Consider the following 66,800-nt stretch of genomic DNA (forward strand, 5'->3'; position numbering starts at 1 on the left):
ACTTAGTCTCAGGCTTAGGTCCAGATTTGGGTTTCTTCTCTTGAGAAGCAACTTGTTTTCCGTTCTTCTTGAAGTTCCCCTTCTTCTTCCCTTTACCCTTTTTCTTGAAATTGGTGGTCTTATTGACCATCAACACTTGATGCTCCTTCTTGATTTCTACCTCCGCAGCCTTTAGCATTGCGAAGAGCTCGGGAATAGTCTTGTCCATCCCTTGCATATTATAGTTCATCACGAAGCTCTTGTAGCTTGGTGGCAGTGATTGAAGAATTCTGTCAATGACACTATCATCAGGAAGATTAACTCCCAGTTGAATCAAGTGATTATTATACCCAGACATTTTGAGTATATGTTCACTGACAGAACTATTCTCTTCCATCTTGCAGATATAGAACTTATTGTAGACTTCATATCTCTCAATCCGGGCATTTGCTTTAAATATTAACTTCAACTCCTAGAACATCTCATATGCTCCATGACGTTCAAAACATCGTTGAAGTCCCGGTTCTAAGCCGTAAAGCATGGCACACAGAACTATTGAGTAGTCATTAGCTTTGCTCTGCCAGACGTTCTTAACGTTGTCAGTTGCATCTGTAGCAGGCCTGGCACCCAGCGGTGCTTCTAGGACGTAATTCTTATGTGCAGCAATGAGGATAATCCTCAAGTTACGGACCCAGTCCGTGTAATTGGTACCATCATCTTTCAACTTAGCTTTCTCAAGGAACGCATTAAAATTCAATGGAACAACAGCATGAGCCATCTATCTACAACAAACATTGGCAAGCAAAATACTATCAGGTACTAAGTTCATGATAAATTTAAGTTTAATTAATCATATTACTAAAGAACTCCCACTTAGATAGAGATCCCTCTAATCATCTAAGAGATCACGTGATCCAAATCAACTAAACCATGTCCGATCATCACGTGAGATGGAGTAGTTTTCAATGGTGAACATCACTATGTTGATCATATCTACTATATGATTCATGCTCGACCTTTCGGTCTCAATGTTCCGAGGCCATATCTGTATATGCTAGGCTCGTCAAGTTTAACCTGAGTATTCCGCGTGTGCAACTGTTTTGCACCGGTTGTATTTGAACGTAGAGCCTATCACACCCGATCATCATGTCGTGTCTCAGCACGAAGAACTTTCGCAACGGTGCATACTAAGGGAGAACACTTATACCTTGAAATTTTGTGAGAGATCATCTTATAATGCTACCGTCAATCAAAGCAAAATAAGATGCATAAAGGATAAACATCACATGCAATCAATATAAGTGATATGATATGGCCATCATCATCTTGTGCTTGTGATCTCCATCTTCGAAGCACCGTCATGATCACCATCGTCACTGGCGCGACACCTTGATCTTCATCGTAGCATCGTTGTCGTTTCGCCACCTATTGCTTCTACGACTATTGCTACTGCTTAGTGATAAAGTAAAGCAATTACAGGGCGATTGCATTGCATAAAATAAAGCGACAACCATATGGCTCCTACCAGTTGCCGATAACTCGGTTACAAAACATGATCATCTCATACAATAAAATATAGCATCACGTCTTGACCATATCACATCAGAACATGCCCTGCAAAAACAAGTTAGACGTCCTCCACTTTGTTGTTGCAAGTTTTACGTGGCTGCTATGGGCTGAGCAAGAATCGTTCTCACCTATGCATCAAAACCACAACGATAGTTCATCAAGTTAGTGTTGTTTTAACCTTCTCAAGGACCGGGCGTAGCCACACTCGTTTCAACTAAAGTTGGAGAAACTGACACCCGCCAGCCACCTATGTGCAAAGCACGTCGGTAGAACCAGTCTCGCGTAAGCGTACGCGTAATGTCGGTCCGGTCCACTTCATCCAACAATACCGCCGAACCAAAGTATGACATGCTGGTAAGCAGTATGACTTGTATCGCCCACAACTCACTTGTGTTCTACTTGTGCATATAACATCTACGCATAAAACCTGGCTCGGATGCCACTATTGGGGAACGTAGTAATTTCAAAAACTTTCCTACGCACACGCAAGATCATGGTGAGCAGTGAGAGGGGAGAGTGTTGTCCACGTACCCTCGTAGACCAAAAGCGGAAGCGTTAGAACAACGCGGTTGATGTAGTCGTAAGTCTTCATGGCCCAACCGATCAAGCGCCGAAAGCATGGCGCCTTCGAGTTCTAGCACACGTTCAGCTCGATGACGTCCCTCCAACTCTGATCCAGCCGAGTGTCGAGGGAGAGTTCCATCAGCACGACGGCGTCGTGACAATGATGATGTTCTACCGTCGTAGGGCTTTGCCTAAGCACTGCTACAATATTATCGAGGAGGACTATGGTGGAGGGGGGCACCGCACACGGCTAAGAGATCAATGATCTGTTGTTGTGTATAGAGGTGCCCCCCTGCCCCCGTATATAAAGGAGCAAGGGGGGAGGGGGCGGTCGGCCAGGGAGGAGGCGCGCCAAGGGGAGTCCTACTCCCACCGGGAGTAGGACTCCCTCCCTTCCTTGTTGGATTAGGAGAAGGGGGAAAAGAGGAGGGAGAGAGAGGAAGGAAAGGGGGGGCGCTGCCCCCTCTCCTTGTCCTATTCGGACTAGGAGGCGAGGGGCACGCGGCCCTGCCCTGACCTCCTCTCCTCTTCTCCACTAAGGTCCACTATGGCCCATTAAGCCACCTGGAACACTTCCGACATCCAAATATAGGCTTCCAATATATCAATCTTCATGTCTCGACCATTTCGAGACTCCTCGTCATGTCCGTGATCACATCTAGGACTCCGAACAACCTTCGGTACATCAAAACTCATAAACTCATAATATAATCGTCATTGAAACTTTAAGTGTGCGGACCCTACGGGTTCGAGAACTATGTAGACATGACCGAGACATGTCTCCGGTCAATAACCAATAGCGGAACCTGGATGCTCATATTGGCTCCTACATATTCTACGAAGATCTTTATCGCCCAAACCGCATAACAACATACGTTGTTCCCTTTGTCATCGGTATGTTACTTGCGCGAGATTCGATCGTCGGTATCTCAATGCCTAGTTCAATCTCGTTACCAGCAAGTCTCTTTACTCATTATGTAATGCATCATTCCGTAACTAACTCATTAGCTACATTGCTTGCAAGGCTTATAGTGATGTGCATTACCGAGAGGGCCCAGAGATACCTCTCCGACAATCGGAGTGACAAAACCTAATCTCGAAATACGCCAACTCAACATGTACCTTTGGAGACACCTGTAGAGCTCCTTTATAATCACCCAGTTACGTTGTGACGTTTGGTAGCACACAAAGTGTTCCTCCGCTAAATGGGAGTTGCATAATCTCATAGTTGTAGGAACATGTATAAGTCATGAAGAAAGCAATAGCAACATACTAAACGATCAAGTGCTAAGCTAATGGAATGGGTCAAGTCAATCACATCATTCTCCTAATGATGTGATCCCGTTAATCAAATGACAACTCATGTCTATGGTTAGGAAACATAACCATCTTTGATTAATGAGCTAGTCAAGTAGAGGCATACTAGTGACATTATGTTTGTCTATGTATTCCCACATGTATTATGTTTCCGGTTAATACAATTCTAGCATGAATAATAAACATTTATCATGATATAAGGAAATAAATAATAACTTTATTATTGCCTCTAGGGCATATTTCCTTCAATAGTGAACCGTGATGATTATCAAAAGGGCTAAAATGTTATTTACTGCAGGTGCCTATAGACCCTCTGTTCGCCCTCCTTCATCAGCCAAACAGAGTCTCAGGGGCTATATCTATATATAGATGGATTTGTTATGAAAAGCGGCTAAAATACATTACATTGCATACCTCGAAGCCTGTTAAGAGTCTTGTGAAGGCTTCATCCAGGCCGCTCTTAGCGGACTGTACTCTTTCAACCACCGTACCCATTAAAGTACAGTGCACCTCCAAGACAGATGCACCTTGCAGTGCATCCATCAGCTTATTCAACGCCCCTGTATTGGTAGAGGTCTCTGAGGGAGTCCTGGATTAGGGGGTATCTGGACAGCCGGACTATATACTTTGGCCGGACTGTTGGACCGTGAAGATACAAGACTCAAGACTCCGTCCCGTGTCCGGATGGGACTCTCCTTTGCATGGAAGACAAGCTTGCCGATCCGGATATTATATTTCCTTCTTTGTAACCGACTCCATGTAAACCCTAGCCCCCTCCGGTGTCTATATAAACCGGAGGGTTTAGTCCTTAGAGACGAATCATAATCATCATAGGCTAGCTTCTAGGGTTTAGCCTCTGCGATCTCGTGGTAGATCAACTCTTGTAATACCCATATCATCAATATCAATCAAGCAGGAAGTAGGGTTTTACCTCCATCGAGAGGGCCCGAACCTGGGTAAAACATCGTGTCCCTTGCCTCCTATTACCATTAGCCTTAGACGCACAAATCGGGACCTCCTACCCGAGATCCGCCGGTTTTGACACCGACGTTGGTGCTTTCATTGAGAGTTCCTCTGTGTCGTCGCTACAAGGCTTGATGGCTCGTTCAATCGTCAACAGCACGGTCCAGGGTGAGACTTTTCTCCCCAGACAGATCTTCATGTTCGGCGGCTTCGCACCGCGGGCCAATTCGCTTGGCCATCTGGAGCAAATCGACAGCTACGCCCCTGGCCGCCAGGTCAGGTTCCGAAACCTGAACCACACGGCCGATATTCGCGGAGACTTGACCTTCAACGGGTTCGGGCCTGCGCCAGGAGCGCCGGACAGTCACGATGAGCACGACTTAGACCTGCTGTTGGACAATGCTCGGGATATCGCCCCTGCAGGAGCCCCGGACCTAAATCCAGAGCAGATTGCATCGCTCGAGGACGGGTGGATGGACCCCGCCCCAAAGGCGGCACACTCTTCGACGGTAGAGCCGAACACAGGCTTCACCCCTAAGGAAGCTTGTGACACCGGACCCCTGGACTCGTATCCGGCTGTAGGTTCCAGTCCGTGCACTCCCGAGCCTGCCGAATCTGGTTGGGCTCCGGTAATGGAGTTCACCGCTGCGGATATCTTCCAGCACTCACCCTTTGGCGACGTGCTGAACTCGTCAAAGTCTCTCTCTTTGTCAGGAGACTCTTGGCCGAACTATGTCCGGCTCGAGTGGGAAGCAGACGACGAAGGAATTCGTTGCCCACCCACCACCCACTTCATTGCCACGATCAATGATTCACCCGACGTGCTTGACTTCGACGCCAAAGACATCGATGATGTGGACGACGATGCAGGAGAAGAACAGGAACCACCGCCCACGGGCCGATGGACAGCCACCTCCTCATATGATATATATATGGTGGACACTCCGAAGGAGACCAATGGCGACGAGGCAATGGAGGATAACCCCTCAGGAAAGCAAAGCATGGACGTCGTCGGCGCTGCTCCAAGCCCCGCCACGGCAATACCGGCCCAACAGTCAAAAACAATCCAGATAGTGCCGAAGATGAATACAACCCCGATTAACCTGCCTTCGAGCAGGCCGGACAAGCGACGGATGGATACTTGGAAAGGGACAACTACATGCCCCCCTCCGAAGACGAGGTGAGCCTCAGCGATGATGAATTCGGCGTGCCTGAGGATCCCATGGAACAAGTTCGCTTTAAGCGACGGCTTATGGCCACGGCGAAAAGCCTGCAAAAGAAACAACAACAGCTTAAAACTGACCAAGATTTGCTCACAAACAGATGGACCAAGATCCTAGCTACCAAGGAATACGGACTCGACCGCCTCGTCAAGGGGTACCCAAGACACAACCCGCTACCTCAACCTAAGAAGGAGAACCTAAAGCCCACACCCCGACGTCAACATACCACGGCCCAGGACAATACGCAGGAAACACAAGATAGCATCCACAAACCTCGACGCAATAGTCATAAGCATCAAGTCAAGGAAGTTGGTGCCGAATTCAGCGGCCCCCAGTCCGGTCAGCGGAAAAAGAACAGCTCAAGACCATCCGGCCAAGTAACATACTCGATCAACCATGTGAAATTCATGGTACCCCTAGAAGGGCGACCAAGCACACCAATAGAGAATGTCGGATCCTCAAAGCAAAACGGCCGGTCGTGCGCCGGAAACAATGAAAGGAGGTTTTCAAACAACGAAAGACCAACCAAACATGGCAAAATCAAAAGAAGATCCTCCATAGTACAAAAGTACGACCGATCTTCTCCGATCACATCGACCGTCCGGACAACATCAACCATAGCAATTTAATTGCACTCACTATCGACCCAATAGTTTGGGGGCTCCATCCCATACAAGCCCCCGCGAGCATAAAACTATCAATAACATCTTCTAAAAGATGCCAGGTGCAAAGGCCAAGTTTTACTGGCCCACCACACTAATGGTTGTCTTCGGATCACCAAGCAAATACCACGCCGAAGACTAAGTCTTCGGCATTGTCCCCTTATACAATAATTACCACATACTACCGGGACGAGCTGCTGGGTACAATGTTAGGCCAGTCCCGCGTGACATAGTCACAATTATGGGCATGGCCGAACCCCACCCTTAGAGTGGAAATCATACCGCTGCTGGAATAGCGAGGCGTGCCTGTTTATCAAATTTTGATTCGGCAGCCAACTACCCGGACACCAACTGAGGAGTCCGCGCTATTTTACGGCATGACAGCCTGGTTCAGCCAGGCTCTGATTAGGCACCCACGGTTCAACCACAAGAGGACATGCAGCTGCCTTCTAGCATTTGTCTTTACAGATTAACTTTGGCATAGAACAGTACTAGTGACGTGGAATCAGCTCGGACGCACAAGGGCAGGAACACATAAGTAAATCCCCCCCCCCCCAAAGGAGGAAGTCCGGATACACTTCAGATCCACACACGGCCTCCTCTAGTCCGGCCACGACAGGTTTCGCCAAAAACACCTCTTTTCATAATCATAAACCGTACTCATATGCATAGACATGTCATCCTACTACAGTGCGTAGACATAAATAACACTTACCGGCTGTCATTCTTCATTGACGCCATGTTTGCCATAAACGGCACCCGTACATCGTATTATGCCCCACTATGCCAGGGGCTTCATAATACTCATAATACGGCAACAAAGTCCAGCCACCTCTTCGGTCGCTCGGCACCCCGAACTTATAGCATTATATGCATCAGCTCTGAATCATGTCTTGGGTCATTAGTTGGGTTTGCCCGGCTCCCATGTTTTGGTACCTTACATTCCGCTCTATCGGCTAAGGTAGAGCTGGGAGAACTACTGCGATTGTGTCCCGGTTCTGCCGGATGAGCACCTCAGTAGAGAAAGCCAAAAACTGACTGTCATGATACGGCGAGAGCTGGTCAGCTGTTCGATAGGTTGTAAAATCTTTAAAGGTTTATTCCGCATAATGCCATTATAAATGCAAAGTGCGACGGATTGGTTTTCCGATCAGGCGCCGATAGAGCCCCTAGTACGGTCTTCCGAACACTAGGGGCTGCGCCCACCATACTTGAATTCCATGGCTAAGTGAGAGTGATAAAGCCCTATAGTCTGATTGCCTGGTTCGTGGTGAGGAACACCTCCTTATAAGGACCCAACAATGGGATAAAGAGTGTTCAGGTATGTCCCGAACACCCCCGTACTTTTCATGTGGGGGCAGAAGCTGACGACTGGCCAACTATCAGGTTTTATATACACTAAACGGCTGCACAGAAAGAACAAACGTTCACATAAACAAGCAATAAATAATAAAAGTTCCATTATCCCGCATTACAAAGAATGGCACGACAGCCTTCAGGGAAATATAGTGTCTTTGGTACACTGATCCGCCACAAGGCGGGCTCCTTTCAGGACACCTTCATAGTATAACTCGGGCTTGCGATGCTCCTTACCCTCCGGTGGTCCCTCAGTCATCAGCTTCTCAGCATCAAGCTTCCCCCAGTGCACCTTCGCATGGGCAAACGCCATGCGCGCACCCTCTATGCAAACCGATCGCTTAATGACAGGGAGCCGAGGGCAAGCACCAACAATCCGCTTCACGAGTCCGAAGTAACTTCTTGGAATTGGCTCCGTGGGCCACAATCGGACAACCAAGTCCTTCATGGCTAGTTCGGCCGCCTGGTGCAGTTCGACCAGCTGCTTCAGCTGATCGATAAAGGGCACCAGATAATTCGGCGCCAAATACTGCGACCAGGAATCCTTCTCCGCAGACTTCTTCTCCTCAGTCCAGTAGAATTGGGCAGCATCTGATATGCTGCCTGGCAGGTCCGCAAACACACCTGGAGAAACAAGAATTCAGCTTGTCGCTTAGAGCCCCCATTACTATGAAACAATGGCTGTCGGTGTCAAAACTGGCAGATCTCGGGTAGGGTGTCCCGAACTGTGCGTCTAGGCGGATGGTAACAGGAGACAAGGGACACGATGTTTTTACCCAGGTTCAGGCCCTCTCGATGGAGGTAAAACCCTACTCCTGCTTGATTAATATTGATGATATGGGTAGTACAAGAGTAGATCTACCACGAGATCGGAGTGGCTAAACCCTAGAATCTAGCCTATGGTATCATTGTTGTTCGTCCTACGGACTAAAACTCTCCAGTTTATATAGACACCGGAGAGGGCTAGGGTTACACAGAGTCGGTTACAATGGGAGGAGATCTTCATATTGTATCGCCAAGCTTGCCTTCCACGCCAAGGAAAGTCTCATCCGGACACGGGACGGAGTCTTCAATCTTGTATCTTCATAGTCCAGGAGTCCGGCCAAAGGTCTTAGTCCGGCCATCCGGACACCCCCTAATCCAGGACTCCCTCAGTAGCCCCCGAACCAGGCTTCAATGACGACGAGTCCGGCGTGCAAGTTGTCTTCGGCATTGCAAGGCGTGTTCTCCTGCAAATTCTTTGTATCCATCGAATAGTGTCCGGCTTCTAGTGTGTGTTGTCCTCCTCGGCTTCTGTGCCCCATAATGACCATCTTCCACGCATCAGGCGAATGTGAAAAGCTAGGGGGTTTTCTTTTCACTTACCCCCCCTCCCCGGTTGCGTTAATGAGCCGGCCCATAAAAGAGACGGGGATTTAGATCCAATTCGCACCATCTTCCCTACGCGAGTCTTCATCGGAGCGCCTCTGACAGAGATCCATTCCATCATGGCCAATCGGTGTCGCTCCTCCTCTCGCCCTTCCAGCCCTCGGCCCGGAGATTGGGGGCGGTGTTCCGTCCCGCATAGCAATTTAGTAGTGCTTCAGTCCAAGGGGCTTCTCCCCCCAGCATATATGGTCCCAGTTCGAGCCAGGATTGCTGCCTATAGCGGCGGAGAGCAGGCAGAGGGTGTTCCCAATCCCTCTCAAGGAGAGCAGGTATGCTTAGTCCCTTATTTGATGAGAGGACTAGGATTTACAATTCATCCGTTTCTCCAAGGGTTGCTGGAGTTCTACGGCCTCCAGCTACATAACCTCACGCCCGCCTCCATTTTGCACATCGCGGGCTTCGTGGCCCTCTACGAGCTGTTCTTGGGTGTTGAGGCCCATTTCGCGCTGTGGAAGAGGTTGTTTTGCCTTGTGCCTCGTTCTCAGGAGGGGTCTATTTATCAGGTGGGCGGAGCCGAACTATGGCGCATCACCGGGACCGGATATCTATCCGGCACCCCAAAGAGGGTGTCCGGAGACTGGCCCTTGGAGTGGTTTTATATAGATGACGTCCCCCTGCCGGACCCTGTACGGATCGGCCTCCCCGAGTTCAATAATGCCCCGTTGAAGAAGCGCCTGAGTTGGCGCCCACGGAACCCTCAAAGGGAAGCTGACAGAGACGTCTTGTACCTGATGAGCCGGATAAGGTTGTTGGCTCATTCCGGACTGACCATGATTAAGGTCATGGCCATATGCATTACGCGAGGGGTGCAGCCGCTTCAATACAGAGGCCACCCCATGTGGGATTTCAACAGGGAGGATGATGCTACCCGGTGCGGTCGCAAGGGGCTAGATTCGGCCGCCACTTTAACGAGAATCTTATCCACTTTATACAAGGGGGAAGAGGAAGAATTCCTCCGTGTCAACCCGGAAGGCGGATTCTCTATGTACAATCCTCCTAGTTGGGTGAGCGACACTTTCACTTGCCTATCCGTTTTCGAAATTTCCGTAGTTGAGTACTTAGACTAGTAATGTTTAAAGGCAGGAGCTACGCCAGGCTGTGAAGGAAATAAACAGCCCTGCTCCACAACCCGAGGATCCGGAACGGTCCCTTGATCCGGACTCCCAAGAAGATCCGGACTTATGCGTGGAGTTGATTGATGGAGTATTTCATCAGTTGAGCAAGGATAACTCCTAAGTGGCCATCACGGTCGACTATCCCGGACTACTTCCAGCCTCCAAGGTAACTAAGACCGAAGTCCCAGTATTCTCATGCTTTATCTTGCATGTCGTGCACTAACAGTGTTTCGCAGGGTAAATCCTTGAGGCGGAAGGCCGAGCCCACGGTGGGCAGCCAACAAGGGCCGCTGAAGCCAGGCGGGCCAAAAAGAAGTGCGGACCAGATCGAGATTCTGGCGCAATGGTATGGTGTGCGAATTTAACGCCTAGGGATTATGCCCTTGAGTCTTACTAATGCTCATGATTTTCTTAGAAAGAAGAGAGCCCGCCGGACTATGTCCGCCGGCCAAGGTTCGAGGTCGGGTCCGGAAGCGGAGGCGGACACGGGATGCGCCTCGGGCGCTCCTCCGAGGGCGCCGACGGGCTATCTGCCACCAATTCAGAGGTGGAGAGTGCCCTAAACCACAGGCGTCGCCGGACTGTTCTTCGTGACGCGTGTTTTTTCCCAGAGGCGTTAGACACCTTTAATACAGGAGATGCGTATCTCCGTGCTGCTCAAAATGGTCTAGCCAGAGCCACGGAGCAGTATGTGAAAGACATACAGGTGAGTAGAATTGAAGGTTATATATGTCAGTAGCCCCCGAGACTTGAAACAGTGAAGATAACTATTTGAAGGATCATGTGCTATGCAGTGTCTTACAAAGAAGAACACGCAATTGTCCCAGGAGCTCGAAGAGTGCAAGGCTCAGCTCGAGGCCGCATTGGCCACTTCAGAGAATGTCAAGGGGACGCCCGCAGGTAATATGTGCTTCGAAAGGTACCTCTGTTTTGAAATGCGGCAGGCGTGCAACCCTGACTATAATAATGCAGATGAGGCCAGAGTAAATCCGGACCAGCAACAACTCCTACACCAACTAAAGGCTAGCGAGAGTGTGCTGACGAGGGTGAGGCAAGAGAAGAACAAGCTTCAAGACGCCAATACCCAGCTAGGCGAGGAACTGAAAGATGTTCGTATTCAGCTATCTTCTACCGTGAAGGAGAATCGGCGACTTCGACGCGACATTTTTAGTAAGTGCTTGAACGAATCTTCGAAAAAAGAATTCGGCGAGGAAGTCGATTGATAGAGCTATGTCTGTAGGTCTGCTGACGGGTCGTCCGGCGGAGGAAATGCCCGGTTCATCGGAGACCTTCTTCCCGAGCTGTTGCAACTACACGAGCGAGTTCGGCAGGCAATGCAAGGCGTCATCCAAGCTATGTGGCCATCCCTCTCCGTGCCCGAAGGCCTTGAGGAGCTTGCCAAGAAGCCGGAGGGAGTGCGGCAGTGCTTCCGGTTACGGAAGATATAGGCTTGTCGTCAAGGTGCCAGGGAGGCCTGGGCCATGGTGAAGACTCGGTACATGAAGGCTGACCCAAACCACATGGCCGAGGTCGGCCCTATAGGTCCAAATGGAAAGGAGATCCCGGTCAGCTTGGCATATGGCCAGGTGGAGCTGGCTGCAAAGTATTCCCAACAGGACTGTAAATTAGACCGCTTGTTAGATGGCATTGAAGAAGAATATGCCGAGTCGGATTGACTATGTAAAAATGACATAAAAAGTGTCCTCTAGTCAGATTGTAGATCATTTGTCATAGCGGACCTTTTCGCTTCGACCTCTGGACCCTATAGTCCGGAGTGTGTCCGAATACCCTCTTGGTTATGTAAGAACCGGGGCATGCATGGAGACAAGGCGTAGGGGTCACAAGTGCTTTAGCAGACAAGTGCCCAACTAGTTATGTTATATTACATGGTTAGTAAGAAACATCTTCCACAGAGAATAGTTCTGTTAGGGGTTCCTTTCCCTGGGAGGCATGCTCTAAAGTGCATGTCCGAACTGCCGGAAAGAGCAGAAAGGCATCTGGGGGCAAATGAGTAAATACGAAAGATCATCTTTTAGTTCACCGACCGAATATTCCCTTAACAATGCTAGCTTTCGGCTTCACCCAGTCTGGGGTACACATCCGGCTGACCCGGCAGTAACAATCGCAGAGGTGCTCCCTTTACCACCTAGCCGAACGAACGGGAACGTAGGGGTAAGCACAGGAGCCAGGCAACCCAGCTTGGCCAAAACTTAAGTCATATCGATGCATATAATGGTGTATAAAAGGTTCATGCGGAAGCATTACACATGTTTTGGGCATGAGGCCCGTTTTATATAAACTTCTTGGTAGAGAAGCCCCCAGGTATTGTGAGCGCAGGTAGCGCGTCGGGTGCGTGCGAATATTGCACATGCGAGCCCCTAAGGGCTTGTGAGAAAAAAGGGGGAGGGAGAAGGAACAAAATCCCGGACTACCAAAAATAAAAACAAAAAATAAAACAAAGGGACGAGGGAAGGAGACGAACACGGAGTCCGGTGCTAGGCGTAGAACCTTCATAGGCGTGCTGCATTCCATGGGTTCGGCTCGAGTCGGTTGTCCGATGCGCCTCGCAGACGGTACGCTCCCCCGGTCAGTACTTGGTCGATGATGAAGGGCCCCTCCCATTTGGGCTTTAATTTATCCTTTTTCTTGTCCGGCAGACGTAGAACTAGTTCGCCAACGTTATATGTTTTGGCCCGTACTTCTCTGCTTTGATATCTTCGAGCCTGCTGTTGATAGAATGCGGAACGAGCCTTTGCCACGTTGCGCTCCTCTTCCAATGCGTCCAAGCTGTCCTGCCGATCGAGCTCGGCTTCTCTTTCTTCATACATGCGCACTCGAGGTGAGTCATGGATTATGTCGCATGGCCGTACTGCCTCTGCGCCGTATACCATAAAAAATGGTGTGAATCCGGTAGTGCGATTCGGCGTGGTCCGCAGCCCCCAGAGTACGGAGTCAAGCTCCTCTACCCAGTGCGTGTCAGATTCCTTGAGGGATTGCACTAGTCTGGGTTTGATGCCGCTCATAATGAGACCATTGGCCCGTTCAACTTGACCGTTAGTTTGAGGGTGATATACTGAAGCATAGTCGAGCTTGATGCCCATGTTTTTGCACCAGAGTTTAACTTCATCGGCCGTGAAGTTTGTGCCGTTGTCGGTTATGATGCTGTGGGGGACACTGTAATGATGTACGGCCCCGGATATGAAGTCTATCACTGGTCCGGATTCGGCCGTCTTTACAGGCTTGGCTTCTATCCATTTGGTGAATTTGTCCACCATGACCAGTAGGTATTTTTGCTTGTGGGTTCCTCCTTTAAGGGGTCCGACCATGTCAAGCCCCCAGCGCAAAAGGCCAGGTAATGGGTATAGTTTGTAGGGCGGTAGGCGGCATGTGGCTTTGGTTGGCGAATAACTGGCAACCAACACATCGTTGCACTAAGTCCTGAGCGTCTGCCCAGGCTGTTGGCCAATAAAATCCGGTACGGAAGGCATTGCTTACAAGGGCCCGGGCTGCGGCGTGGTGCCCGCCGAGTCCGGCATGGATTTCAGCCAAAAGGTCTCGTCCTTCTTCTTCGGAGATACACCTTTGAAGGACTCCGGTTGTGCTTTTCTTGTAAAGCTCTCCCTTGTGGACTTTGTAGGCTTTAGATCGCCGCACTATGCAGCGGGCCTCGTTTTGGTCCTCGAGAAGTTCCTGCCTAGTTAGGTAGGCTAGGAATGGCTCTGTCCAAGGGGCAATGACTGCCATTATTTCGTGGGCTGACGGCGTTGTTTCATTGGCGTAGCCCCCAATTGTTTCAGGATGCTCGGTGAGGGGCAGTGTAGTTGTGTCCGGGCTATTGTTTCCAGATTCTCCGTCCCATGATACAGATGGCTTGAACAGCCTTTCTAGGAAGATGTTGGGAGGGATGGCCTCGCGCTTGGCGCCGATGCGTGTCAGCACGTCTGCTGCTTGGTTATTTTCCCGGGCTATGTGATGAAATTCGAGCCCCTCAAACCGAGCTGACATCTTTAAGATGGCGTTGCGGTAAGCTGCCATTTTCGGGTCCTTGGCATCGAAGTCTCCATTTATTTGGGATATTGCGAGATTTGAATCCCTGCGGACCTCTAGGCGCTGAATGCCCATGGAGACTGCCATTCGGAGGCCATGTAAAAGGGCCTCGTATTCGGCTGCATTGTTCGAATTCGTGTACATTATCTGAAGTACGTATTGGACTGTGTCCCCGGTTGGGGACGTCAGAACAACGCCAGCCCCCAGGCCAGCCAACATTTTGGAGCCGTCGAAGTGCATGATCCAGTTGGAGTATGCGCCGTATTCTTTAGGGAGTTCGACTTCAGTCCATTCGGCAATGAAGTATGCGCCGTATTCTTTAGGGAGTTTTTGTATTTGTTTGAGGTCCTTTGGGGTATCTAATTGTGACAGAGCTCGGATCTTGGCTGGGTTTGCTTCAATTCCTCTACCGGATATGATGAAGCCCAGGAGCATTCTGGCTGGTACGCCGAAAATGCATTTTTCTGGGTTGAGCTTAATGTCATATGTTCAGAGATTGTCGAACGTGAGCCTCAAGTCGTCTACTAGAGTATCGACGTGTTTTGTTTTGACGACCACGTCATCTACGTATGCTTCGACTGTTTTGCCGATCTGGTTGGCCAGACATGTCTGAATCATGCGCGGATATGTTGCGCCGGCGTTTTTGAGCCCGAAGGGCATCGTGTTGAAGCAGAATGGGCCGTATGGGGTGATGAATGCCGTTGCGGCCTGGTCTGACTCTGCCATCTTGATTTGATGGTAGCCAAAGTATGCATCGAGGAAACACAATGAGTCATGTCCTGCGGTGGCGTTGATGATTTGATCAATTAGGGGGAGTGGGAAAGGGTCCTTTGGATAGGCCTTGTTTAGGTCTTTGAAATCGACACATAGGCGCCAAGATTTGTCCTTCTTTGGTACCATCACGAGGTTTGCTAGCCAGTCCGGATGTTTTATGTCTCTGATGAACCCGCCTTCCAGTAGTTTTGCTAGCTCCTCTCCCATGGCTTGTCTCTTAGGTTCAGAAAAATGTCGTAGGGTCTGCTTGATGGGTTTAAACCCTTTTATGATGTTCAGGCTGTGCTCGGCCAGCCTGCGTGGGATTCCTGGCATATCCGAGGGGTGCCAGGCGAAAATGTCCCAATTTTCTCGCAGAAAGTCTCTGAGTGCGGCGTCTACATCGGGTTTTAATTGTGCCCCGATGGAGGCCGTTTTTGTAGGGTCCGTTGGATGGACTTGGAATTTGACTATTTCGTCCGCTGGTTTAAAAGAGGTGGACTTGGATCTCTTGTCTAGTATCACATCGTCCCTGTCCACCGTGGAGCGCAATGCCGTTAATTCCTCGGCCGCTAGGTCCTCAGATAATGCCTCCAGGGCCAGTGCAGCTGTCTTGTTTTCAGCGCGGAGCGCTATGTCCAGATCACTTGCGAGAGTGATGATTCCGTTGGGCTCGGGCATTTTGAGCTTCATGTACCCGTAATGGGGTATGGGTTGGAAAATTGTAAATGCTTCTCGCCCTAGCAGAGCGTGGTAGCCGCTGCTGAACGGGGCCACTTGAAATGTGACCTCCTCGGGTCTGTAATTGTTCGGCGTGCCGAACACCACATCCAGTGTGATTTTTCCTGAACAGCACGCTTCCTGGCTTGGGATTATTCCCCTAGAAGTTGTGTTGCTTCGATCAATGCGGCTCCAGTCAATTTCCATTTTTTGCAGGGTTTCCTCATAGATGAGGTTGAGTCCGCTGCCGCCGTCCATGAGTACCTTTGTAAGTTGGAAGCCGTCCACTATCGGACTGAGGACCAATGCGGCTGGTGCTCGGGCTGTCCGAAATTTAGGTTCGTCACTGGCATTAAAGGTGATACCTGTGTCACTCCATGGGTTTATTATTGCTACTTGGTAGACTTCGGCGAGGTTGCGGAGCGTTCGTTTCCTTGCATTGTTTGATGTGAACGTCTCGAAGACTGTCGACACCGTACTGGGGAGGTATTCTTCGGGTGCTGGAGTTAAAAGCTCCTCGCCGCTTCTGGCTACCTGCCGTAGTATCCAACATGCTCTGAGGCTGTGTGTTGGTGTGGCTTTCCCTGAATTATGAATTCTACATGGTCCATTGAGCCATCCTTCCAATACGGTCCCGTACCCTATAGAGGGTTTTTGTTTTTTGATGTTTGGCTCAGATGCCTGGCGATAATGCGCCCTTTTGTTTCGGACTCATGTTATATTCGGGGCCGGATTGTCCCAGAATTTATCTTCGGTTTTCCGAATGCTTTCAATCGCACAGTACTTTTGTACTATGGATGTCAAGTCGGCGAATCGTGTGATTTCGCGGTGACTTATGGCGTTGAGGATTCCGATGTCCATGCAGTTGTTAAGGAAGAGTGAAATTGCTTCTTTCTCACGGCAGTCCTTTATCATGTTCATAACCAGGAGGAATCTGGCCCAATAGTGGTGTACTGTTTCTCCGGACTCTTGCCATATTAGGGATAAATCCCGTATAGTTGGGTGGGCGGGTGGAAATAAATCCGGAACCCTGCCCGATGTAAGATTCAGGGGCCGAGCGGTTTCCGAATTCGGAAGCTTGCTTTCTTGGATATTATTCAATGAATCAGGCCTGCTGCCTGACTTTAGGTTCAGGGTTCGGGCGACATCCTCCCCTCCGCGGGTATCCGGCTTGGAGGGATCGAGAATCCGGACGCATCTGGTCCTTAGGGCGGGCGAAGACTCGCCGCATTGTTCTTCCACCACTTCGACGTGGTGGGTAATCTGGGGAGAGTCAATCTCTCTCTGATCAAGTTTAAGCCCAATCTGGTCATAATCCGTAGCGACTCCCAGGGCCGCGATGCAATCCAAGAGTTCGTTCAGGGAGAAGAGCTCCATCGAATCTAACTGCTCGGCGAGCTCCGAGCTGATGCGAAGATTGCTTTCGATGGCCCGAGAGGTCATCGTTGGTGCGGCGGCCGGACTGGCGGTCATCAAAAACCTGCCTAGCCGGAGAGTTTGGCGACAGCCAACGCTCCTTTAGCAACGACGCCGTCTTTAAAGACGGGATGCGGCATCCTTCCTGATGGTGACGACACAGCGGAACTCTCAATGAAAGCACCAATGTCGGTGTCAAAACTGGCGGATCTCGGGTAGGGGGTCCCGAACTGTGCGTCTAGGCGGATGGTAACAGGAGACAAGGGACACAATGTTTTTACCTAGGTTCGGGCCCTCTCGATGGAGGTAAAACCCTACTTCTGCTTGATTAATATTGATGATATGGGTAGTACAAGAGTAGATCTACCACGAGATCGGAGTGGCTAAACCCTAGAATCTAGCCTATGGTATCATTGTTGTTCGTCCTACGGACTAAAACTCTCCGGTTTACATAGACACCGGAGAGGGCTAGGGTTACACAGAGTCGGTTACAATGGGAGGATGTCTTCATATCGTATCACCAAGCTTGCCTTCCACGCCAAGGAAAGTCCCATCTGGACACGGGACGGAGTCTTCAATCTTGTATCTTCATAGTCCAGGAGTCCGGCCAAAGGTCTTAGTCCGGCCATCCAGACACCCCCTAATCCAGGACTCCCTCAATGGCCTTGAGTACAAAAGGCCTTACCAGCCGCAACCTTCTGTGCCTCCTGAATGTCCTTCAGAGCACCTCGGGCTTCTTCCCGAGCATCATCCACGGCTTGGAGAGCTTGGGCGAGTTCGGATTCTTTCCCTGATAACTCTGCTCCAAGGCCTCACTTTTCTTCACAGCCTCCTGGAGCTCTCGCTCAGCTTCAATGACCCTGGCCTCGTGTTTCTCACGAAGAGCCTGCTCGGCGGCGGCTGAGGGAGTCCTAGATTAGGGGGTGTCCGGATGGCCGGACTAAGACCTTTGGCCGGACTCCCGGACTATGAAGATACAAGATCGAAGACTCCGTCCCGTGTCCGGATGGGACTTTCCTTGGCGTGGAAGGCAAGCTTGGCGATACGATATGAAGATCTCCTCCCATTGTAACCGACTATGTGTAACCCTAGCCCTCTCCGGTGTCTATATAAACCGGAGAGTTTTAGTTCGTAGGACGAACAACAATCATACCATAGGCTAGATTCTAGGGTGTAGCCACTCTGATCTCGTGGTAGATCTACTCTTGTACTACTCATATCATCAATATTAATCAAGCAGGAGTAGGGTTTTACCTCCATCGAGAGGGGCCGAACCTGGGTAAAAACATCGTGTCCCTTGTCTCCTGTTACCATCCACCTAGACGCACAGTTCGGGACCCCCCTACCCGAGATCCGCCGGTTTTGACACCGACATTGGTGCTTTCATTGAGAGTTCCTCTGTGTCGTCGCCGTTAGGCCCAATGGCTTCTTCGCTCGTTAATCACGACGCGGTCTGGGATGAGATCTTTCTCCCCGGACAGATCTTCGTATTCGGCGGCTTCGCACTACGGGCCGACTCGTTTGGCCATCTGGAGCAGATTGAATGCTACGCCCCTGGCCATCAGGTCAGGTTTGAAAGCTTAAACTACACGGCCGACATCCACGGGGACTTGATCTTCGACGGATTCGGGCCACGACCGGGCGCGCCGCACTGTCTCGATGGGCATGATCTAGCTCTGCCGCCGGACAGCGACCAGAGCGCCGCCTAGGTGTTCACTCCGACCATTAGTTTGGAGCCGACTGCGCTAGCCAGGGACGGACGGTTGGACGCCGCCCCAGGAGCCGCAATCTCTGCGGTGATAGAGCCGAATACCTGCCAAGTCCTTTGCAAGGCCGGTAACTCCAAGGTGTCGGACTCCGTTCCGGACTCTGAATATTCTGCACCCCTTTTGATCGAACCCGATCGGGCTCCGATCATGGAGTTCACCACCGCGGACGTCTTTCAGCACTCGCCCTTTGGCGATATCCTAAATTCGCTAAAGTCCCTCTCTTTGTCGAAAGAACCCCGGCCGGACTACGGTCGGGGTGGTTGGGATGCGGACGACGAAGTTCGAACCCCACCCACCACCCACTTGATAGCCACTATCGAAGATATAATCGACATGCTCGATTTCGACTCCGAAGATATCGACGGTATGAACGCCGATAAAGGAGACGATCAAGAACCTATAGGGGGTCCGGAAAACCACCTCATCATACGATGTCTGCATGGTGGACACACACAATAGAAACGACAACGAGGACCAAAAGGATGTGGCCAGGGATCGCTCCCCCAAAAAACAATCAAAGCGGCGGCGTAAGCGCAAGGGCAAGCCCCACCTCAACAAAAACCCAGCCATAGAGCAGGGTGACTCAACGGACGATGAACATGCCGTCGAGCATCCGTCCAAGCAAGGTGGACAATCCGAACAACCAAACCCCGGGAAGGATAATAGCCCGGACGACCTCACACCAAACAAATTGCTGGAACATCAGAACCTCCACCAAAGGCTCGTCGCCACTGCACGTAGCCTGAAAAAGCAGAAGCGGAGGCTCAAGATAGCGGAGGATGCACTCAGGATCAGATGGGGCAAAGTACTCAATACCGCACACAAATACGGCAGTAGTCGCCACACAAAGAGCTATTCGAAGCGGAAACTACTACCAGAATTTGACGAAGAGGCCATAAAGCCCCCACAGTCAAAAAATAAGGAAGCCACAAGGTCGGATAGACGACCCTACGATCAATCTCACGCGTCAAAGGACGCCGCACACAATATAGCGCGCGATCCATCCAAGAATTCGCATCAGAAAACTGGCCCTACCAGATCCATCTATAGGCCAAGAAAGCAAGCTCCAATGAGTGATGCAACGCAAAAAATACCCGAAAATCGCGGCACGCCTAAATACAGGGGCGCCGCACACCCCCTATGTTTTACCGATGAGGTGTTGGATCATGAATTCCCAGCCGGATTCAAGCCAGTAAACATAAAACCATACGACGGAACAACAGACCCTGGAGTCTGGATCGAGGACTACATCCTCCACATACACATGGCCAGAGGAGACGACCTCCCCGCCATAAAATACTTACCCCTTAAGCTCAAAGGGCCAGCCCGGCATTGGCTTAAAAGCCTTCCCGAAAACACCATGGGAAGTTGGGCAGTGCTTGAGGATGCTTTTCGGGCAAATTTTCAAGGGACCTATGTCCGGCCCCCGGATGCAGATGATCTCAGTCATATAACTCAGCAGCCCGGAGAGTCAGTGCGGAAGCTCTGGAACAGATTCCTTATCAAAAAGAATCAGATCGTCGACTGTTCGGACGCAGAGGCCCTAGCAGCTTTCAAACATAGCATCCGAGACGAATGGCTCGCCAGACACCTCGGCCAAGAAAAGCCGCGAACAATGGCCGCGTTAACAAGCCTCATGACCCGCTTCTGTGCAGGAGAGGATAGCTGGTTGGCAAGAAGCAGCACCAGCGACCCGAATACGTCCGAACTCAGAGATGGGAATGGGAAGCCGCGCTGTAACAAAGAACTGTGCCGGATAAAGGACAACAGCCCGATGAGCACGGCAGTAAACGCCGGATTCAAAAGATCTCGGCAAAATCAGAAAAAGATGCCCCCCAAAGACGATAGGGACAAGCTATCCAACCTCAACAAAATTTTGGACAAAATATTTCAAATCCACAGCACTCCGGGGAGACCTGCAAACCATACCCACAGAGATTGTTGGGCCTTTAAGCAGTCCGGCAAGCTCAACGCCGAACACAAGGGGCTCAACACACCAAGCGAAGATGACAATGCACCCCACGAGAAGATCACCGGAGAACAAAAGAAGTTCCCACAAGAAGTCAAGACAGTAAATCTACTTCATGTGGCAAAGGGGAAGAATAGAACGGCACATACAACGACACGCGCCGTACAGCCAGCCCCGGAGGAGCAACCCCACTGGTTGTTACAACAAATCACCTTTGATCATCTAGATTACTCTAGAGGAGACCAGAACGCAGGCTGGACTACCTTGGTCTTAAATCCAATCATTAACGGACTCCAATTTACAAATGCCCTTATGGACGGCGGCAGCGACTTGAATCTGTTATATCAGGACACAGTCTGCAAACTCGGGGTAAACCTAGTCGCAAGCGACCTCGGCAACACTTCCTTTCATGGAGTAACGCCAGGTTCGGATACCCCAAGTATGGGTTCCCTTACGTTAGAAGTCACGTTCGGATCACCAGACAACTTCCGAAGCGAAAAGCTAGCATTCCACATCACCCCATTCGTAAGTCGCTATCAAGCGCTACTGGGACGTGAAGCTTTCGCCCGCTTTAACGCAATACCGCACTACGCATCCCTTACACTTAAAATGCCCGGTCCAAAGGGCATCATCTCATTACAAGGGAACATAAATTGACCCCCAAAGTATGGGCAGGGGTGCGGTTGCCTAGACAGCCGCCCACAAATCCAGCCCTACTATCCCGGACACGCCTCGACGAGTCTGGCGTCAATATGCTTAAATTACCGCATACCCTCGTGCAAGGGGCTCCGTGTGCTCACGCCCGGAGACAATACGGCACAACTCTTGCTCCAACTATATTTTGTTTATTTCGATATAGATTTCTCGCACGCTTATTTTTTACTAAGTTCCTCTCTTTCGCAGACGAGCATCGTGCTACGCCCGTCCAGGATACGGCACGACGGAGACACAGGCGCAGACGTGCAGCAGGGACCCGTTCCAAGGATTCTTTTCAGATTAAGACCCTGCGTAAACCTTTTTTACTGTCTCTTGTTGATAACATCCCCCGGTTTTGTCCATAGCCGAGGAGGAGGCTGGCGTCTTGGCATATGGCCATGCCAGAATTTTTTGCACATACCTGGAAACTAGGGACTTTTTTACCAAGGGCTCTATTTCGGCTCGTCTTCATAAAGACCGAACACCTTAGGGAGTGTTCAGCGTCGCGAGTTTGGCCCTATATGCATCAGCTCCGAATCATGTCTTTGGTCAAATGTTGGGTTTGCCCGACTCCTGTGTTTTGCTGCCTTATGTTCCGTAATATCGGCTACGCGGCACCAAGAGAACTACTGCGATTGTGCCCCGGTTCGGCTGGGTGAGCACCTCAGTAGAGAAAGCCGAAAACTGACTATCATGATATAGCGAGAGACTGGTCAACCACTCGATGACTTTCGGAATCTTTAGAATTCCCCCACATTAACGAAGGGCCGCTTCCCGGTCAGGCACACTCGCGCCCCGAATTCGAGCGAGCGCGGTGCCCCTAGGGGCTATTTAGTAGTCCCACTGTCAAACTCCTATGGCTAAGTGAAAGTGATAAAGCATTATAGTCCGGTTGCCTAGTTCGCCGCACCACCACCTCCTTTATAGGACCAAGACGTTGGTTTAAGTGTGAACAGGCGCCTTTTTGCAAACACCCCCGCATTCTATGCGTGGGGGCTGAAGCCAACGACTGCCATCTTTCAGGTTATATACAAATATATACATTAAACGGCCGCACAGGAGGCATCATGATTCTTGCAAGCACAAGTATAAACAAAGCTTTTTTCATAAAAACACAATTCGTCTTACAAATAGTATAAGCTATTCGAACACAACATCCTTCGAGCACTGCGACTCTATTATACGAGCGCCAGGAAGAACTTCCTCAAAATAGTGCTTGGCAGCTCGACTTCCGTGCGAATCTTGGGATGCAACAATACTGGCCTTCATATCTGCCCAGTATGTCTTGACACGGGCAAGAGCCATCTGTGCGCCCTCTATGCGCGCCGACCTCTTCATTGCATCAGCATGCGGCACCGAACCAAGAAATTGCTGCACCAAGCCAAAATAACTCTTCGGCTCCGGCTTCTCCGGCCACAGAGGACTCACAACATACTTCATGGCGACTCCGGATAATCTGTTCAGCTCCGCCCAGGCGGCTAAACAGTCGGAGACTGACAGTGGGCGTTCTGGATTGTGGTACTGCGACCAAAAAAGCTCTTCCAATTCATGGTCACCTCGGCTGCGGAAGTGTTCGGTCGCGTCCGCCGCACTGGCGGCCAAATCCAGATAAGCGTTGCCCGAACTCCACTGCCGGTCTAATGGAGCATACTTGGGGTCTCCGAACTTCATCGCTCTCATGACAGAGCGAGTATCCTTAGCTTCGGCAATGATCTTTTCAAGATCCTTCTGAGCCGCCCTATCTTCTTGTTCAAGCAATCTACAGCAGTCGGTAGCATCCCTCAATTTTATGGCCATCTCGGCCATTTCCTTCTTGCTCTGGCAGTGAGCAGCCTGTTCGGCTTTTAGCTCTTCAGCCGCTTTAACGGCAGCCGCATCACTCTTCCTTGTTTGCTCCTTTGCTCGGGCAAGTTCCGCCCGAAGATTCTCCACGGCAGCAGCACCATCTACATAAAACATATATAAGGCCCGAGCATCAAGCCCCTATTGCTGGGTGTCTTTTGAACATACCTTGAGCCTCGTCTAGCCCCTCCGGGACGATACCTCAAGGTCGCCAGCCTCGTAAGACGGTGGAACAAGGGGAGGCGTTTCGCTCTCTATCATCTCTGGACGAAGATCCCCTGAAGATGAGCTCTGCTGAGAAGGTTGAGATCCGAACTGCAAGATAATGTTTCGGTTATTTTCCTCAGGAATAAAACATGAATGTGATTCATTATGGAACCCCTCCCTTCACTTACGCCTCGGGGGAGAGCGGGTCCCCTTTAGGGGGCGATTCGGCTGAAGCGTTCTCCGGTGCCGAACCCTCTGACGAAGATTTCTTTCCCCGTTTTGAGGTTATCACCTCCGGGTCTTCAGAGGCAGTCCTTTTCTTTCCCTGGTCGGGAGAATTTTCGATTCTTCCCTTCCTAACGGCTTCCTTCATGGAGGTGGTAGCTCCTTGGTTCCCCCCTTCACCTTCCGCCAACGGCGCGGCCTCCAGCATCCTGGTCAGCATGGGATTCGCCACGGTCTCGGGCAGGGGGGGCGGACACCTGATAAGCTTTGCCTTCGCTATCCACTCATGTTCAAAGGGCAACTCTGCTAAAGGGTAGATTTGATAAAAATATGGATGGTATGTGCAAATACAGGGCTACTTACTTTAGCATCCGGGCGGTTGCAGCTCAGACCAGCGTCCTCGGACAAATCCGGACACCTTGCTTGTGATCCGAAGAACAATTTGTACATCTCCATGGGTGTCATTCCCATGAAGTGTTGTAGGACCCGTGGTCCCTCAGGATTGAACTCCCATAGGCGGAGAGGTCGACGTTTGCAGGGCAGTGTGCGGCGAATCACCATGACTTGCGCGACCACGGTCAGATTGATATCTCTTTCTAGGAGATATCGAATACGGCCCTACAGCAAGGGCACGTCTTTTGGCGGCCCCCAGATAAGTCCTTCATTAACCCATGATGCCAGCCGTGGTGGGGGACCCGAGCGAAAAGTAGGCGGTGCCACCCATGTGGTGCCCCTAGGGGCTGTGATGTAAAACCAGTCCCGTTGCCATAAGCCGAGCTCCTCTTGAAAAGAGCCTTCGGGCCATGGAGCATCGTCCATCTTGCTTATTATAGCCCCTCCGCACTCAGCGTGCTGCCCCTCGATCACTTTCGGTTCCACTTTGAAGGTTTTTTGCCACAATCCGAAGTGAGGGGTGATATGGGGGAAAGCCTCGCACATGACAATGAATGATGAGATCTGGAGGATGGACTCCGGAGCTAGGTTGTGGAACTCCAGCCCGTAGTAAAACATAAGCCCCCTCACAAAGGGATCGATCGGGAAGCCTAGTCCCCGAAGGAAATGCGATGCGAACACCACGCTTTCACCAGGCTGGGGGCGGGAATAGCTTGCCCTTGAGTAGGCAGTCTATGCGAGATTTCGTCGGTTAGATACCTGGCATCTCTTAACTTTCGCACATCTTCTTCCGTGATGGAGGAAGGCATCCACGGCCTTGAGGGTCGGAGCCGGACATCTTCGAAGGTCTGAAGCGCCTAAAACTAGAGCTTTGGGTGTTGGAACTCAAAGCGAGGGGCGGATTTGATTGGTTTAAGAACAAGGTGGCCGGGCCTTGGTTCCTTTATAAAGGAGGTGAATACCAAGAGCCCTCCCCGTAACCATTTGAGACTCGCTTTCAATTAGGGAGTCATACCTGAGTCACGGTTGGGTTACCCACGCCCGTATTGATGAGAATCCCGGAATAAGGGGACACGATCTCTGCTTTGACAAGACGTGCCAAGGAAACCGCCTCGCTAAACGTGCTAAGGTGGAATAATAAAATGAATAAAAGCCGGGCCGTGGCATGATGTCACGTCGCGGCATACGTCAGCAGATCCAATTGATACAAATGTTACGGTAGAACGTGGAACTTATTTTTCAGAGCCGGACACTACCCTGGTGTTCAACATCTTCTATGAAATATTCGGAGGAGGAACCCGCCTTGCAATGCCGAAGACAACTTGCGCGCGGGACTCGTCGTCATTGAAGCCTGGTTCAGGGGCTACTAAGGGAGTCCTGGATTAGGGGGTGTCTGGATGGCCGGACTAAGACCTTTGGCCGGACTCCCGGACTATGAAGATACAAGATCGAAGACTCCGTCCCGTGTCCGGATGGGACTTTCCTTGGCGTGGAAGGCAAGCTTGGCGATACGATATGAAGATCTCCTACCATTGTAACCGACTCTGTGTAACCCTATCCCTCTCCGGTGTCTATATAAACCGGAGAGTTTTAGTCCGTAGAACGAACAACAATCATACCATAGGCTAGATTCTAGGGTTTAGCCACTCCGATCTCGTGGTAGATCTACTCTTGTACTACTCATATCATCAATATTAATCAAGCAGGAGTAGGGTTTTACCTCCATCGAGAGGGCCCGAACCTGGGTAAAAACATCGTGTCCCTTGTCTCCTGTTACCATCCGCCTAGACGCACAATTCGGGACCCCCTACCCGAGATCCGCCGGTTTTGACACCGACAGCGGCCTTCTCGTTGGCTTCGGCCACAACCTTCTTTAGTGCCTCCATTTCGGCACTCGCCCCTCGAGCATACAATACAAATATTTTCATCAGGCACAACTTCTAATTCATGCTCAACTTAGCAAACAGGTTTTCAACATACCTTGCTTGTCCTCCAGCTGCTTCTTCACGCGGCCAAGTTCCTCTTCTGCCCCTTCCAGACGCTGCTTTAGTCCGGACACCTCTGCACTATGAGTGGCGGTCGTCCCTGCAGACGCCTGTTTTCAAACAAAGGGATATATGTCACTAACTGATTCTCCTACAAAACGGAAATTTGATCCCCTGTCCGGCTCTGTCTATCTCTTCCCCGGACAGTGCATCAGGGGCTACTACTCATACTGTGCCAATCTTCCAGAGGTTCCTAAAAACATACCTCAAAGCCTTTTATAAGGCTAAGGCAGGATTCATTCAGCCCGCTCTCAGCGGACTGAATCTTCTCAATAACCGCACCCATGGGGGCGCGATGTTCATCGATGATGGACGCACTTTCTAGCGTTGTCGATAGACCGCCCGGCAACTCTGCTTGGACAGAGGTTGCTGGCGGAGCGGGCTGGCCTCCCTCCGTCAAGGGGGGCTGCTCACCCGATCCTGGAGCTTTAAAGGCCTCCAGGACTGTGGCTGGCTGCGGGTCGAATCCAAGATCGCCCCTGCCATTGACGTTCATGGGAACCGCTGCTCCCATGTATCTAGCCCCTGAGATATGTCCTCCCTAGCCCAGGCCATGCCGAGACGACACCTCATTGTCATGCCTAGGCTTCGGGGAAGGGGCCTCTGGAGGCGTCTCGCTCTCCAGGGCATCTGAGCTCAGCGAATCCTCCGAGGAGGACTGTTCGGCGCGAGACCTCGTCGGGCTGCACAAAACCCCTGGCGCGTATGCGTGTTTGGATTTTGTATACTTACGACTTTGCCAGGGGCTGGACCCTGGGATCCCACTCCGGGCTGCTATCAGCAGCCGTGGAGGACGCCTCAAGAAGGGAACCTTTCCCCCTCTTTGGTGATTCAGCCTCCAGGGATGAGGAAGCCGTCCTTTTCTTCCCTCCCCCTGCGGGGGATTCGTCTTCTTCCTCCTCCTCTTCGTCTTCGGAGGAGGGATGGTCGCTGGAGTCTTCGGATTTTGCGTCCGAAGCATCACGACGACGGAGGCCACTCCGGGTCTTCTTGACCTTCTTGGGGGCCTCTTTCTTCGGCGCCTCGTAAGGTGCTGGGACCAACATCTTCGTCAAAAGAGGTCCGACCGGTTCCTCCGGCAGCGGGGCAAGACAGTGTATCCGCTCCACCTTTTTCGTCCATCCCTGGGATTATTATAAAGCATGATAAAAGCGTCTCCCTCAGGACATGCCAGCTAAAGCATGGATGGACAGAGCACGACAATGACTTACCGGACTTGCAGAGCGGGATAGTTGATACCCACGGTCCTCGGCGAAGTCCGGCCACGGTTTCCCGGACTTGAAGAGCACCTTCCAGATGTCCTTGTGGGAGGAGCCATAGAGCTCCCGTAGGGTCTGGTGTTCAGCCGGGTCATATTCCCACAAATTGCAGGCTCGACGCTGGCAAGGGAGAACCAGGCGAACTAACATCACCTTGACTACGTTGACGAGTTTGACATCCTTGTCGACCACGCTCTGGACATGCATTTGGAGCATCGAAAGCTCGTCGGATGAGGACTAGTTCAGGCCCTTCTCGGGCCAGGACGTGAGCTGCAGTGGGGCCCCCAATATTAATTCGGGAGCAGCGGCCCACTTTTTGCCGCGCGGTTTGGTGATATAGAACCACTGCTGCTGCCACTCCTTGACGGAATCATTGAAGGCGCCTGTCGGACATATGACCTTGGGCATCTTGCTCACCATGGTGCTGCAGCATTCGGCATGCTCGCCATTCACCACCTTGGGCTTTATGTTGAAAATTTTCAACCATAAGTCGAAGTGGGGCGAAATACAGAGAAAGGCCTCACATACGACGATGAATGTTGAGATGTTAAGGAAAGAATTGGGGGAAAGATCATGAAACTCAATCCTGTAATAATGCATGACGCCGCGAACAAATGGGTGAAGGGGAAACCCAAGCCCGCGGACAAAATGAGGAAGAAACACGACCCTCTCATGGGGCTCCGGAGTGGGGACGATCTGTCCTGCCGGCGGAAGACGGTGGCCGATTTTCTTGGTCGGGTACCCGGCCTCTCGGAGCTTTTTAATGTCCCTCTCCCGGACGGTAGAGGCCATCCATTTGCCTCCTGCTCCAGATCCGGACATCTTTGGAGGACCTCTCTTCAGTGGAGAAGAAGAGTGCTTGGGCGCTAGGGCTCAAACAGAGGGGAATGGAATAGCGGAAGGAAAAGGCGTGGGTAAAAAGGAAGAGACCTTATCTCTTTATAGAGGCGATAAAAGCTTTTGCGCCTCCCCACTTGCCTGGTGGAACCCGCTCGTTCCCCACTCGCTGCAATCAGCGGTGCGGTTGGGCTACCCATACCCGTATTGATGAGAATCCCGTAATAAGGGGACGTGATCTCTGCTTCGGCAAGACGTGCAGAGGAAACCGCCTTGCAATATGCGTTGTGGCTGGTTGTGGGAAGACGGTTCGAAAGATGACCTGACCGTGGTGTTATGTCACGTTGTCTAAAGTTGCCCGCAGATTACATTCGTGAAATATCATTCTCTCTACGGTGGTATGTGAAGATCATCTTGCAGATCCGGACACGGTTTAAGTGTTCGATAATTACTTTGGAGTATTCGAAGATGGAACCCGCCTTGCAATGCCGAAGACAAACTGTGCGCCGGAGACATCGTCATTGAAGCCTGGTTCAGGAGCTGCTGAGGGAGTCCTGGATTAGGGGGTATCCGGACAGCTGGACTATATACTTTGGCCGAACTGTTGGACCGTGAAGATACAAGACTCAAGACCTTGTCCCGTGTTCGGATGGGACTCTCCTTTGCGTGGAAGACAAGCTTGGTGATGCGGATATTATATTTCCTTCTTTGTAACTGACTCCATGTAAACCCTAGCCCCCTCCGGTGTCTATATAAACCGAAGAGTTTAGTCCTTAGAGACGAATCATAATCATCATAGGCTAGCTTCTAGGGTTTAGCCTCTGTGATCTCGTGGTAGATCAACTCTTGTAATACCCATATCATCAATATCAATCAAGCAGGAAGTAGGGTTTTACCTCCATCGAGAGGGCCTGAACCTGGGTAAAACATCGTGTCCCTTGCCTCCTGTTACCATTAGCCTTAGACGCACAGATCAGGACCCCCTACCCGAGATCCGCTGGTGTTGACACCGACAGTCACCGTCCCCCCTCCTGCAGAGGGGGCTGCCGACCCGATTCCAGGACTATCTAGGTCTCTGGAACGGTATCCGGCTAAGGGCCGATGGCCCAGGACCCCCATGGTCGGTCTCCATAGGGGTTGTGCCCCCATGTCTTCGGCAGCCTCCGGTGTCGCATTGATCATCCCCCGCACTTCTCGGGGGCTGGAGAAACCCTTTGGGATGACACATCGGGACCGTCCGCCCTAGGAGGCGAGGAAGCCCATGGAGGCATCTCACTCTCCATCTTGTCCGGCGAAAGATCCCCCAATGAAGACGACCCTTGAGGAATGTCCCGTGCCGGACTGCAGCATAAAAATTTGACATTATTCTCATAATCTATAAAGAGGATTAGATATGAATGAGGCATCTGAAAGTTCTCACGATTCGGCAAGGGGCTTGGTGCGGGAGCAGTGCTTGGGAACGGCTTCGGTGCCCGAATCCGAGTTATCGGAAAGGGATAACCTTCCCCTCTTGGGCGCCCCATCCTCCGGATCTACGGAGGCTGATTTCTTTTTCCCCTTGGGAGGAGGGTTTTCTGCTTCCTCCTCCTCCTCTTCCTTCTCGTCATCTTCATCTTCGTCTTCCTCGTTAGAGGAAGGAGCTTTGGTTCCTCCGGACACGGCGCCTGAAGTCTCTTCGGGATGGAGGTCGCCTTGGGCCTCCTGGGCCTTCTTCTTCTTGTTGTCCTTCTTCGCCGGCGCCTGATAGGGCGCCAGGACCAACATCTTCATTAACAGAGGATCGATTGGGGTTTCGGGGAGTGGGGCCGGACACTTAATCCGCTCGGCCTTCTTTTCCCAGTCCTATTCAAAAGATGGAATTTTTAAGGGCCCCTCCCTAAGACTGACAAGTTAAGTAGTGTTCAGCAGCATGATACTTACCGGGGATGCCGGATTGTTGTAGTCAAGGCCGGTGTCATCGGACGTTGAAGGCCACGTCTTTTGCTTCTTAAAAAGCAGCTTCTAGATCTTCTTGTGCGTCGTGCCGTAGAAGTGATGCAGAGTCTGTGCCCCCTCCGGATTGAACTCCCACATCTTGAGAGGTCGTCGTTGGCAAGGGAGAGCCGGCGGATGAGCATCACTTGGATCACATCAGCAAGGGTGATGTCCTTGTCTATCATGCTGTTGACACGCTGTTGCAGCGTCAATACATCATTGGGGGACCCCTAGTGTAGGCCCTTGTTGGTCCAAGACGCGAGCCGTAGTGGAGGTCTGGATCTGAAGGCAGGAGTAGCGGCCCACTTGGTGTCACGGGGTTCAGTGATATAGAACCACTCCTACTGCCAAACCTTGACGGTGTCTACAAATCTTCCTTTGGGCTAGGTAACCTTGTTGATCTTGCTCACCATGGCGCCGCCGCACTCGGCGTGTTGGCCTTCGACCACCTTCGGCTTCACACTAAAAACCTTGAGCCATAAGCCGAAGTGTGGAGGAACGCGGAGGAATGCTTCGCACACGACGATAAACGCCGAGATGTGGAGGAAGGAATTCGGGGCCAGATCATGGAAACCCAGCCCGTAGTAGTACATAAGACCTCAGACAAAGGGGTGAAGGGAAAATCCGAGCCCTTGGAGGAAGTGGGGGATAAAAACCACCATTTCGCTAGGCTCCGGGGTGGGGATGATCTACCCTGGGGCCGGAAGCCTATGTTTTATCTCCGCCATCAGGTCTCTCGCCTCCCGTAGATCTTGGATGTTCTTCTCTGTTACAGAGGAGGCCATCCACTTGCCTTGAAAGCTAGATCCGGCCATTACTAGAGAAGCTGGGGCGGAAGGAAAAGTTTGGAACTTGGGCGCTGGAGCTCGGGGGATTGGTAGATAGAGGAAGGAGAAGGCGTGGGGTGAACAGATGGGTCCTTCTGTCCTCTTATAGAGGCAGCGAATATCAAGTGCCCCCTCATGAGCCTTAAATCTCGCCTATTCCCAAGGGGACGTGTGAACGGCATGGTTGGATTACCCAAAACCCCTATTGATGAGAATCCCGTAATAAGGGGACATGATCTCTGCTTCGACAGGATGTGTCACTGGCCGTACCTCGAAATACGGAACGAGGCTGTAAAATGGTTCAGAATAATTATAAAAAGGCCAGAACATAACATCTCGCCGAAAAAGTGGCCTGTGGACGTGACTTATTTTTTAAGTATTGCTACTTTTTACAGCTTAGGGTTGTACGTGTTAAGCAAGGCCGGACATAGTTCTTGTGTGTGGAAAACTATGTTGAAGTATTCGGAAAAAGGGAACCCGCCTCGCAATACCGAAGGCAGTCCGCGCGCCGGATATATTGTCATTGAATCCTGGTTCAGGGGTGACTGAGGGAGTCCTAGACTAAGGGGTCCTCGGGCGTCCGGGCTATGTGATGTGTGCCCGACTAATGGGCCATGAAGATACAAGATAGAAGAACCTTCCCGTGTCTGTGTGGGACTCTCCTTTGCGTGGATGGCAAGCTTGGCACTCGGATCAAATATTTTCCTTCTTCTGTAATCGACTCTGTACAACTCTAAATCCCTTCGGTGTTTATATGAACCGGAGGGTTTAGTCCATAGGGCAAGAACACAATCATACAAGCTAGACATCTAAGGTTTAGCCATTACGATCTCGAGGTAGATCAACTCTTGTAGCCCCTATATTCATCATAGTCAACCAAGCAGGAAGTAGGGTATTACCTCCATTAAGAGGGCCCGAACCTGGGTAAACATCGTGTCCCCTGGCTCCTTGTTACCTTTGATCCTTAGACGCACAGTTCAGGACCCGCTACCCGAGATCTGCCGGTTTTGACACCGACAACCACCTGAGCAATTTTTGTACCAATCCAGAGCAAAAAAGAATCAGATCTAAAGCACGTTTCAATGAAATTCTGGAAATTATTTACTAGCCGCAAAAGTTTCTGTTTTTCAGTAGGATCAACACAACTATCACCATAAGCTATCCTAAAGGTTTAACTTGGCCCAAACACTAATTAAAACATAAAGAAAAATCTAACAAGAGGCTAGATGAATTATTTATTACTAAAGAGGAACAAAAAGCAAGAACAAAAATAAAATTGGGTTGCCTCCCAACAAGTGCCATTCTTTAACGCCCTTAGCTAGGCATAAAGCACGAATAGATCTAGGTATTGTCATATTTGGTATGCAATTCTTCAATTGAACACATATAATCCTTAGGAGACTCTTTGGTTTTATTAATGATCAAACTCCTAGGCAATAAATCAAGAAATTCATTCGTGGCAAAAGGTTCCTTAATAATATCGAAAAGATTGGGGTGAACACTTATTGATTTGAGATCTTCATTATCTTTTCTAGAAGATTCACCCTTATTCTTTGGAACGTAAGTAAACTTGGCAACTTTAGTAGGAGGAATATTTTGAGTAGTTTTAACGGAGGAAAAAGCGGAACCCAAGTTGGTAATAATATCTTCAAGTTTACCAATTCTAGTAGAATCTTGGTCTATCTTTTCATTAACTATGGGTTCCTTTTCTCTGAGATTCTTTAAAGTAACTCCTACTTTAGATCCATATTGAGAAATCTGATTATGAATCTTTTTATCCATTTTTTCAATCAACTCTATAATAGCAATTTTATTCTCAATAATATCAAGTCTTTGCATCACATGTTCCAAGGTTAAAATAGTTCCGTTGATCAAAAGAGGTGGGGGCCTAGCAAATCTATCATGACATTGTAAGAATCAGAAGTATGACTCCCCAAGAAATTTCCCCCGGTAATTGTATCTAGAACATATCTATTCCAAGGAGTAACACCCACATAAAAATTGCGAAGAAGAATGGCAGCTCATTGCTTTTGAATAGATCTATTTTGAGCATTGCAAATTCTATACCAAGCATCTTTTAGATTTTCTCCCTCCCTTTGTTTAAAGTTGAGGACCTCATTATCTGGAGTGTTAACAATGATGGGAGTACTAGCCATGAAAGTGAATCAAGCGATCTAACACACGAGCACACAAGAAGCAAGCAAAGAAAGACGAATGGAAGAGGGGCGAAGAAAAGGCAAATATTTTTGAAAATTGTTTTAGAGGCGGGGAAGAGGAAAATGAGAGGTGAATGGCAAATAATGTAATGCAAGAGGGGAGAGTTTATGATGGGTACTTGGTATGGCTTGACTTGATGTATATCTCCAGAAATTCTTCCTGCTACCTCTTGAGCTTGCGTTGGTTTTTCCCTTGAAGAGGAAAGGGTGATGCAGCAAAGTAGAGTAAGTATTTCCCTCAGTTTGAGAACCAAGGTATCAATCCAGTAGGAGACAACGCACAAGTCACTAAATACCTGCACAAACATGTTGGGGAACGTAGTAATTTCAAAAAAAATCCTACGCACACGCAAGATCATGGTGATGCATAGCAATAGAGGGGAGAGTGTTGTCCACGTACCTTCGTAGACCGTAACGGAAGCGTTATGACAACGTGGTTGATGTAGTTGTACGTCTTCACGATCCAACCGATCCAAGTACCGAACGTACGACACCTTCGAGTTCAGCACACGTTCAGCTCGATGACGATCTCCGGACTCCGATCCAGCAGGGTGTCGGGGATGAGTTCCGTCAGCACGACGGCATGGTGACGATGATGATGTTCTACCGACGCAGGGCTTCGCCTAAGCACCGCAACGATATGACCGAGGTGGAATATGGTGGAGGGGGGCACCGCACACGGCTAAGGAACGATCACGAAGATCAACTTTTGTGTCTAGAGGTGCCCTCCTGCCCCCATATATAAAGGAGCCAAGGGAGAGGGGCGGCCAGCCAAGGAGGGCGCGCCAAAGGGAAGTCCTACTCCCACCGGGAGTAGGACTCCCTTCTTTCCTAGTTGGAGAAGGAGAAGGGGGAAGCAGGAGGAAGAGGGGAAGGAAAGGGGGGGCGCCGCCCCCCTCTCCTTGTCCTATTCGGACTAGGGAGGGGAGGGGTTGCACCCACCTCTTGCCTCCTCTCCTCTTCTCCCTTAGGGCCCATGAAGGCCCAATAACCCCCTGGGGGGTTCCGGTAACCCCCCGGTACTACGGTAAAATCCCGATTTCACCCGGAACGATTCCGATATCCAAATATAGGCTTCCAATATATCAATCTTTATGTCTTGACCATTTTGAGACTCCTCGTCATGTCAGTGATTACATCCGAGACTCCGAACAACCTTCGGTACATCAAAACTTATAAACTCATAATAAAACCGTCATCGTAACGTTAAGCGTGCGGACCCTACGGGTTCGAGAACTATGTAGACATGACCTAGAACTGTTCTCGATCAATAACCAATAGCAGAACCTGGATGCTCATATTGGCTCCTACATATTCTAAGAAGATCTTTATCGGTCAAACCGCATAACAACATACGTTGTTCCCTTTGTCATCGGTATGTTTACTTGCCCGAGATTCGATCGTCGGTATCCAATACCTAGTTCAATCTCGTTACCGGCAAGTCTCTTTACTCGTTACATAATGCATCATTCCGTAACTAACTCATTAGTTACATTGCTTGCAAGGCTTATAGTGATGTGCATTACCGAGAGGGCCCACAGATACCTCTCCGACAATCAGAGTGACAAAACCTACTCTCAAAATACGCCAACTCAACATGTACCTTTGGAGACACCTGTAGAGCTCCTTTATAATCACCCAGTTACGTTGTGACATTTGGTAGCACACAAAGTGTTCCTCCGGTAAACGGGAATTGCATAATCTCATAGTTATAGGAACATGTATAAGTCATGAAGAAAGCAATAGCAACATACTAAACGATCAAGTGCTAGGCTAACGGAATGGGTCATGTCAATCACATCATTCTCCTAATGATGTGATCCCATTAATCAAATGACAACACATATCTATGGTTAGGAAACATAACCATCTTTGATTAATGAGCTAGTCAAGTAGAGGCATACTAGTGACGTTATGTTTGTCTATGTATTCACACATGTATCATGTTTTCGGGTAATACAATTCTAGCATGAATAATAAACATTTATCATGATATGGGGAAATAAATAATAACTTTATTATTGCCTCTAGGGCATTATTCCTTCAGTCTCCCACTTGCACTAGAGTCAATAATCTAGATTACACTGTAATGATTCTAACACCCATGGAGTCTTGGTGTTGATCATGTTTTGCTTGTGGAAGAGGCTTAGTCAACGGGTCTGCAACATTCAGATCCGTATGTATCTTGCAAATCTCTATGTCTCCCACCTGGACTTGGTCCCGGATGGAATTGAAGCGTCTCTTGATGTGCTTGGTCCTCTTGTGAAATCTGGATTCCTTTGCCAAGGCAATTGCACCAGTATTGTCACAGAAGATCTTCATTGGTCCCGATGCACTAGGTATGACACCTAGATTGGAAATGAACTCCTTCATCCAGACTCCTTCATTTGCTGCTTCCGAAGCAGCTATGTACTCCGCTTCGCATGTAGATCCCGCCATGACGCTTTGTTTAGAACTGCACCAACTTACAGCTCCACCGTTTAATAAAAACACGTATCCGGTTTGCGATTTAGAATCATCCGGATCAGTGTCAAAGCTTGCATCGACGTAACCATTTATGACTAGCTCTTTGTCACCTCCATAAACGAGAAACATATCCTCAGTCCTTTTAAGGTATTTCAGGATGTTCTTGACCGCTGTCCAGTGATGCACTCCTGGATTACTTTGGTACCTACCTGCCAAGCTTATTGCTAGGCATACGCCAGGTCTGGTACACAGCATTGCATACATGATAGAGCCTATGGCTGAAGCATAGGGAACATCTTTCATTTTCTCTCTATCTTCTGCTGTGGTCGGGCATTGAGTCTGACTCAACTTCACACCTTGTAACACAGGTAAGAACCCTTTCTTTGCCTGATCCATTTTGAACTTTTTCAAAACTTTATCAAGGTATGTGCTTTGCGAGTCCAATTAAGCGTCTTGATCTATCTCTATAGATCTTGATGCCCAATATGTAAGCAGCTTCACCAAGGTCTTTCATCGAAAAACTTTTATTCAAGTATCCCTTTATGCTATCCAGAAATTCTATATCATTTCCGATTAACAATATGTCATCTACATATAATATCAGAAATGCTGCAGAGCTCCCACTCACTTTCTTGTAAATACAGGCTTCTCCAAAAGTCTGTATAAAACCATATGCTTTGATCACACTATCAAAGCGTTTATTCCAACTCCGATATGCTTGCACTAGTCCATAAATGGATCGCTGGAGCTTGCACACTTTGTTAGCACCTTTTGGATCAACAAAACCTTCTGGTTGCATCATATACAACTCTTCTTCCAGAAATCCATTCAAGAATGCAGTTTTGACATCCATTTGCCAAATTTCATAATCATAAAATGCAGCAATTGCTAACATGATTCGGACAGACTTAAGCATCGCTACGGGTGAGAAAGTCTCATCGTAGTCAACCCCTTGAACTTGTCGAAAACCTTTCGCAACAAGTCGAGCTTTATAGACAGTTACATTACCATCAGCGTCAGTCTTCTTCTTAAAAATCCATTTATTCTCAATGGCTTGCCGATCATCGGGCAAGTCAACCAAATCCATACTTTGTTCTCATACATGGATCCCATCTCAAATTTCATGGCTTCTAGCCACTTTGCGGAATCTGGGCTCATCATTGCTTCCTCATAGTTCGTAGGTTCGCCATGGTCAAGTAACATGACTTCCAGAATAGGATTACCGTACCACTCTGGTGCGGATCTTACTCTGGTAGACCTACGAGGTTCAGTAGAAACTTGATCTGAAGTTTCATGATCAATATCATTAGCTTCCTCACTAATTGGTGTAGTTGTCACAGGAACCGGTTCTTGTGATGTACTACTTTCCAATAAGGGAGCAGGTACAGTTACCTCATCAAGTTCTACTTTCCTCCCACTCACTTCTTTCGAGAGAAACTCCTTCTCTAGAAAGGATCCGAATTTAGCAACGAAAATCTTGCCCTCAGATCTGTGATAGAAGGTGTACCCAATAGTTTCTTTTGGGTATCCTATGAAGACACATTTCTCCGATTTGGATTCGAGCTTATCTGGTTGAAGTTTCTTCACATAAGCATCGCAGCCCCAAACTTTAAGAAACGACAACTTTGGTTTCTTGCCAAACCACAGTTCATAAGGCGTCGTCTCAACGGATTTTGATGGTGCCCTATTTAACGTGAATGTGGTCGTCTCTAAAGCATAACCCCAAAACGATAGCGGTAAATCAGTAAGACACATCATAGATCGCACCATATCTCGTAAAGTACGATTATGACGTTCGGACACACCATTTCGTTGTGGTGTTCTGGGTGGCGTGAGTTGCGAAACTATTCTGCATTGTTTCAAATGTAAACCAAACTCGTAACTCAAATATTCTCCTCCACGATCAGATCGTAGAAATTTTATTTTCTTGTTACGATGATTTTCCACTTCACTCGGAATTTTTTGAACTTTTCAAATGTTTCAGACTTGTGTTTCATTAAGTAGATATACCCATATCTGCTCAAATCATCTGTGAAGGTGAGAAAATAACGATACCCGCCGCGAGCCTCAATATTCATTGGACCACAAACATCAGTATGTATGATTTCCAACAAATCAGTTGCTCGCTCCATAGTTCTGGAGAACGACGTTTTAGTCATCTTGCCCATGAGGCACGGTTTGCAAGTACCAAGTGATTCATAATCAAGTGATTCCAAAAGTCCATCAGTATGGAGTTTCTTCATGCGCTTTACACTGATATGACCTAAACGGCAGTGCCACAAATAAGTTGCACTATCATTATCAACTCTGCATCTTTTGGCTTCAACACTATGAATATGTGTATCACTACTATCAAGATTCTATAAAAACAGACCACTCTTCAAGGGTGCATGACCATAAAAGATATTACTCATATAAATACAACAACCATTATTCTCCGATTTAAATGAATAATCGTCTCGCATCAAACAAGATCCAGATATAATGTTCATGCTCAACGCTGGCACCAAATAACAATTATTTAGGTCTAAAACTAATCCCGATGATAGATGTAGAGGTAGCGTGCCGACCGCGATCACATCGACTTTGGAACCATTTCCCACGCGCATCGTCACCTCGTCCTTAGCCAATCTTCGCTTAATCCGTAGTCCCTGTTTCGAGTTGCAAATATTAGCAATAGAACCAGTATCAAATACCCAGGTACTACTGCAATCATTAGTAAGGTACACATCAATAACATGTATATCACATATACCTTTGTTCACTTTGCCATCCTTCTTATCCGCCAAATACTTGGGGCAGTTCCGCTTCCAGTGTCCTGTCTGCTTGTAGTAGAAGCACTCAGTCTCAGGCTTAGGTCCAGACTTGGGTTTCTTCTCTTGAGCAACAACTTGTTTGCTGTTCTTCTTGAAGTTCCCCTTCTTCTTCCCTTTGCCCCTTTTCTTGAAACTGGTGGTCTTATTGACCATCAACACTTGATGCTCCTTCATGATTTCTACCTCCACAGCTTTTAGCATTGCGAAGAGCTCGGGAATAGTCTTGTCCATCCCTTGCATATTATAGTTCATCACGAAGCTCTTGTAGCTTGGTGGCACTGATTGAAGAATTCTGTCAATGACACTATCATCAGGAAGATTAACTCCCAGTTGAATCAAGTGATTATTATACCCAGACATTTTGAGTATGTGTTCACTGACAGAACTATTCTCCTCCATCTTACAGCTATAGAACTTATTGGGGACTTCATATCTCTTAATCCGGGCATTTGCTTGAAATATTAACTTCAACTCCTGAAACATCTCATATGCTCCATGACGTTCAAAACGTCGTTGAAGACCCGGTTCCAAGCCGTAAAGCATGGCACACTGAACTATCGAGTAGTCATCAGCTTTGCTCTGCCAGACGTTCTTAATGTCGTCAGTTGCATCAGCAGTAGGCCTGGCACCTAACGGTGCTTCCAGGACGTAATTCTTCTGTGCAGCAATGAGGATAATCCTCAGGTTACGGACCCAGTCCGTGTAATTGCTACCATCATCTTTGAACTTAGCTTTCTCAAGGAACGCATTAAATTCAACGGAACAACAGCACGAGCCATCTATCTACAACAAACATAGAGAAGCAAGATACTATCAGGTACTAAGTTCATGATAAATTTAAGTTCAATTAATCATATTACTTAAGAACTCCCACTTAGACAGACATCTCTCTAGTCATCTAAGTGATCACGTGATCCAAATCAACTAAACCATGTCCGATCATCACGTGAGATGGAGTAGTTTCAATGATGAACATCTCTATGTTGATCATATCTACTATATGATTCACGTTCGACCTTTCGGTCTCCGTGTTCCGAGGCCATATCTGTATATGCTAGGCTCATCAAGTTTAACCTGAGTATTCTGCGTGTGCAACTATTTTGCACCCGTTGTATTTGAACGTAGAGCCTATCACACCCGATCATCACGTGGTGTCTCAGCACGAAGAACTTTCGCAACGGTGCATACTCAGGGAGAACACTTCTTGATAATTTAGTGAGAGATCATCTTAAAATGCTACCGTCAAACAAAGCAAGATAAGATGCATAACGGATAAACATCACATGCAATCAATATAAGTGATATGATATGGCCATCATCATCTTGTGCTTGTGATCTCCATCTCCGAAGCACCGTTATGATCACCATCGTCACCGGCGCTACACCTTGATCTCCATCGTAGCATCGTTGTCGTTACGCCATCTATTGCTTCTACGACTATCGCTACCGCTTAGTGATAAAGTAAAGCAATTACAGGGCGTTTGCATTTCATAAAATAAAGCGACAACCATATGGCTCCTGCCAGTTGCCGATAACTTCGGTTACAAAACATGATCATCGCATACAATAAAATATAGCATCACGTCTTGACCATATCACATCACAACATGCCCTGCAAAAACAAGTTAGACGTCCTCTACTTTGTTGTTGCAAATTTTACGTGGCTGCTACGGGCTGAGCAAGAACCGTTCTTACCTACGCATCAAAACCACAACGATAGTTCGTCAAGTTAGTGCTATTTTAACCTTCGCAAGGATCGGGCGTAGCCACACTCGGTTCAACTAAAGTTGGAGAAACACACACCTGCTAGTCACCTGTGTGCAAAGCACGATGGTAAAACCAGTCTCGCGTAAGCGTACGCGTAATGTCGGTCCGGGCCGCTTCATCCAACAATACCGCCAAACCAAAGTATGACATGCTGGTAAGCAGTATGACTTGTATCACCCACAACTCACTTGTGTTTTACTCGTGCATATAACATCAACGCATAAAACCTAGGCTCGGATGCCACTGTTGGGGAACGTAGTAATTTCAAAAAAATTCCTACGCACACGCAATCATGGTGATGCATAGCAACGAGAGGGGAGAGTGTTGTCCACGTACCTTCGTAGACCATAAGCGGAAGCGTTATGACAACGCGGTTGATGTAGTCGTACGTCTTCACGATCCGACCGATCCAAGTACCGAACGTACGGCACCTCCGAGTTCAGCACACGTTCGGCTCTATGATGATCCCCGGACTCCGATCAAGCAGGGTGTCGGGGATGAGTTCCGTCAGCACGACGGCGTGGTGACGATGATGATGTTCTACCGACGCAGGGCTTCGCCTAAGCACCGCAACAATATGACCGAGGTGGAATATGGTGGAGGGGGGCACCGCACACGGCTAAGGAACGATCACGAAGATCAACTTTTGTGTCTAGAGGTGCCCCCTGCCCCCGTATATAAAGGAGCCAAGGGGGAGGGGGCGGCCGGCCAAGGAGGGCTCGCCAAGGGGGAGTCCTACTCCCGCCGGGAGTAGGACTCCCTTCTTTCCTAGTTGGAGAAGGAGAAGGGGGAAGGAGGAGGAAGAGGGGAAGGAAAGGGGGGGGCGCCCCCCTCTCCTTGTCCTATTCGGACTAGGGAGGGGAGGGGGCGCAGCCCACCTCTTGCCTCCTCTCCTCTTCTCCCTTAGGGCCCATGAAGGCCCAATAACCCCCGGGGGGTTCCGGTAACCCCCCGGTACTCCGGTAAAATCCCGATTTCACCCGGAACGATTCCGATATCCAAATATAGGCTTCCAATATATCAATCTTTATGTCTCGATGATTTCGAGACTCCTCGTCATGTCAGTGATTACATCCGGGACTCCGAACAACCTTCGGTACATCAAAACTTATAAACTCATAATAAAACTGTCATCGTAACGTTAAGCGTGCGGACCCTACGGGTTCGAGAACTATGTAGACATGACCTAGAACTGTTCTCGGTCAATAACCAATAGCGGAACCTGGATGCTCATATTGGCTCCTACATATTCTACGAAGATCTTTATCGGTCAAACCGCATAACAACATACATTGTTCCCTTTGTCATCGGTATGTTTACTTGCCCGAGATTCGATCGTCGGTATCCAATACCTAGTTCAATCTCGTTACCGACAAGTCTCTTTACTCGTTACGTAATGCATCATTCCGTAACTAACTCATTAGTTACATTGCTTGCAAGGCTTATAGTGATGTGCATTACCGAGAGGGCCCAGAGATACCTCTCCGACAATCGGAGTGACAAAACCTAATCTCGAAATACGCCAACTCAACATGTACCTTTGGAGACACCCGTAGAGCTCCTTTATAATCACCCAGTTACATTGTGACGTTTGGTAGCACACAAAGTGTTCCTCCGGTAAACGGGAATTGCATAATCTCATAGTTATAGGAACATGTATAAGTCATGAAGAAAGCAATAGCAACATACTAAACGATCAAGTGCTAGGCTAACGGAATGGGTCATGTCAATCACATCATTCTCCTAATGATGTGATCCCGTTAATCAAATGACAACACATGTCTATGGTTAGGAAACATAACCATCTTTGATTAATGAGCTAGTAAAGTAGAGGCATACTAGTGACGTTATGTTTGTCTATGTATTCACACATGTATCATGTTTCCGGGTAATACAATTCTAGCATGAATAATAAACATTTATCATGATATGAGGAAATAAATAATAACTTTATTATTGCCTCTAGGGCATATTTCCTTCAAAACAATCAACAACTTGCACCCAACGGGATAAAGGGGTTGTCAATCCCTTCACAGTTACTTTCAAAAGTGAGATATGATAGAGATAGATAAACGGTAAAGTAAATATTTTTGGTATTTTTGGATTATAGATCGGAAAGTAAAAGATTTCAAATAGTAGATCGGAGACTAGTATGATGGAAAATGGAACTTATATGATGGAAAAGAGACCCGGGGGGCATAGTTTTCACTAGTGGCTTCTCTCAAGATAGCAAACAATACGGTGGATGAACAAATTACTGCCCAAAAATTGATAAAAGAGCGCATAATTATGAAAATATCTAAGGCAATGATCATGAACATAGGCATCACGTCCGTGTCAAGTAGACCGAAATGGTTCTGCATCTAATACTATTACTCCACACATCGACCGACTCCTGCCTGCATCTAGAGTATTAAGTTCATAAAGAACAGAGTAACGCTTTAAGTAAGATGACATGATGTAGAGGAATTAACTCAAGCAATATGATGAAAACCCCATCTTTTTATCCTCGATGGCAACAATACAATGCGTGCCTTGCTGCCCCTACTATCACTGGGAAAGGACACCGCAAGATTGAACCCAAAGCTAAGCACTTTTCCCATTGCAAGGAAAACCAATCTAGTAGGCCAAACTAAACCGATAATTCGAAGAGACTTGCAAAGATATCAAATCATGCATATAAGAATTCAGAGAAGACTCAAATAATATTCATAGATAAGCTGATCATAAATCCACAATTCATCGGATCTCGGCAAACATGCCACAAAAGAATATTACATCAAATAGATCTCCAAGAACATCGATGAGAACATGGTATTGAGAATCAAAGAGAGAGAGAGAGAGAGAAGAAGCCATCTAGCTACTAGCTATGGACCCATAGGTCTGTGGTAAACTACTCACGCTTAATCGGAAGGGCAATGGTGTGGATGTAGAAGCCCTTCGTGATCAAATCCCCCTCTGGCAGGACGCCGAAAAAGGCCCCTAGATGGGATATCACGGGTACAGAAGGTTGCGACAGTGGAAAAGTGTTTTCGTGGCTCCCCCTGATGGTTTTGGGGTATAAGAGTATATATGGGCGAAAGAATTAGGTCAGGAGAGCTCCGAGGGGCCCATGGGGTAGGGGCGCGCCCTACCCCCCTGGGCGCGCCCTTCACCCTCGTGGCCGCCTCGTTGCGTCCCCGACTTCATCTCCAAGTCTCCTGGTTTGCTTCTGGTCCAAGAAAGATCATCACGAAAGTTTTATTCCATTTGGACTCCGTTTAGTATTCCTTTTCTGCGAAACTCTAAAATAGGCAAAAAACAGAAACTGGCACTGGGCTCTAGGTTAATAGGGTAGCCCCAAAAATAATATAAAATAGCATATAAATGCGTATAAAACATCCAAAACAGATAATATAAGAGCATGGAACAATAAAAAATTATAGATACATTGGAGACATATCAGCCATTAATGGATTCCTCCTGGTTCGTGTTAGGGCCGGTCACCGTCACATGTCATTCAACCAAAGCTCAAGCTCATGCGTTGTCAGGATTCCCTCCCACATGCTCGGATTGCTAGGTTCGACCGACACCGTACCTTGTGTATCTCGTCCTTAACTACCTGGCTTTCATGGTTGTTGTCTATACCGAGAGGCAGGGACCACATCTAAATTGTACATTATTCTATATTGAAAACACACATCACCCCTTCCAACATACATCATTTTGGGCCGCATGCAAGAGGTGCTGGTTTTGTGGTCCCTCTCGTGCGATTTTTTATGATGGTTCAATCTATTGGCCCAAGCGGTTTATCGACAACAAGAACTATTGTTTGACCAAGCGATGGATATATTGGTTTGTCTTATGGTAGGTCATGGCGACATGCATGTATGACCAAAGTATATATCATTACGTGCATCCGCCCCACGGACATGAAGTGGGAGGTGGGTCAAGCACCCTACCTAACTACGACATTATGCCATTATAGATATATCCAAGGGTGCTTTCGGGTTTGCGAGGCAGGTGCCACCAAAGTTGTGCATTGTGTATTTAAAGTTCTAAACATCACACCCTATATTCCTACATATATTTGGCCACTTCCAGGTGGTTCTTGATATGTCTTCAACGTATCTATAATTTTTTATTGTTTCATGCTATTATATTATCTGTTTTGGATGTTTAATGGGCTTTACTATGCACTTTTATATTATTTTTGGGACTAACCTATTAACTGGAGGCCCAGCCCAAATTGCTGTTTTTGCCTATTTCAGTGTTTCGTGGAAAAGAAATATCAAACGAAGTCCAAACAGAATGAAACCTTCGGGCGCGCCCTACCCCCTGGGCGCGCCCCACCCTCATGGGCCCCTCGTGGCTCCCCTGACCGACTTCTTTCACCTATATATACTCATATACCCTGAAAACATCAAGGAGCACAATAGCTCGGGAGTTCCGCCGCCGCAAGCCTCTGTAGCCACCAAAAACCAATCGGGACCCTATTCTGGCACCCTGTCGGAGGGGGATCCCTCACCGGTGGCCATCTTCATCATCCCGGTGCTCTCCATGACGAGGAGGGAGTAGTTCACCCTCGGGGCTGAGGGTATGTACCAGTAGTTATGTGTTTGATCTCTCTCTCTCTCTCTCTCTCTCTCTCTCTCTCGTGTTCTTGATATGGCATGATCTTGATGTATCGCGAGCTTTGTTGTTATAGTTGGATCTTATGATGTTTCTCCCCATCTACTCTCTTGTAATGGATTGAGTTTTCCCTCTGAAGTTATCTTATCAGATTGAGTCTTTAAGGATTTGAGAACACTTGATGTATGTCTTGCATGTTCTTATCTGTGGTGACAATGGGATATTCACGTGATACACTTGATGTATGTTTTGGTGATCAACTTGCGGGTTCTGTGACCATGTGAACTTATGCATAAGGGTTGGCACACGTTTTCGTCTTGACTCTCCGGTAGAAACTTTGGGGCACTCTTTGAAGTTCTTTGTGTTGATTGAATAGATGAATATGAGATTGTCTGCTACATATCATATAATCATACCCACGGATACTTGAGGTGACATTAAAGTATCTAGGTGACATTAGGGTTTTGGTTGATTTGTGTCTTAAGGTGTTATTCTAGTACGGACTCTAGGATAGATCAAACGGAAAGAATAGCTTCGTGTTATTTTACTACGGACTCTTGAATAGATCGATCAGAAAGAATAACTTTGAGGTGGTTTCGTACCCTACAATAATCTCTTCGTTTGTTCTCCACTATTAGTGACATTAGAGTGACTCTTTGTTGCATGTTGAGGGATAGTTATATGATCCAGTTATGTTATTATTCTTGAGAGAACTTGCACTAGTGAAAGTATGAACCTTAGCCCTTGTTTCGAAGCATTGCAATACCATTTACGCTCACTTTTATCATTTGTTACCTTGCTGTTTTTATAATTTCAGATTACAAAAACCTATATCTACCATCCATATTGCACTTGTATCACCATCTCTTCGCCGAACTAGTGCACCTATATAATTTACCATTGTATTGGGTGTGTTAGAGACACACGAGACTCTTTGTTATTTGGTTGCAGGGTTGTTTGAGAGAGACCATCTTCATCCTACGCCTCCCACTGATTGATAAACCTTAGGTCATCCACTTGAGGGAAATTTGCTACTGTCCTACAAACCTCTGCACTTGGAGGCCCAACAACGTCTACAAGAATAAGGTTGCGTGTAGACATCAAGCTATTTTCTGGCGTCATTGCCGGGGAGGTGAGTGCTTGAAGGTATGTCTTCAGATCTTGCAATCGAATCTTTTAGTTTCTTGTTTTATCACTAGTTTAGTCTATAAAAGAAAATTACAAAAAAATGGAATTTAGGATGCCTCATATGCTTCATCTTTTTAATGTCCTCGGTGAAAATAAGGATTCTGAAAATTGTGCTCAAGTACTACAAGAAGAAGTACATAGAATGCTTGGCATAAAATATGTGAATGATGAGCATGATTGCAATGTTGTTAGTATGAATTCTTTGAATACCCATGATGCTAATGATATGCAAAACCACAAGCTTGGGGATGCTATGTTTGATGAATATGATATTTTTTGTCCCCCAAGTTTTGATGAGCAAATTTATTATGATGAAAGCATGCCTCCTATTTATGATGATTATTGTGATGATACGTATGCCATAAAGAATAGACTTAACCATGAAACTTGTCATCATGATATTAATTTTCAATTGGATTATGCTTCACATGATAGTTATTTTGTTGAGTTTGCTCCCACTACTATTCATGAGAAGAAGTTTGCTTATGTGGAGAGTAGTAAAATTTATATGCTTGTGCATCATGAAAATAATGCTTTATGTGATGGTTATATTGTTGAATTCATTCATGATGCTACTGAAAATTATTATGAGAGAGGAACAGGTGCTTTTACATATTGCAATAATATCAAGTTTACTCTCTATGTGTTGAAATTTTTGAAGTTGCACTTGTTCTGCCTTCCTATGCAAGTTGATTCTTGTTTCCATAAGTTGTTTGCTCACAAAATCCCTATGCATAGGAAGTGGGTTAGGCTTAAATGTGCTAGTCACATTCTTCATGATGGTCTCTTTATGTTTAAATTCTTATCTTTTATGTGAGCATCATTGAAATCATCATGCCTAGCTAGGGGCGTTAAACATAAGCGCTTGTTGGGAGGCAACCCAATTTTATTTTTGTTCTTTGCTTTTTGCTACTGTTTAGTAATAAATAATTCATCTAGCCTCTGTTTAGATGAGGTTTTATGTTTTAATTAGTGTTTGTGCCAAGTAGAACCTTTGGGAAGACTTGGGTGAAGTCTATGCAATCTTGCTGTAAAAAACAGAAACTTTTGCGCTCACGAGATTCACTGCCATGTTTTACTGAAGAGTGATTTTGGGTTGATTATTTCTGCAGACGATTAATAGACAAATTCCTCAGGTCCAACAATTTATTTCCGAATTTTTGGAGTTCCAGAAGTATATGCTTGATACAGATTACTACAGACTGTTCTGTTTTTGACAGATTCTATTTTCTATGTGTTGTTTGCTTATTTTGATGAATCTATGAGTAGTATCGGAGGGTATGAACCTTAGAGAAGTTGGAATACAGTATATATTACACCAATATGAATTTAGAATGAGTTCACAACAGTACCTAAGTGGTTATTTATTTTCTTATACTAACGGAGCTTACGAGTTTTCTGTTGAGTTTTGTGTTGTGAAGTTTTCAAGTTTTGGGTAAAGATTCGATGGAATATGGAATAAGGAGTGGCAAGAGCCTAAGCTTGGGGATGCCCAAGGCACCCCAAGGTAATATTCAAGGACAACCAAGAGCCTAAGCTTGGGGATGCCCCGGAAGGCATCCCCTCTTTCGTCTTCATCTATCGGTAACTTTACTTGATACTATATTTTTATTCACCACATAATATGTGTTTTGCTTGGAGTGTCTTGTATGATTTGAGTATTTGATTTTTAGTTTACCACGATCATCCTTGCTATACACACCTTTTGGGAGACACACACATGAATCGGAATTTATTAGAATACTCTATGTGCTTCAGTTATATCTTTTGAGCTAAATAAATTTGCTCTAGTGCTTCAGTTATATCTTTTTAGAGCATGGTGGTGGTTTTATTTTGTAGAAATTATTGATCTCTCATGCTTCACTTATATTATTTTGAGAGTCTTTAGTACAGCATGGTAATTTTCTTTGGCTATAAAATTAGTCTTAATATGATAGGCATTCAAGATGGGTATAATAAAAACTTTCATATAAAGTGCATTGAATACTATCGAAGTTTGATTCCTTATGATTGTTTTGAGATATGAAGATGGTGATATTAGAGTCATGCTAGTGGAGTAGTTGTGAATTTGAGAGATACTTGTGTTAAAGTTTGTGATTCCCGTAGCATGCACGTATGGTGAACCTTTATGTGATGAAGTCGGAACATGATTTATTTTTTGATTGTCTTCCTTATGAGTGGCGGTCGGGGGCGAGCGATGGTCTTTTCCTACCAATCTATCCCCCTAGGAGCATGCGCGTAGTACTTCGTTTCGATGACTAATAGATTTTTGCAATAAGTATATGAGTTCTTTATGACTAATATTGAGTCCATGGATTATAAGCACTCTCACCCTTCCACCATTGCTAGCCTCTCTTGTGCCGCGCAACTTTCGCCGGTACCATACACCCGCCATATACCTTCCTCAAAACAGCCACCATACCTACCTACTATGGCATTTCCATAGCCATTCCGAGATATATTGCCATGCAACTTTCCACCATTCCATTTATTATGACACGCTCCATCATTGTCATATTGCCTTGCATGATCATGTAGTTGACATCATATTTGTGGCAAAGCCACCTTTATAATTCTTTCATACATGTCACTCTTGATTCATTATCCCGGTACACCGCCGGAGGCATTCACATAGAGTCATATTTTGTCCTAAGTATTGAGTTGTAATTCTTGAGTTATAAATAAATAGAAGTGTGATTATTTCCATTATTAGAGCATTGTCCCATGTGAGGAAAGGATGATGGAGACTATGATTCCCCCACAAGTCGGGATGAGACTCCGAACTTTATGAAAATAAAAGAGGCCAAAGAAGCCCACCAAAAGAAAAAAATGAGAAAAAAAGAGAGAAGGGACAATGCTACTATCCTTTTACCACACTTGTGCTTCAAAGTAGCACCATGATATTCATGATAGAGAGTCTCCTATGTTGTCACTTTCTTATACTAGTGGGAATTTTACATTATAGAACTTGGCTTGTATATTACAATGATGGGCTTCCTCAAAATGCCCTAGGTCTTTGTGAGCAAGCAAGTTGGATGCACACCCACTTAGTTTCTTTTTGATGAGCTTTCATACACTTATAGCTCTAGTGCATCCGTTGCATGACAATCCCTACTAACTCACATTGATATCTATTAATGGGCATCTCCATAGCCCATTGATACGCCTAGTTGATGTGAGACTATCTTATCCTTTTTTGTCTTCTCCAAAACCACCATTCTATTCCACATATAGTGCTATGTCCATGGCTCACGCTCATGTATTGCGTGAGAATTGAAAAAGTTTGAGAACATCAAAAGTATGAAACAATTGCTTGGCTTTTCATCGGGGTTGTGCATGATTTAAATATTTTGTGTGATGAAGATAGAGCATAGCCAGACTATATGATTTTGTAGGGATAGCTTTCTTTAGCCATGTTATTTTGAGAAGACATGATTGCTTTGTTAGTATGCTTGAAGTATTATTATTTTCATATCAATATTAAACTTTTATCTTGAATCTTTTGGATCTGAACATTCATGCCACAATAAAGAAATTACATTGAGAATTATGTTAGGTAGCATTCCACATCAAAAATTCTATTTTTATCATTTACCTACTCGAGGACGAGCAGGAATTAAGCTTGGGGATGCTTGATACGTCTCCAACGTATCTATAATTTTTGATTGTTCCATGCTATTATATTATCTGTTTTGGATGTTTAATGGGATTTACTATGCACTTTTATATTATTTTTGGGACTAACCTATTAACCGGAGGCCCAACCCAAATTGCTGTTTTTTTCCTATTTCAGTGTTTCGCGGAAAAGGAATATCAAACAGAGTCCAAACAAAATGAAACCTTTGGGAGAATCGTTTCTGGAACAAACGCAATCCAGGAGACTTGGAGTAGATGTCAGGGAAGCAACAAGGTGGCCACGAGGGTCCAGGGCATGCCCTACCCCCCTGGGCGCGCCCCCCACCCTCGTGGGCCCCTCGTGGCTCCCGTGACCAACTTCTTTCGCCTATATTTAAAACAATACAGAGGCTAGCTAACTCGCTCCGAGAATGCTCCCCCGATCGCGTCCTTCGATGGCCATTCGATCGTGGTCAACGAGGTTCTTCTTTCGCTGCTGGCCGTTGGATGCTCATTGGAAATTGGTTTGTCTCGTTTTGACCGCGTGGTGACTCATGGACAGGGTATGACCTGTGGGCTCGGGGTTGATCCGATTGGCTGGGTGCTAGTTTTTCGGTGCGTGGGGCAGCCTCTCCTGCCGCACCGCGTGCGCGCTTTGCCCGTGTCGTGCGTCGCGGGGGAGCTGCGGAAGGGTCAGCCGTTGCATGTGCACCTGGCTTTTGTGCCCACACTTATGCTGTCTTAATGACAGGTGGGCCTATGCTTCTCCTGGTCCCACTCATCAGCTGCGGTGGCTGCACATATCATGTTTTCTGGTTTTCTCCGTCAACCGCTTCTGGCACAATGCTCCTCACGCATTAAAAAATCCCGCATCGTGCGTCCTGTGTCTGCTGTAGAGGGATGGGTCGACACATGTGCACTCGGATTGTGCACACCCATTGTACTAGCGCGATGACGGGTGGGCCGATGCTGCTCCCAGTCCCGCTCGTCGGCTGCTACTCCTATGTCTTGTGCGCGTAAACGCCCTGCAAGCTTTTCCTGTGCGCGGTGTTGCATCTCATCTGTGTTGAGAGGAAAAATGAATCAACTATCTTCTTTACTAGATGGCATCTGCTATTTATACAAGGGAAAGGACACCATTGGAAAAGGTGTCTGTTCAGAGGAGGTGCCTGTTCGGCAGGAACCGACGCAGCAGTTTTACAACTGCCTGCGGTTAGTACAAGCAGGGATTAATCCCATAATTAACACATGGTTAATTAATTCTAACACTCCCCCTAACCAATGCTTGATCTTGTGAGCAGACATCATCTTGATAAAGTTTCCTCCAAAACCCTGTGGGAAAAATGAGGATAGAGGTGTTTGATATGTTGCCAAAAACTCCTTCAAACCCAGTAGGAAAAATAAGGAGAAAATGCCGCAACATATAATGATTATTGTCTGTTTAACTCAATATGAGAAAAACCCATAGAATTAAAGGACAATAAATATGTCGTATATACTTTCTTAAAAACCCCGGTGGGGAAAACAGAAAATATGACATATGGTCTTGTGTTGATATTACCTCATTAAAAACCTTCATGAGAACCTATAAAGTAAACTCATGAAGGGAAAAAGAGTATAATATGATGCTTTTAACAGGAACAATTCAGGAAGATACTCCCCCTGATTCTTGCAAATTCTGAAGCCGTCATATACCAATTCCATGAACATATTTCCGAAATGTAGAAGTTGGTAGAGACTTGGTGAACAAATCAGTCACATGATTTGACTTACAAGATATGCAATATAGTGATATTGCTTATTATGTAACTTGTTTGCATCCGGGCAACACAAGCAACATTATCTTTGAGATAATGGTTGGTGGATGTAGCCATGATGTCTGTTTCGAAGACTCTTCATGAGAGGGCTACCACACCTAGTAGGAACACTAAGCTTGTCTACGATCTGACATAGTGGGGATCTGATCGATGTATCCAATGATATCGGTGTTCACATTTCTATGAAACTGAAAAACCAGGACAAAATGTTTGATGCCTTGGAGATATTGAAAGATATTCTTGAGTACCAACCAATTGTGTTTGGTGGATCCAATGGCTTATGGAACGTTGAGTCCCAATATCTCATTTCCATCATCTCTTGGTCTAAATCGATCTTTCTCTACGTCTAGAGAATGAACTACCATGAGAGTTATGGATGGATAAGATTTGTCCACAATGAATTTCTCCAATATATTTTGGATATAGACAACATAGTAAACCATAGTGTATGAATGAAGGTGATCAAGTTGTAGTAACGAGCGGTATTTTGGTTTACCCAAATCCTTCATTTTAAACTCCATCATTTAGATGATTACATGTGTCGTCATTGCAGACACACAAATATGGATAATCATCATTGTAGGAGTAATCCTTGTGCATAAGGAACCCACTACGTCGGTTGTACCATATGTACCGACAACAATAAGTCGTATGGGACTTACTGATTCTACACAATGTATGTTGCATTTTGTAATTCAATTCAGAATTGAGATTCCATCGGGAATCAATCATATATGTCTGAATCTAGTGATCCACATGTATATATAATCACTACATCTATCAACTGCAAAGATAGATGATTTTATGTTGCCAATGATATAAGTTATCAGAAAGAGATTCCACCTCTTGGAGAATAGTTGGGTATCTGCGTGAACCCTTGTGCTACAATACTTGCTCTATGTTTCACCACCTTGTTGTTCTCAATTCTGTTTTCAGAAGAAAACTGGTGTAGGTATTGCTTATGAATACCTTCCCATTATTGAGCAAGATTATTTCTACCTAGATTATACCATTTGCTTGAGTTCAGTCTGAGTGTTGTTCACACTTTGCCATGGCCATGGTCTTTGGATCTGAATCACTTGAAAGGTTTTTCAATCTAGTTGAGAAATGTATGTCGACAATTGTAGACTTCCGGTTCTATGTTTCTCCAGAATCTATATATCAATATATAGTTGATGGAAATATCATTACCCATGGTAACTGCTCACGATTTCCCAATGCGATTGAGTCGGGTATTCCGATGTCCCGGTCATTGTGTGCACTATGACCTGGGTTGGTGGAGGTTTCCCGTCCACTAGGTGTATACTACCCATTAGGTATCTGTCAACGTGAAGTTGACTTGCATTTACTGATTCACAGGCCTTGATATCCTTGCTTGCGAGAAGCTAAATCTTGATGTACTATTGCCATACATCTCCCCCTATTGCTTCGAATGGGGAGTGGAGTGATTCTTATTGGTACCTTCACTCTTTCAGGCATATTTTGCAGGATTGTAGGATTGTGTGACACCTTTATAGTCAGCAAATTAATCTGGCGGGTTATTTGCAATGTGTTGCAAATGTTCTGAACGCATGGTTCGGATCTTTGAGTACGTGGATTTGAGGCAGAAATGTGTTGAACATTCCACTAATTTCCTGGCATTCTTTATGGTACTTGAAATCTCCCCCTAATGCCTGGAAATGTTCCTCATTGAATCAGCATACTGGCCTTGAATAACTCCCCATGTGAGGGGCTTGAGGTATTGACGGTAATACAGTTATACCTCACATAGATCCCAACTATATGTTGAGGGGCCAATGATGTATGCCGGGTGGTGATATCAGTATGCAACCGAATTACCGCAGATAGGAAATACTTGGTAGATATCCACATATCAAAGATAGAGGGGAATAATATTATGCAGTTCTGTCATGAGCGTGTAAAACTGCATGACTCCAACGTAAAGTTGGTAAGTTCCAATTACGAAGTAAAGATAATGCAATGAGCTTAACTCTTTAAATAGGATTCTACCAAACCATTTTGAGTCTAGACCTTAGGACAAATTGCTAAACTCAATCCAAGGGCCATAGAGAAGGCACTCAAGGAGAATTCTGCATTGTTATCCATTCGATTTGCTTGAAATGATGTCAGGATAATGAGCCAATGGTTTCGTGTGAATAAAGCACACACTTAAGACCATCATGTAGATATGTCTTATAGAACCATGGAATACCTGAATAGTCTAGTCAATGGATGGGAAGAGCCACTTACCTCAACTTGATGCATTCAAGGAGTCCGAGTGGTTCAGCGTAGACTTTAAGGTGCGCGAGCCTTAAAATTAGCTTTCCTGTGTCACTTGTAGTGCACATATAAATTCAAATGGTGTTAGAATTTAGCATCATAATAATCATAAAATATTGGAATTGCTGATAGTTTCGGTTTCAACCCAATGTCTCTCAATGACCAAGGTGAGTATGCCAAGTTTTTCATGTACAAGACATTTTAGAAAACTATCTTGGGCGCAACATGTGCTACGGGTTTTATAGTATGTGTAGTACAATCCAGATGATACGTAAAAAATGTGCTTGCCATATACGTTGCATATGGTAAAGAGAATGTATTTCTCTTTCTTGTCAGCATAAGTTTCGCTATGGAAACCATTTTGACAAATATCTCTATAGCTTAGTAGGGTACGAGTTAAACTTGGGAAGCAATGAAGCATCCTGACGTTACTCGAGTACCCACAAGGATAGTAAATATGACTCGAGTTGAGCCAACAAATACCTCATCGGATCTAGCGATTTTAAAATATCTCCTTTCTCTCAATGAAAGTGGAAACATTGGACTTCCCTGAGTATAGAGTTTGTGGTGCATATGCCCACAAGGCACATATCATTTTTCATCGGATTGACTCCCGTAGAAATCTATATATATACATAAAGATTCTCAATAAAATCACTGTCGGATATATAGAATACATAAAAATGAATTTGTATCAAAGTGCTGATACAATATATTGTGATATACAATATATGATGACAATAATAATCATGTTCTTATTAGAACATCATAAATGGACATAGATAAATAGATCACTAAGGAGACTAAGGGACTAAATGTATAGTCTCCAAACATGTTGGTTGATGCATATTCAACCATCATGCTTTCCATGCTCATAGGGTCTCGTGACAGCTTGATGGTGTCAAGTTGAGGGTTTGAAGTGAGTTTGAAACCATTACCCTTGAGGTCCTCTGCATCCCGGTGGCGTGGCTTGGATTGCACGCACTATCCCATGGGATGCAAGACTGATCTTGATGTCCATGACCCGCTTAAGTAAGTTGTGGCCATTGAGGGCAAGTGCCTCAAATTGTTAGCCATCGATTACTTATAGGGGCAAGACAGAGATAATTAATTTACAAGAAGTAAACTAAAAACCATCATGGTTTTGTAATAAGAATGCAAAAATTTGACTCAAGTGTATAACTTGAAAATGCTCAACCTCAATTGTGGGAACATAAACACATTGAAGATCATACAGATCTGACAGTAATAGAGATAGTCTACACATGGGCAGTAGATCCAACTCATCACCTTGTGTTTTCCTAATATAATGAGGGAGATGTTATTGTCAAAATTTTACAAGTTTGTTGTGCGGGAGAAATCAATCTTGACCGTTATGACATGTTCATGAAGAATGTCAATGTGGTAAATACATAGAACATATCATTCCCGGTGAAAAACCGATAATTTATTTATATTACAGATTGTGTAATATAAATACATCTTAAAGTTGCAAAACTAATAGATTTCAAGAAGGTGGCTCGAAATCATTAATGTGAATCTCAAATTGCTAAGGATGACACCTTGAATTTTGCATATGTATTTGCAAGAAATTGAAAATCTTAATTGCAAATAGACGTAATTAATCTCAACATGTGGCAAACATGGAAATATATTACATCATAGGTAGATTCTGGAATACATATGGTACTCAACAGAAAACAAAACTAATGTAATGAATAATAATGATGTTGCAAACTTGATACTCAAGTGTAAAATTTGAATTGTATAGACCTCAAATTAAATGATATCAAGTTACAAGATAATTCAGTTGGGTGAATTAGTATTTTGCGAGAGAAAATTAATCTCGATCGCAATGAGATTGCTTCGTGAGAGAAAGAAAAATATATTTCTCAATCGCGACCGATGCATCGTGCGTGCCCCTCCATCTGTAGTTTTTTTTTTTTTGAGAGACTCCATCTGTAGTTGGAGAGAGATGGACTGGCAAAACTCCGCTAGCCCTTGGCCGCCTCCAATTTCCCTTTCCCTCTCTCCAATCTCCACCGCCGCCGCCGCCGCCTCCTCTCGGTTTCTCATGCTGCCGCTCCGACGAAGAGCGCGCCGCTGGTGCTTAGATTCTGGGGACATCTCATGGTCTTCGTTGACGGAAGGAGGGGAAGAGCAGCCGCGCCAGGCGGCATGCCTCGCCGTGCCGCGTGGCAGCCGCTGCCCCATGCTTTGCCGGTGCCGTCTCATCGTCTTCATAGACATGCGCATCTCTGTCAGGACCGCGCGTCCATGCCTCCCATCTACCGGGCTGGAGTGGCCGCCTCCTGGTTGAGGCATCGAACGTCCTCGGCTGCTGCCGCTGCTGCTGGCCGGGTCCCTCCTCTCGCTCCTGCCGAGGTCGCATGTTCGTCGAGGCATCAAGGCGCCTCAGTTTCCTTTTCTTTTTCCCTATTTCTGATCTTGCACTTGTTTCTTCTTTTTGGACCTCTCTGTCCGCTGAAATTGCAGGCTGAGGTGAGCACCATGAAGACGATGTCAGTGGATGATATAGAGAGCTCCTCGAACAAGTAGCAGTTCTGGAGGAACTTGAAGATGTCATGTTTCAGGTATGTTCACCGGAAGAGGGGTTACAATTTTAGCATGTCCAGTTGGTTCATGTAACCTTGCATCTTCGTCTGCTGGCATGTCTAGATTGCATACATGGTATTGATGTGTTGGTAAAGTCCTTTTAGATGAAAAGAAAGTGCCTTTTTCTTTCAATATAGTTGACATGTGAATAGTTATATTAATGAATGTAAGAGTTTTCTGAATTTTACCTTCTCATTTGCAGTTTTGATGTGAATCGCTACAACAACAATTAGAGGAGACCGTGCATTGCAGGTTCAGAACCAATTTATATGGGTATGTACAAGCTGCTCGTTTCTATCTTGGTTTTAAATTGGTTTTACATTGGTGAATTAGCATAGCATACTGAGTGTTGAGCTTTATTTCATCTACATTTGGTTTTGAAGATGTGTGCTTTTAAGAAACTTTGTATTCTTCTCTATTTTGAAGAGCCCACAAAGAGACTAAAAGAATGGTTGTAGGTTCCTTTCTGTGGTTTATGAACTCTGGGACTAGGCCGAACTAACTTTGTTTAACAAATAACTTTCTCATCCCTAAATAAATCTGTGTTTGGCTGATTTCAAGAGAAATGTTTGATCATCATTTTCAGATGATTGACATATGGATCTTAGCGAGATTCAAGGGAACGCGTGATATGACTGTGCCTTGTATAAGCAAAGCTGAGCTGTTGAGGTAATTATTCTGTAGGTGCCTTCTATAAACAGTTAAACACGCAACACATCCGTATGTTCTTTTCATATAGTTCCTTATATAAGTACATTTCATTAATACGTGTCTTGTTTTACTTTTGTCCACGGTGACTATGGCATTCTTGGCTTCTGTTATTATGTTTGTGTGTAAAATTGGTTGTTGAACTGAGGAATATGCTAATTCATCATTTGTCTCATTCGTTCTTGTAAATAGTTTCTACTCCATGTGGTTATGAGCTGCTACATTTTTCCAGTTACAAGTGTCCTTTGCTTAATGGCTCAGTTTCTTTTGCTCGAGCCAGACATGCAAGCCCGATGTAAAACCCACCGCGTGCACCGTGTCGTGGCTTAGTCTCTTTGAGTTTCAGCTTTGACATCACGTTTCTCTAACTGGCTTGCTTAGCCATGGACAGTGAGACCACCCTTCATTGATTTCTTCATCTCTATGTTTATTCTAGGCATCATGTCTTTGTTGGCTGCACAATTGTTCAAACTCTATCCTAGCTGTAGGTTTATTTGAGGGAGATTGAGTAGGAGTGTTTATTTTCTATATATAAAATGGATTCAACATCCAACTTTAGTCAAGAACAAACCATTATTGTTTTTACGGTTTTATGAGATGTTGCAAGATTGATTTGAGTTGTTCTCATTTATGGTTTTCAGACTATTCTATCCTGAAGTATTGGTTTATTACCGAGGAAGCCTTAAACAGAGAAGCTGAATGCAGTTTTTGTATCTTTCGTCAAAGTCCTGAACGGTCCAATGAAAATCTTGGTATGCACAGCTTCAGAGCTTCATCACATTATAGTAGGGGAAAATGGTATGCAGAATGTCAAAAGCTTCATTTTGGTCCATTAGATAGTTTATAGCTTTGTCACTGGAGCTGTGACAAAATAATCGCAGCTTGTGAAAATTATATACAACCATGAATGCTCCATAGTTTTCCATGCAACACAGCTACTGAATCTGCAAGACATGCTTATTTCTGGCAGAATCTTAGTGGATAAATTAGCATTGTGTAAGATCTGCCATGATAGTTTTCTCAATACCATTTTGCATTTTGGGACTGTTTGAGCACTAAAGAATGTTAACAGGTTTACCATTTCTCATCTCTTTGTGATATCCGTAGGTATTCTGGTGTCTCAGTTAGTCCCCAGCCTCTTTCACTGACCCATAAATTATCTGTCTCTAGGTCTCCTCAATTGTATTCTGGTCCATGAGGTCATGGGTTCAAGTCCTGGAAACAGCCTCTTACAGAAATGTAGGGAAAGGCTGCGTACTATAGACCCAAAGTGGTCGGACCCTTCCCTGGACCCTGCGCAAGCGGGAGCTACATGCACCAGGTAGGTCTCCTCAATTGTATTCTGGTTTAGAACAACAAAACTATTTTTGCCTCAGCTACTTTGTCGGTGTCGTGTACATTGTCATGGATTTGATGTCATGTAGTTCCAGGTGTTTTATTATACTTCCAGTCTCAGTATATGACGGCATGATATGATGATATTACCCTAAACCTGCTCTCCCGCTCATTCAAATCAGGATGTCGGCGGACGCGTCTGCTGCGTGTCCCCATCCGTCCGCAACGTCTGCAACTGTAATCACAGAATTAGCAGCATCCTGCGTACGCGACTTCTGACTGCTCGCTATGCCCGGCGGGCACATGCGGACGTCCGCATCTGCCTTGCAAACTCTGTATACATCAAGCATAATGCAATCCATGCTAGAAAATTACCAAAGAAACATCTTTAGTTGCAAATGAGGCCCAACATCATGTAGACATAAGTTGAATCTCATGTAAAAGCGTACACACGCTCAACCTCATGTACAGCAGTAATTTAAGAGTTAGCTCCACCTGTTATAATAGTTTTTTGACCAATCTGACTTTGGAATATCAAGACGAATTGCTCCCAACAAATTTGTGTTATGCTGACTTCTGTAAAAAAAAGTCTATGCTCAGTTGCATGAGTTAATCCAGTTTTAGGACTGAACAATAGATTAATACACACATATTTCACTGTGGTTTGTGGCAATTTTGCGGCAGGTACAATGCTAAAAAAAATCAATTTTTGTTCAATTTTATGGTCAAGATCTTAGGTTGATGATAACTTGATATGTGGTTCTCCTGTAGCATTAGTTATATTTTGGATTATCTTACCCAAAACTAACTACATGAAAAATGACTACTTTATTTTATACCATGTTAACTTAGGCCTGAAATATGGAAGTTACTTATCATACAAGAAGAGGCAAAATAACATTTGTACCATATTTGGTTCAAGTCTACCAGGTAAATAATTTCAAATGATCAGATTGAGTTGTTTTAGAAATGAAAAACGGAACTTGTCCTTGTTTATCTTCCCTTTTTGTGTTAAAATAAGAAGAATGATACACCACACACTGCCCTTTGGTTATTTTTGCCCTTGTATATTGCATGCTTCTTCGCCTATGACCGGCAGAACACAATGTATAGGATGTTTGTACAAAGAGCTACAAGGAGAGCACTCTTCAACGATGGCAATATCCAATGAAGCTGCAAATTGTTGGGTGTATGTATATGTGTACCGAAGTTGAGTTGAATCCCTAAGGAAGAACCAAACATTTATTTCTATCTTATTATATGCTATCTTAAATGCAAAAGTGTGAGCTATGTTAACAACTGTTTCAGTATGATGTTTGGAAATGTTAATGATTGCAGTTTTTGCACGCTCAAGTAGATATTTGTAAAAAAATCATCACAGTTTTTCACTAGAGAGGTTTTCATTGATGCCCTAACTGGTTGCTCAAACCTTAAGTTACTACCCCCTCTGTTCACTTTTACAAGGCGTTGTAGATATTTTAAAAGTGAACGGAGAGAGTAACACATACACATATTTTCAATGTTGGTTTTAAATAGGATTTTGTGCCGTCTGGCGCAATGAGTCATATTTTTAGCGCCGCTGGGTCATTCTGCCATGTAATGTTCTTATACAAATATGTTTTTTTAAACTTAGATTTCTCAATGTAATAACCATATTTTCAAATAAAAAAATGTTTTCGTAACTGGTCCATACATGTTATACAAATTTGATTTTGTTTTCAAACTTAGATTTCTCAGCGTGATAAACATATTTTCAATATAGCATGATTTATCACATGTGCTTTCTACTACCAATATCGATTATGTTCTTGCAAAATGGAACTATTTTCATCGACAACATGGCTTTAGCGGGTCTCTGCGCCATTTCGCGCAACGGGTCAACTAGTATACTCATATACCCAGAAAACATAGAGGGGCACAACAGATTGGGAGTTCCGCCGCCGCAAGCCTCTGTAGCCACCAAAAACCAATCGAGGCCTTGTTCCGGCATCCTGTCGGAGGGAGGATCCCTCACCGATGGCCATCTTCATCATCCCGACGCTCTCCATGACGAGGAGGGAGTAGTTCACCCTCAGGGCTGAGGGTATGTACCAGTAGCTATGTGTTTGATCTCTCTCTCGTGTTCTTGATATGGCACGATCTTGATGTATCGCGAGCTTTGCTATTATAGTTTGATCTTATGATGTTTCTCCCCCTCTACTCTCTTGTAATGGATTGAGTTTTTCCTCTGAAGTTATCTTAGGATTGAGTCTTTAAGGATTTGAGAACACTTGATGTATGTGTTGCATGTGCTTATCTGTGGTGACAATGGGATATTCACGTGATTCACTTGATGTATGTTTTGGTGATCAACTTGCGGGTTCTGTGACCTTGTGAACTTATGCATAGGGGTTGGCACACGCTTTCGTCTTGACTCTCTGGTAGAAACTTTGGGGCACTCTTTGAAGTTCTTTGTGTTGGTTGAATAGATGAATCTGAGATTGTGTGATGCATATTGTATAATCATACCTACGGATACTTGAGGTGATATTGGAGTATCTAGGTGACATTAGGGTTTTTGTTGATTTGTGTCTTAAGGTGTTATTCTAGTACGAACTCTAGGATAGATCGAACAGAAAGAATAGCTTCGTGTTATTTTACTACAGACTCTTGAATAGATCGATCAGAAAGAATAACTTTGAGGTGGTTTCCTACCCTACAATAATCTCTTCGTTTGTTCTCCGCTATTAGTGACTTTGGAGTGACTCTTTGTTGCACGTTTAGGGATCTAGTTATGTGATCTAGTTATGTTATTATTGTTGAGAAAACTTGCACTAGTGAAAGTATGAACCTTAGGCCTTGTTTTGAAGCATTGCAATACCATTTAGGCTCACTTTTATCATTTGTTACCTTGCTGTTTTTATAATTTTAGATTACAAAAACCTATATCTACCATCCATATTGCACTTGTATCACCATCTCTTTGCTGAACTAGTGCACCTATTCAAATATTGGGTGTGTTGGGGACACAAGAGACTTTTTGTTATTTGGTTGCAGGGTTGTTTGAGAGAGACCATCTTCATCCTATGTCTCCCACGGATTGATAAATCTTAGGTCATTCACTTGAGAGAAATTTGCTACTGTCCTACAAACCTCTGCATGGAGGCCCACCAACGTCTACAAGAAGGTTGTGTAGTAGACATCAGTTCTTCACTTCTGGCCCCTCTCATCGATCTTCGACGACGCGCCCAATCATGGGCCCGCGCGGACAAAGTTGTGCGTTGGAATTTTGAACATCACAAACCACCCTTTTCACTCATATATATTTGGACCACATGCTGGTGTGGTTGCCTTCTGACCCTCTCTAAGATTTTTTTTGCTGCAAAGACTCTGATAACGCTCAACAGACACAGGTATAATGTCTTAACTGTGCGTGATGCAAGTGCGCTTGAATCACCACGACTACGCAAGCGCGAGCAAAGGTGGATGTACTGGCTCAACCGTGTGCGATGCAAGTGCGCTGTAAAATCACCACAACTACGCAAGCGCAAGCCTATTCAAGTGCGTTGTAAAATCACCACGACTGCTCAAGCACGAGCAAAGGTGGAGGTACTGTGTTAACCGTGTGCGATGCAAGTGCGCTGTAAAATCACCACCTACACAAGCTAAAGGCGGGTAGTTTATTTAGATGGAATTCCACCTCTGCGTCTGAAAATTAGGACGAACCGTCTATGATAGACCAACTAGCTAGAAATCTAAAAACAAACTACCCGCCTTCAGCGTTGCAAAAATCGGCGGTTCCGCCACTTTTCCTTATTATCATACACACATATTCTTATTGGACCATGCGCGATCTTGGGTACTCCCGCACCGCATCAATTCCTTTACCCAAATTTTAGTAGTCGTCGTACTTCAATTGTCGCCCACACTCTTCCAGCACGGACCTTATAGTAAAATTGTAGTAGTCGAGGCATTTGAACTGTTGCCCTCCCTCGTCCACCACCATCTCCACCCACCATTACTAAAACTTTCAGTAGATGCGGCGTATCTTCAAACACCACACCCCCCCCTCCATAATCCCCCACCCGGCCCCCTCCCCCCCTCGAACCCTAGCTCGCCGCTGCCCGCGCCAACCCCTGTCGGTCTGCTCGCTCCTCCTAGCTTAGATAATAAAGTTAAGGTAACCTAGTAATTCTCATATCGTCGCCCCACTCCCCTGAGTTTTTATATGAGGCATGCGGTGCCCCTCCCCGCCAGATCCACATCCCCTGCTCCAGAATGTCGCAGCCTAAGCTCGACCACATATCCCGAGGAGCCTGACAAGCGTTCGGCCAAGAAGAGGTTTATCATGGCCTCTCTAGCGGACGTTGGGAGGTGGTCGCCGTTCGCCTCGACCTGTCGATCCTGGAGCAACACCTCGCCGTGGAAGTCAGCGAAGATGTTGACTGTGTTGCCATGCCGAAGGCTTCTCGTCAGCGGGCTAGCATATTACTGTATCTCAGGAAAGCTGGCTACGACATCAAGCTCGTCGACAGCGACGACTTCATGTGGGCCATGCCACAGGTTAAGTGGTCCATCCCCAACCCCTCTGGTTCAACTATCGTCGATCTCTTTGATGGCCCTGCCGCAGATCTTCTCTGCCACGCGGTCAAGGATTTGTGATCCTTGTACGCCATCGAGCCCATTTTGTCATTCTTGAAGGACATGTTCTACGGCGGCGGCTTGGGATCCTCAATTGCCAACTCAGATCTCATCGACCACGACCACGAGGAGGGCACCCACAAAGGTTCTTCCGAGTTGAAACAACCCATCTGTGACATCAGAGAGCGCACCATGGGTATGTGCTCTTCCACCTGGAAGGATCCCGTCCATGACATGTGAGGCAACATCCTATCAGCAAATCTTACCTTTCTAGCTTGCCAACCCGTACCCTTTGTTGTAGTAGCATTTGCCGTGTGGTGTTTTAACTATGTCGTGTTTAATTATTTCAGTTATGCAAAAATGTATTGTTCAATAGGGCTATGTGATGTTTAAGTATGAATTGTCCACTTCAGTTTCACGAATGGCTATATTTGGTAGTTTATAGTGAGTACATGCCTTGTTTATCTGTATTTGGTTGTTAGGTTGGTTATAGTAAGCATTTTTTCAGTTATCGAGCAGATGCCTTGTTTATATGTATTTGGTTGTTAGGTTGGTTGAAGTGAGTATTTGTCCAGTTATCAAGCAGATGCCTTGTTTATCTGTATTTCGTTGTTAGGTTGGTTGTAGTGAGCATTTGTCCAGTTTTCAAGCACATGCCTTGTTTATATGTATTTGCTTGTTAGGTTGGTTGTAGTGAGCATTTGTCCAGTTTTGAAGCATATGCCTTATTTATTTGTATTTGCTTGTTAGGTTGGTTGCAGTGAGACTCTGTCCAGTTTTTAATGGCTATATTTGGTTGTTATACTGATCATTTATGGCTTGTTTATTTCAGTCGTTCACAATGTGATGTTCACTATGTGCAAGTCGAAACTGTGCCGCTCGATTGCATCAATACCAATTTGAACGGCTATATTTGGTTCCAGTTATGCCTGGTGCAGTTAACACGTGCCATTTATTTTAGTTTTACACATTTACCCAGTGTGATGTTTAAGCATTACCTACGTTCTATTCATTTTCAACAATACCAGTTTGAATTGCAATATTTGATGGCTGTTAAGCCTGATGTCAGTAACATTGCCTTCCATTTTATATCCGCTTTAACATCATGCTGAAACCAACACATTCAAGCTATCGCTTGGAGATAATGTTGTTTACCTTTGCCGATGAGAAAATCAATACCATTGTTACAACCACAACCCATACTGCTACATATACTGGACCAATTACTAGAGCTCGCGCACGCTAATTAAATATCAGGTACTTACGTTTCTTGGTAATGATTCTAATGTTCATGAGAATATGATGCTACCTAAATTGGATACATTTGTTTTGCTTACAAACGAAGGGCCTAGCATGGACAAGAGGGATGATCACTTGAGCAAGATCAAGCATGGAGATGATGGCATGCACAAGGGAAACAAGATTGGGGTTTGAAAATGATTTCAGGACTTTGAAGCCACCATAATGAATGTATGAAGACTTGGATGAAATATACAAAATGTCACTTCCTAAATTTCGTCTAGAGGCTATTATAGGTGCTGAGTCGCCTTATTATTGGGTCAGGCCCATGTAATTTCGAAATAGTAGAGTATAGGCTGTTTTAAGAGTCTGTATGTGTGAGGAAACAAGAGATAGGGTTGGTTTCAGACCCCTTTCCCAAGGGCCACCAAATTCCCCCATCTTCCTCCATATATACAACCCTTAGGGCATCGTCTAGACTTTGGGTTTTGTTTAGATTAAAAGTTTGCCATAGTTGCAACTTCACGTATTTCGTTTGTGTTCAACGACCAGACCAAGACGTCACGGAACCCCACCTTCATTAATAAGGCTTTCCTCTTATATTCGCAATATCCATATTGCAATTCAGTTTCTTGCTTGTTCTTTGTTTGCTTGCATCAAATAGACTTTTGTGGTCAGGTTGATCGTGCTTCAGCATGGTCAATAACCACTGGAGTTGGTTTAGCGATTGCTAAGGCGCGACATCCTCGCATGTTCGTAGTCAGATTGTCAAAGTCTACTCCATCAAAAATGATAGCCACCATCTCATCGAAAGACGCGACACCTTTGTCTCTATAAACTGGTATCAGATTTCCAGGTTGCTCGGTGAGATTTTCCAGTTTTCCATAATTTAGATCGAGTCTGTTCTTCATATCTATAGTCCACGAAAAAGCAAAAAAATAATTTGGGGTTAGTTCATCATATCGGAACCAATCTGAGCCTTTGCATAATCTTTTTAGAGTTTTGCTTTATTGAATTTACGGTTGCATCGTCGTGTCGAGTTGCTGGTCTTAGTGTCTAGTCCTTTAGAGTTTCGAGTTCTATTCATAGGTTGTCACGTCGCCACTGCCATATATCACCACTGCATCATCATCGTGCCGCTGCCATATACCACCACCACATGTTCGCCACCAATCCGAGTCCATATACGCTACCACCTATCCGCCGCCATCACGCCAATCCGAGTCCACCTATAATATATACCCGCCACCAGTCCAAGTTTCACCAGATTCAACTCCGCCACCAGTCCGAGTTCCACCAGATTCATCTCCGCCACTAGTCCGAGTCCAATATTTATTACTCTATTGTCGATTTCCAGACCACTCCATACTCTAAGTCATGACAGAGTAGGACTCCCGAAATCCGTGTTACCCGTAGTAGAAAAATATTTCCAGTTTCAGAAAAAAAAACTAAGTCTACAAAATTCTGGCTAGGCAGTTTTTAGACCATTTGTAGACTTTTTTGGAAAAAATTGTTGCAGAGCAAAAGGTAAGAGGAAAAAAGTGCAAAGAAAAGTCAAAAAAAAAGAAAAATAATTCAAAGAGTGCTCCTCCCTTGTTTACGTGCAGCGTCGTGATTTCGTTAGTGTTCTAGGCTCGAATCTCTAGTACGGTCTAGCCTAGGACCAGCACAGTACCATCGTTGAGATTTATTTAACTTTGCATCTCTGCATTGATTATTGCTGACCCTTTTTGTTACCATATCATAAGCCTTCCCAGCTCCACATATATCTACGTCGTGCATTTGACTCTCCCTGGCCATCGCTCTATCCAGGCTTTGAGAGTTTTGACTACAACGGATGCCGATCACCACCTGATGCTAGGTAAGAACTGGTAAGAATTTGTGATTCGCTTGACGGATTTGTGACACACCACCACCACCACCACTTCCTAGTAGTTTGTAGGATCATATTCTTGTATGTTTCTATTGCTACTAACCATGGCAGGATCACAAGCCGATGAGACTGATTGGGCGAACATGATGACAAACAGCTACATGATAAATTTTAGCAAATGATGAGTGAACAAGTACAAGATGTGCTAAACAGATTTAAAGAGGCCATGGAGAAGATAGATGGCATTGAGAAGACGTTCGAAACAAAGCTCAATAACAAGTTTAATGAATTGCTCGCATGTCTTCCACAACCACCGCCAGTTGCACCTGTCGCACCTCTACAACAACAACAACAGCAAAAACAAAAAACAACAACAACAACAACAACAACAACAACAACAACAACAACAACAACAACAACAACAACAACAACAACAACAACAACAACAACAACAAAAGCAGCAGCAACAGCAGCAGCA

General features: G+C 46.0%; 1 long non-coding RNA gene across 8 annotated transcripts; it reads left to right on the forward strand.

The window, feature by feature from the left end:
• Window positions 1–55,867: 55,867 nt before the first annotated feature.
• Window positions 55,868–59,927, forward strand: LOC123117956 (uncharacterized). 8 transcript variants are annotated; one of them, XR_006457616.1, is made up of 7 exons: window positions 55,868–56,316; window positions 56,428–56,525; window positions 56,750–56,820; window positions 57,134–57,216; window positions 57,897–58,007; window positions 58,426–59,520; window positions 59,690–59,927. It is a non-coding gene; the product is annotated as an uncharacterized lncRNA (long non-coding RNA). The 8 variants fall into 8 exon arrangements; XR_006457610.1 differs by having other exon boundaries at window positions 59,704–59,927; XR_006457628.1 differs by having other exon boundaries at window positions 55,871–56,316; window positions 57,897–58,053; window positions 58,426–58,576; window positions 58,773–59,927.
• The last annotated feature ends 6,873 nt before the right edge of the window (window positions 59,928–66,800 follow it).

Source organism: Triticum aestivum, chromosome 1B (genome assembly GCF_018294505.1).
Source record: "Triticum aestivum cultivar Chinese Spring chromosome 1B, IWGSC CS RefSeq v2.1, whole genome shotgun sequence".
Taxonomy (NCBI): Eukaryota; Viridiplantae; Streptophyta; class Magnoliopsida; order Poales; family Poaceae; genus Triticum; species Triticum aestivum.